Here is a 72,089-nt window from a genome sequence, read left to right as displayed (position 1 = left end):
AGGAGAGGAGGGAACACACAAACTTCCTCCTTTCTCTCTCATACACACACACACTTACACTCATGCACCCTCTCTTCTTCTCACACCCTTCTACTTCCTGCATCCCCCTTCCCTCTCACTCACTCCTTCCCCTTGACTGTCATTCCTCCCCTTTTTCCTCCCTTCTCAGATATTAACTCTCCCACTCAGTCTTTTCCTCCCCTCTTTCATTTCCTCACTTCCATTCATCCTCCTCCCTTTTCTCTCCATTACTCACTCCCTTACCCCTTCTCTTTCTTCTGACACTCACTTCTCAACTGTTCACTTCTCTCTGTCATTCACCTGATTTCTTCCCATTCACTCCATTCTCACCCCTCAGTCAATCCCTTCTGCCACCACTCACTCTCCCACTCAATCCCCTCCCTACAATTCACTCCCTCAGTCACCTCCTTCTATTTCCTCTCAATCACTTACCCCCCTCATTCTCTTCCTGTTACAATTTCATCTACTGGGCAGCCTCATTGTACCTTGATTTGGACTACTATGACCCCGCCCCACCTCGGTGCCTCCAGTGAGCTTTGTTCCAAGCCACCCGAGCCATCTACTCACTAGCCACCTGACTCAGCCTGTGAGGCAGGCTCCTCTCTACCAGGCGCCCTCAGCGAGCTTCATTTACAGCCTTGCCAAGCTCCGCCTTGCTACCTGAACCACACCCAAGCTCCAGCCCCATTTAACCCTGCCTTGCCAGAACCTAGAGGCTGTCTCATGGAGCACCCTTCACTCTCTGACCTTGCTGCTGTCTCTTTACTCTATGCCTTGTGGCCTTTTGCCCTTCTTGCTCCTTGCCTTGCCTTGTGGCCTTTGGCCCTTCTTTCTCCTTGCCTTGTGGCCTACAAGCCTTCTTGCTTCTTGCCTTGTGGCCTATCTAGGTTTTGCCTTACCCTGTGACCTCTGGGCCTTCTTGCTCCTTGCCTTGCCTTGTGGCCTACAAGCCTTCTTGCTTCTTACCTTATAGTCAATCTAGACCTTACCTTACCTTGTGGTCTCTGGGCCTTCAGTCTCCTTAGGTCTTGCTCTGTAACCTACTTAGGCCTTACTTTGCCTAGTGGCCACCGGGCCTCCAATAATGCTGCCTTCAGGCCTCCTCTGCTCAGTATGGTCCAGTCAAGTCCTGTCTGAGTCTAGTCCAGCTTTGTCTCTGTCCAGTCCTGTCTGTACCCAGTTCCAGTTCACTACCCAGTCCTGCCTGCACTTGCACCTAGCTCAGCATCCAGTCCTGTTTGTACCTGCATTCAGTTCCAGCTCCCAGCCTTGTACCAGTCTGCCAAGCCTAGTTCACTATCCAGCCAACCATGTTGTTCAGCTGCCACAGCCAAGTCCTACTGGCCTCCAGAACCCAAGGGCTCAACCTGTGGGGGAGGGGGCTGGCTAGCTAAGCAGAAGCCCAAACGCATTCTAGACCTGTAGTCCTGCACTGCTCCAAAGTCGATCTCTACAGATTCCATCTTTCGTGACACTTCCATTCCCTCATTCTCACTCCATTTCCTCTCAGTCACTCACCTCTTATCTTCCCTCTGTCACTTACCCTCTCTCCCTCCTGCATCCTCTCAATCACCCATCCTCTCCCTCCCATTCACACCCCACCATCACCCTCTTCCCTCTCCTCATGCCATCATGGGATCACCACAGGAGGCCCTCTTCTGGCTGGCAGGGGGTGGGAGCTCCACCAGCATACCATTACATGGCACCGTCATCTCTCATCGCTGGCAAAAGGTAGTAACCCTGCCAGCATGCCATTACATGGCACCGTCACTCGGGGCCTCTCATTGCTGGCAGGGGAACACTGCTAGCACATCATTAAATGGTGTCATCGCACAATGGGAACACATCCTCTCCAGGACATTGCGCTGATGCTTGGACCTGCCTGCATGATATTATTTAAGGCAGATGTCGTGCTTTTCATAGATGCCTGTATGATCATGGTTGATGCCATGATGGAGTTATCGTAAGGATATTTTGTAGGTATTATTGTGATATACTTTCTCGGCTTATAACCTGGATGTATGATGGTGTGGCTGATTGTATTGTTGTTATTCAGCATTTTTGGAAAATAATAAAGTTAGTTAAACACCATGATCATACAGGCAGCTGTATCTTTAAACATATTTGAATTTTTATATAAATAGTTTTGTAAATATGTTGAATTGTATACACTTGCAGGGATTTTAGATTGTGTGTGTTATCAATTCCCCTGAAGAAGCCGGCTTTGTCGCCAACATTAGTGTCCTTAATTGGGAATGTGGGAATTATTTTAAATACTGCAATATTGTGTGCGCTTATGTGGGTGTTTTGTATATTTTACATGTTAAATTGTTGGGCTAATAAAATACATTGGTAAATTTATTCAGACACCTTATTTTTTGTTTCCTAGGTGGTTATGGCCCCAGTAAAGATTGAGGCAAAGAATTAATTCATTTTTGTGCAATTCTGATCATTGCAGAATTTAAAAAGGTACAGAGAAGTGCAACCAAAATGATAAAGGGAATGGACTAATTCCCCTATTTGGAAAGGCTAAATAGGTTAGGGCTCTTCAGCTTGGAGAAGAGAGGCTGAGAGGAGATATGATCGAGGTCTATAAAACAATGAATGGTGTGGAATGGGTGAACGTAAATCGGTTTACTCTTTCCAAAAGTAAGAAGAGTAGGAGACACGCAATGAAGTTACTAGGTAATACATTTAAAACAGGACAAAATACATATCTCAATGCATAAATAAGCACTGGAATTAGTTACCAGAGAATGTGGTAAAAGCTGTTAGCATAGCTGGGTTTAAAAAATGTTTGGACAAGTTCCTGGAAGAAAAGTCCATAAACCATTGTTAAGGTGGACTTGGGGAAATCTGCTGCTAGATAAGCAGCATGGAATCTGCTGGAATCTTGTCAAGTGCAAGGTGATGCATATAGGGAAAAATAACCCTTGCTGTAGTTACACATTGTTAGGTTCCATATTAGGAACTACCACCCAGGAAAAAGATCTTGGCATCATAGTGGATAATACTTTAAAATCGTCGGCTCAGTGTTCTGCAGCGTTTAAAAAAGTAAACAAAATGTTGGGAATTATTAGGAAGAGAATGGTTAATAAAACGGAAAATGTCATAATTCCTCTGTATCGCTCCATGGTGAGACCGCACCTTGAATACTGTGTACAGTTCTGGTTGCCGCATCTCAAAAAAGATATAGTTGCGATGGAGAAGGTACAGAGAAGGGCAACCAAAATGATAAAGGGGATGGAACAGCTCCCCTATGAGGAAAGGCTGAAGAGGTTAGGGCTGTTCAGCTTGGAGAAGAGACGGCTGAGGGGGGATATGATAGAGGTCTTTAAGATCATGAGAGGTCTTGAACGAGTAGATGTGAATCAGTTATTTACACTTTCGGATAACAGAAGGACTAGGGGGCATTCCATGATGTTAGCAAGTAGTACATTTAAGACTAATCGGAGAAAATTCTTTTTCACTCAACGCACAATTAAGCTCTGGAATTTGTTGCCCGAGGATGTGGTTGGCGCAGTTAGTGTAGCTCAGTCGTCTCTTCTCCAAGCTGAAAAGTCCTAACCTCTTTAGTCTTTCCTCATAGGGGAGCTGTTCCATTCCCCTTATCATTTTGGTAGACCTTCTCTGTACCTTCTCCATCGCAATTATATCTTTTTTGAGATGCGGCGACCAGAATTGTACACAGTATTCAAGGTGCAGTCTCACCATGGAGCAATACAGAGGCATTATGACATTTTCCGTTTTATTCACCATTCCCTTTCTAATAATTCCCAACATTCTGTTTGCTTTTTTGACTGCCGCAGCACACTGAACCGACGATTTCAATGTGTTATCCACTATGACACCTAGATCTCTTTCTTGGGTTGTAGCACTTAATATGGAACCCAACATTGTGGGGCATAACTAGATTGGAACAGGTATGGGGGGTGGGGGCAACAGAATACGCTTTCAAGGCCTGCCCTTCGAGTTATATATTCTCTTGGAGATAAACAGATATCCTTTCGTACAGTGGCTGCATTTTGAAACCAAAAGAAGGTCATGCTAGATCTTAGACAGGGTAAGACCTTGTTTGAAGGTATGTGTGACTAGGTAGATACACTGAAGAGACCAATATCCAGAATCTATGGGATGTTAAATGATGATCTTAAGTCACCAGGGCTTAGGAAAAAGATTTAGGGGAAACTTTGGGTGAAGATGTCTGGGATCTCTGTTTTTGGCTACTAAAAAATGCTCTGTTTCAGCTAGAATAATGGAAGTGAGGTACAAAATGTTGTACAGATGGTACTTTTCCTCTGAGAGAATGCATTGGATATACTCAGGGATGGATGTAAGTTGTTGGAGAGGATATGGAGAATGGGGTACGATTTTTCATTTATGGTGGGATTCTCCTGTAGTGGGGAAAATGTAGGATGAGGTTTCTCATTTCTTTACAGCCTTGACAGGTCTCATGGTGGCCAGGGAGCCAAAGTTATTCTTACTTGCGATCAATGATTGGAGTTTGTCTGAGAATGAATATAAACTACTTATGCAATTAGTGTTGGCTATTAAGTGTGAGGTGGCATATAAATGGAAGGACCCCGGGGTTCCGAATATCTTATTTATTTAAAAATGTTTGTATACCGCCTATACAAATAAGAGATCTAAGCAGGTTACAATGTGTAACATACATAATCTTACAATGATAACGTACATAAACAAGCTAAGGAAAATATGTCAATGTATAAGACAGATATTAACAACATATACTCATTAAAAGAAAAAATAAAATAAGAGTCATTCCAATCATTAATTCAAATTTGATCATACCACAATCACCACCACCAAGCGGCCCCACTACCATCACCTCTCCCACCAAATCCTGTGCTCCATTAGGGGGTTGTTACATAAAATATATGTTCTAGGAAGTTAATGGCTATAAAAAAAATAAGTCCTTGATGGGATTCCAAAAGACAAAGGAGCTATATTGCCATTGGCTGGAAACCAGCACGAGCCAAGAGGGTTAATGTTTTGGGCTGTTTCATGGCTTATTTTGATGATGCTAACAGTCTGGGTAGATCCTGGATGTATTGTTATATTACAAAATGAAAAAGGATCTTCTAGTTTATATCAAGTACGGTATCATACTTGTTGAGAAGTAGGGTGGGGTAGAGGGATTGGAGTTTGGGGCAATATAATTTTATGAGGAACTTTACTCCAAGGAGAAGAGTAGAGTATTGAGGAATATGTGAAAGATGAATACTTGGAGGAAAAGTCCATTAACAATTATTAGCCATGTAGACTTGGGAAAGCCACTACTTATCCCTAGTTATTACTATCCCTTCCCATTCCCATTGCAATACTTTTTGTTACAAAAAATGTTTAGGCACTATCTGTTAAAGTTTCTGTTCCAATTTATATATTATATGGTTTGAATCCAGTTCCTTGTAAAGCCTTTTACGCTGCTTTCATGTTCTGTGTAAACTGATGTGATGTTCCTAATGAATGTTGGTCTATAAAAATTGTTAAATAAATAAATAAATAAGAATATTGGATCTATTCTTTGGGCTCCTGCCAGGTACTTGTGACCTGATTGGCCACTGTAGAAGTCAATCTACTGGGTTTGGTGTGACCCAGTATTTCTAATATTCTCTTCAGGTTGAATCAGCTGTGATCATGGGTGCTGGGACTATAAAATGTTTGATACTGCCAGCTCAGTCTTCTCTTCCCTCCCAATTTAGGCCCATCTTCTCTCCTTTCCCAGCTTAATCCCAGCCTCCCTCCCTCTCCTAAACTCAATTCCTGTGCCAATCCTCTGTCATTCCTTCCCCCCCCCCACCCCCAATCTCAGGTCCTCCCTCAATCCTGGAACCAGCAGCATTTTGTTACCTCATGTAGCCATCTCTACCAAATGATTCTAGTCTTCCATGATCAATGTATTGTGTGGTGCCAGCAGATCCTGTCAGAACAGCAGGAGATCTACGGAGGACTGCACAGCTCATCCTGCAAACTGCGACTGGAATTGTATGGACACATAATAGAGGAGGCCAGATGGGATTACGATGTGCAGTAAACACCACTCTCCTCCTGCTGGCTGGGTGTGGGGAAAGGAGAGGGGCAGGATCATAGATCAGAAGTAAGGGAATGGGAGTGAAAAATAGGTTAATGGAGGGGCTTGAGAACGGATTGGTGGGAAGGAAGAAGAGGAGAAAGAAGGGGAAACGAGAACAGAGAATGGTAGAGGGCAAGAGAGGTAAGACCTGGGGATCAGCAAGGGAAGGAGAGTAGAGCCATCTTTAGTTCAAATGGTGCAATCACACCATGCACCGTAGTTGGAGAAGTCCCAGAGCTGGTGGGACCAGGAAAAAGTGAAAGTATGGGACCATGACGAGAGAAAAGCACCACGGCCAAGTGGAGAAGCAGCTGAGAAGAGGAAAGAGAAGAGAAGATACAACAAAGCACCATGTGGATGTTTATCTCCACCTGTCCCCATGCTGACCCTGCCAGTATCATGCTGAAGAAAGGCACGCAGCTGACAGGACTCCAGCCACTTGCAACTCAGTAGAGCTGGGTCTGCAGGTGAGAGGCAAGAGAGGTGAGAGTGGGAAAGAAAGAGAGAGCAAGAGGAGGAGATAGAGGGAGAGATAGTGCTGGAGAGGAAGGTGAGAGGAGGTGAAGGACACAACAGAGGCAGAAATAGAAGAAAGAAAGAAAGTGCTGGGGAGATGGAGCAGGAAATGGAAGGGGGACTGTGACTGGGAAGGTAATGAGAGTGGGTGACAAAAGATAGGTGAGAAGGGAGGAGGGAGTGGCATGAAATATGGATGGAGGAAAGAGAGATATAGAAATAAGCAGAGCCATGGAAGGAAAACAAAAGACCAAGATAAAACAATATTTGCTTTTAATTTAAATGCCTGTTTATAACACTTTGTAAAATTTTAAATAATTTTATATTTGTATATTCTAAAATGGTTTGTAAAATTTCATGTGTTGTGCATAGCATGATGTTGCTCTACATGTTATACCAGTTATCAAATACTATTTTGTATTTCTGACCCTTTTATTAGGTGGAAGGGTGTCATACACATTCTCTCTCAACAGCCTATGTTTGGATTGTGGACTTCACGGAGATACATATACTTATGCATATCTGATATGCTGTATATAGATAGATAGATATGATGTGATAGTGAATTGCAGGGCTTTATATATATTATATATATATATATATATAGCACTCCAGCCTAAGGATGGCCCTGGGGGATCAGAAACAGTTGGAGGGAGGAGGAAGAAGAACATGGACGGTCTTCCTTCTTTCCTTGACTCTTCTTCTGGCTGGCCCATGCAAGGGAATTCTTTTGTACCACTCTTCCTGCTAGCCAGAGGCTCAAACATTAGTAGACTGTGTCCACCTTGTCAAATACTCATGATGCACAGACACCCCAGGCCCATATAACTTGCCACCTATAGCTGTGAACAAAGGTAAGGGCTGCTTTTCACAGTCCTCTAGGTGGATTAGGTGTGCCATAATGGCATCTCCTTCTTCCCACCAGAGTGGGCCCAGAAGAGGAACTGATATTCTGTGACACCACACTGACAGGAAGAAGAAGTAGGGATGTGCAAAGGTAAAAATTGTTTTGTTTTTCAGTTCATTTTCAGGTTTTTTTTCCCCATAAATTTCATTTCATTTAATGTTTAATTCATTTCTTTTGTTTAAAAATAAATCAAACAGGAAAAATAAATAAATACATACATACATAAAAAAGGAAAAACGGGACCCTCCCTTCCCTATCACCCATCCCTCCCACCTGGAAAAATGCTGAGCTAGGATTTTGCCTCCAACCCCAACCCTCACTTATCTGGTCCAATGGAGATCTGCGGGATAGGCCTAGGCCCAGGCTGAAACCTCAGCTTTAAGTAGACTGAGGCCATGGTAGGTCAACATGACCTTGGCCTACATTTTATGCAAGGGCGTACTTGAATGCCTGATGCCTCAGCCTAAGCCCAACGTGGGGGCCTGAGACCAATGCTGGAGCCTTGGCCAAAGCCCAGGCCCAGGCCCAATGCCAGAGCCCAGATCCCGATGCCTAGGCCCAGGCACAATGCTGGGGTCTGGCCCAGAGGCTGGGTCCAATCCTGTGGCACTGAATATCCCCAGCTATATTAAAGTTAGCCGGATAAGTTTATCTGGCTAACTTTGCTACCAGCCAGTGGCTGAATATGGCTCTTACAGCGTCATCCCTTTTTTTTCCTTTCAAAGTATAATCAATTGAAAAAACACATGCCATATCCATGGCACAACATATCCAAAGGACTTTAAAGATATCACGAGACACATGTGATACTGTAATAAAATACCTACATTATCATACGACACACCCCAATGACAATTCAGGCAGAGGTAGGCCTAGGAAAGCCAGACATTTCTCAACCATACAAGTTACTGCACGCAAAGATTACTCATACTCCTTCACATCCCACACACTACACCACAACTAACAGGTCAGCATTCATATGTACATTAAGATACAGATGAAGAAAAAAAGTTGCCATATAACATTTTCATTTATATAATTTATTCTAACATGCATTATTTTTCTATTGGCTCCCTCTTTTATTAATTCTGTATTCACTCAAATATATAGTACACAAACTCTCACAAATAGAATATTTTAAGCTTTTTTACTGAATTTTATATTTTTTTAAGTAAACAATTCTCTGTAGACTATTTCATATCCTTTTGTAAGATCTGATAACCAGTCAGTGTGGTTTGAAAGGTTTTCCTGTAAAATGAGGGATGTATTGCTCTTCAGCATCAGCTCATCTCCACTGTTGAATTTCATGTACTACCTGTTGCACCCAACTCGTGATTCCCAATATCATGCCAAATTGACTTGTTACTGCAGCCCCTACCTCCAATACCACTCGCACACACACACACAAAATCACTAAGAGCTTCAGACTCTTTGCTAGAATTTGGTGATCTGCTGGAAAATTTAGATAATGATGGATTTCTACATTTATGCAGAATGTATTGCACTTTACTTTGAATTTGGTACTCTCCTGGCATTCTACATATATATTTATTAAAAGTCAATTATTTGATGTATAGTTTTGATTTTTCTTATTCATTTAGTATGATAAGCAGCTGAGAGTGAGCCCTTGTTGCTGTGGCATAGTTGATGCAGCCTCATAGGTGAACCTACGAGGCCTACACCAACAGCTGGTGAACTTGCCCTGATATAGGACAGACTGGAACTTCACTTATACCAGCCGCCTCCCCCACAGGTTGAGCCCTTGGCTTCTGGTGGCCAGTAGGACTTAGGTGGGTCCCAAAGGTGGTGGAGTAAACGAGAGGCATGCCAGGGTCAGGACAGGCAGCAGACCAGAGAGACCGAGAACAGGCCAATGGTCGGGGCAGGCCACAGACAAGCATAGAGGGTACAATGCAAGAGGTCAGATCCAGGTGGCAGGCAAGCATAGTCAGGTCAAATACAAATCCAGAAGTTCAGGCAGTCAAGGGAAACAATGGACAGGCCAAGGTTCGAGGCAGGCAGCAGACAGTGAGAACGAAGAACAGGCCAGAAGTCGGGGCAGGCGGCAGAGGCAAGGCAAAGTTGAATCTGAAACAAAGGGTCAGATCCAGGCAGCAGTCAAGAGAGGTCCGAAGCAAAGCCAGGTCAAATCCAGGAAATCAAGATAAAAGGACAGGGAGACACAGCCAGAAAGGCAACGACTGACAAGCATGGATGGACCAAGCAAGGGGCATGAATAAGGCTAGGCAGGGAAGACAAGAGCCCAGACGAGGCAGGAAACAAGGCACTGGGACACAAAGATCCTAGAGGACCTGTTGCTGAGGCATTGAGAGAGTGTCTAGGAGAAGGCTAAATAGGCAGGAGCCAGTGATGTCATCAAAGAGCACCGTAGTGGGTTTCCTGCCACGGCCCCTTTAAGAGCCGGCATTCTGAGCACATGCACGCCTTAGGAGGAGGTTTGAGAACATTGCCACAATGGCGTCCTTGCAGTGGGCGAGGCCTGGTTGTTGGTGGTTTCTCTGCCGTGAAGAGTTTGCCAGCGTCGGGGGGAAGTGAGGTGGCTTGCAGGGCCGACCCACAAGCTGCTGATCATAACACAGGAACATAGGACAACCAGGAACACAGGAGCAACAAGCACTGCTACTAAGCAGGAGACCCGTTGCTGAGGCGAGGTAATGCTGCAGGGCCTTTGCTTAAATAGCTTGGTCGGGCTGATGTCATTGGAATGTGCCACTCAGTATTTCCCGCCTTGGGGCCTATATTAAAAGTGCACAAAGAGGCGAAATCAGGTTTAAAATTACTTGATTTTATTGTTTTCTTTTACGATGATTGACATTTTGATGTATAATTTTATTGATTCTATTGTATTTTATGTTTTATTCTGTTATGACAGTATTATTGATTAAGATTGTATTCTGTTTTTATTTCATTTTAACTGCCTTATTTTAAATTATTTATGTAAACCGTTATGATGGTATTTTCCGAATGATGGTCTATAAAAACTTATAAATAAATAAATAAAACACACATGCACACCTATGGGGAGACGGTGGCCTGGCCATATGGCAGTGTGCAGCATTGGTGGTGTTCTGCCATAACAGGAGGCCTGCAGCATCATTGGGCAGTGGCTGAGTGCATTTAGTATTAGATTATTTAACAGACCAACAGAATGACATGATAAGACTACCTTTTTGGCATGTTTCTCTGTTTATTGATGGAGCATAATTTTGGATAAGCATTTTTTGGCCTACTTTCCAACAGAAGGGCGTGGGTGTGTGTGGGGGGTCCTACCAATAACTTTCCTATTTGATGTCCTATCAATACCAGATTTTCAGGGCATGTCAAGGGGGCCAAGAGGGGCTGGGCAAGTTATTTTTTCACAGATCTACATATTCCACGAAGATGCAAGCACAATTGTTGCTTCACAGATATGAATGACTCATTTCAGTCCTATTGCCACTTTAGCAAACCAGGCTGTTCAGACATGAGGATTCGGTCAGCAGTATATATATTTCTTTGGATCCACATATTTCACAAAATACACACATGCAATTACAGCACCTGAAAACCTTTTGGTTTTCCATCTGATTCACACCACATTTTCAGGACATGTCAGGGGGACTATTAGGATTATGACAGAGGTATATTTGAGAGAGCCACATTTTCCATGAATACACATGCGCAGCTATGCCACTTAACTATGTTGGGGTTTTGCATTCGATCACCACCAAATTCTGATAGAACATATCAGGCGGACTGCGAGGATCATGTGAGGGGTTTTTATTTTTATTTTTTTTAAATAATCCATATATTCTGTGCATATGCACCTAATAACTTTTTGGTTGTGCATCTGATCCAGCACACATTTTCAGGAGATTTCAGGAAAGTAAATAGTCAGACACAGGTATGTTTTTATGGATCTATGTAGGTGTGCACATTCCAGAAAGTACGCTCCATTAGTTCTGTGTGGAACTTCTAGTTTTGTTTTATGTTAACCCTTTATCCCTCATGACAGCCTGTGTGAGAAACCAAATGCTGAATCACAGAATAATTGCGGTAAATTTACATAAATTTTGGTATGCCTATTTTCAATTTTTATTTATGAAATTACAACAGACCCATGAAATAAAAAAATATATATATATACATACACACATTTTTTAAGGGAAAATAAAACATCTAAAAGTAACAGTTGACCACTTGACTGAAAGGTGTTTTTTAGGGTCATATAATGCATATGGGGGCGGATTTTAAGAGCCCTGCTCGCCAGTAAGCCTATTTTACATAGGCCTACCGGCGCGCGCAGAGCCCCGGGACTCGCGTAAGTCCCAGGGTTTTCAGAGGGTGCGTGTCGGGGGGCGGGCCCGAACCGCGCGGTGTTTTCGGGGCGTGGCCGCGCCCTCCAGACCCGCCCCCAGATCGCGTCCCGGCGCGCTAGCGGCCCGCTGGTGCGCGGGGATTTACTTCTCCCTCCGGGAGGCGTAAATCCCCCAACAAAGGTAAGGGGGGGGTTTAGACAGGGCCGGGCGGGTGGGTTAGGTAGGGGAAGGGAGGGGAAGGTGAGGGGAGGGCAAAAGAAAGTTCCCTCCGAGGCAGCTCCGATTTCGGAGCTGCCTCGGAGGGAACGGGGGTAGGCTGCGCGGCTCAGCGCGCGCCGGCTATACGAAATCGATAGCCTTGCGCGCGCCGATCCCGGATTTGCGCGGCTACGCGCGTATCTACTGAAATCCAGCGTACTTCTATTGGCGCCTGGAGCGCCAACAAAAGTACGCCTATTCGCGGTTTTTGAAAATCTACCCCATGGAGTGTTGGTTGCATTTGATGAATTTGTGACATCCCTTTTCTATGCTGTATGTTTCAGGTCATGGGATGTTAGACACAAGGTGACTTATGTCAGGCATACAAGCATCCCTTTCCCCACATCTCCATACCCTTTTCTACTAAATTGTTCTGAAGTAAATTCTGTGAAGTCCAAGCTTCTTATCCTAAGAATGAAATTTTACAGGAGGAAAACAATAGACATGTGTAAGAGATCGTTTCTCTTTGATGTGAATTGATGCTACTGAGACAACAAAGTCAAGGCAAAGTGTGCAAAGGGGATGAAATTTTATGCTCACTTCATACATGAGCATTCCTAACTCTTGCATAGTATTTTTTAATTCTTTCTAATCATGGCAGGAATAGAAAAATCTTTACTTTTCTAGATTTGTTTTTCCTTTTTATTTACTACTTCATAAGAAGGAGTAATAAAGCAACATGGGGACTGAAGTATGGACAAATGTCTTGGGCTTCTTGCCCATTCTTTTAGCTGAAAACCAGATTTCACTGCACAAACAGCTTCCTGTACTTTTGTCTGGTCAAAGTCTGCCAAGTGTTTGTGGTGTACTATATGCTGCCAAATCTTTGTGCGAGGGAGTGTCTTACCTGCCTGGAGGAAGAGGCAGTAAGAATTAGGGATGATTCTGAAGAGCTTCAGCTATAGTGGTTGCAGCACACAGGGTACATATTTTGAGCTGTTACATGTGCGGTGCGTAGATCATCCTTATATAACTGATAAAGACATGAAATGGAGTGCGTGCTTGAGTGTTTACAGCTTTGCCGCTTTCTCGTGTGTTTTTCTTTTCATCTAAAAGATGATCCTTGCAGCTATGTGTGGGGCAGATGAGCTTCCATTTCCCACTGCCCCTACCTTCGTATTCTGAGTCTATTTACGTGTACTGGAAAGTAGTTTGTGAGTGTTTGGATTCATTCTGTGTGTAGTTTAAGATTTAAATTTTACTCTGAATGTATATATTTGTGCTGGGAAAGTAATCAGTGGTGTTTGATTCCCACCCCATGCCCATCAATAATTTTTTTTATAAAACTATTAATACTGCAAATACAAATAATAGGGGCAACATCCCCAGTGTAACAATAGCAACAGAAACCACATTTTCCCACTCTTATCTCCCTGGCATCCTGCTAACAAGGAATTATTCTCATCTGACAGAAGTAACAAAATACCATCTGTGAAAAAACGAGACTTAATAGTCCTGTCACCATCTTAACACCAATAATATCATCATCTAATTCTATCTATCTTTCTAATGAGAGGTTCCAAAGTCATAACATGGGAAAAAAGACATTGTGCTTGGATGCTGCCCTGAATCCCCCCAATGATTACTCAACAACTTGTTGGCTTTAAAATTGGCCACAGTTTAATTACCAATGAACCCGAGTCCTTTTGATTAACATTAACACCCCTCCCTCGACCCTTTCCCTGACCTCCACCATCTTAAACCCCAATGGTGGAGTTACCCTCCCCCCTTTCCACCTGCTCCGCCTCGTACAGAGAGCAAGCTCTAACGTGAACCTTCACCCTACAGTTCTCCGGTCCTCCCGTGTAGCAGCCCCCCCCCCTCCAACTACACAGGGCACTCCCCCTCCTCCACCAACCACTCCCTCACCCCATCATGACATCAATAACAATGGGCTCGGGTTTACCGCCACAAAGAAGCTGAGTAACAGCTTGTTCCCCCACTGCAGCCCTCAAGGCCTGCTACCTATCTCTTTCTCCAGGCCCTCTTGTAACGCATTATTGAAGAGGTCCATCCCTATCTCAGAAAGATGTACTCCATCCCCACTAAATAAGCCTGCTTCTACTTCCCACGCCCCTTGATGCCTTATCCAAAAACCTCCTTCCCAACCCATCCACTTCCCCAGTTGACGGTTTAATTTCTTGACACCAGTGTTCCAAATGGTGTCGTCTTTGTTCTTCAGGCGGACATAATGTCCGACCACCCTATCTTCACTCGGGGCCACCTGATCAATATTTTGCGCCAAGTCCTTCTTGATACACGTCAACAATGTTCTACACATTTTGTGTCCAACATAGTTACCTCCAAAATGAATCAGCAGGATATCTGGAATGCCCCATATTTCAATCCTTTCAGCCAGAAATGGCAGCAGCTCATCCCACTGCATGCCTTGTCGGCTAAATCATGCTAACTGCCACCCCAATTGCTCCAGTTCCAAATTGTCCCTGTATGGACGTTTTAAGGTTCTTCTTTGGGCTCTGTGAATATATGAATGACCCACGATCCTGGCACATCTGTTCCCGCGCTTCCACCCCATATATTCTGAAACAAAAACAGACACATTAGTAAACTCATTCACGCTTATCCCACCCCCCCTCCCTCCCTCCCCTCCCTCCTATCCCCAGCCTTGCCTACACCTCACTGCTTCATTCCCCTTTCCCCATCCGGATGTACTCCCTAAAGGCTCCAGATTTCCACTTTCTAATGCTTTGGATTCCTTCATCCGGCAACCCCGCCTCAGCCGCAGACGTCCCCGCTCCAATCCTGAAGGAATGTGAACTATACCTCTGCGCATCCCTCCCATCACAACTGACAACCCTCCTTAAGACCTGGGCAAACTGATACCTAGTCAGTGCTGAACCATCTGCATGCACTAGGAAAGAACCATCCACAGCCGGCCGGATCCTGTGATATGATAAAGCTGCCATTGTGTTCACAGCAGGCAACAGGGTAATGAACATACCTTTCCCCATTTGATCGGTTTGGGATTTTGGAATGAACAGCATTACTGCCTGCTCAGTAATCTGAACGCAATTCAGCAGCAGTCCTTTTTTGCGGGTGCTCCTGCTGGACTGAGCTATGAGCTCGCTAACCCTCATAGCACCAAAAAATGCCCACGAAAAGGCTACTCGAAAGAGCACTTCAAACCCCGACCAGCACACTTGCGTTAGCAATACTGAAAATCGTATCCAGTGGCATAGCCATGGGTGGGCCTGGGTGGGCAGCTGTCCACCCAATTTGGGCCCAGGCCAACCCAACTGGCACCGGAACTGCAACGCTGTCGCGGGATCCCATCGCCGTGACAGCGAAGAGAAGGACCCAGGCCTGGCGCACCATTTCGTGCATTTGCACGGCACACATGGGGAAGCTGTCCGCGGCCGTGTGGCCAACTGATCTTCCTGTTTGGGGGGGGTGGAGGAGAGCGGAAGCGCTGCGCACAGCTTCCGCTTCCTTCCCCCAGAGCAGGAAGATCAGTTGGCCTCTCCTGCTGCCACCTGCTTCCTGCTATCTTCGGGCCCTACGGCCGACTGATCTTCCTGTTTGGGGGGGGGGGGGGGCGGAGAAGAGCGGAAGCGCCGTGCTTCCTCCCCCCTCAAGCAGGAAGATCAATCGACCGTAGGGCCCGAAGATAGCAGGAAGCAGGTGGCAGCAGGAGAGGCCAGCTGATCTTCCTGCTCTGGGGGAAGGAAGCGGAAGCTGTGCATAGGCTTGAATGTGTATGTGTGGATGAGAATGGGCACCTTGGTGTGTGTGTGTGAGAAAATCGGAGCCTGGGTGTGTATGGGAATGAGAATGGAAGCTTGAATGTGTGTATATATGGGTGAAAATGGGAGCCTGGGTTTGTGTGTAGGTGAGAATGGAAGCTTGAATGTGTGTATATATGGGTGAGAATGGGACCTTAAATGTGTGTGGGTGAGAATGGTAGTCTGGGTCTGTGTGTGGGGGTGAGAATGGAAGCTTGAATATGTGGGTAAGAATGGGTGCATGTATGGGTGAGAATGGGAGCTTGAATATGTATATGTATGGGTGAGAATGGGTGCCTGGATGTGCGTCTGTGTGTGCATAACAATATAAGCCTGGGGAGGGGTGAGAAAGTGAGAGCTTGTATGTGTGTCTGCAGAGAATGTGAGCCTGGGGGTGAGGGGAGAGCATATGAGAATGAGAGCATGAGTGTGTGAGGGAGTCTGTGAGAGAAAGCATGTGTGTGTGTGTGTGTGTGTGTGTGTGGAAGGGAAGAAGACAGTAGTAGAAGAAAGACACTGAAAAGGAATTAGGAAATGAGCGACAAGGGAAAAAATGGGAAAAAGAGACCAGGACCAACTGATTAAAAAAATACAAAGATCAGACAACAAAGATAAAAAAATATATATATATATTTTTATTTTTTTTTTTGAGATGTTAGCAATTTAACACTATGCACCATACACAAATTAATACACAACGAAAACGCAGACTGGCTTAACACAGCCCTCCGCATACACATCCCCAACAGAAATCTAAGATCAGCCAACAAAGCACTTCTAACCATTCCATCAGTCAAAACAGCAAGACTAACCCAGGTAAGAGATAGGGCGTTATCATTAGCGGGACCCATACTATGGAACTCCATGCCCTTGGAATTAAGACTACAAAGAGAAAACAAAACATTTAGAAAAAATCTAAAAACTTGGCTATTTAAACAAGCCTTTCAGAAAGAGAAGAGAGAATAGAATCCAGGGAAATGCAAGGTTCAAAACAGGGAAGTGCAAGATACGAAACACCCACACAAACAGGAATCACTAAGGGTGTATGTTTTAATAGAATTCATCACTAAGGATAAGTTACATTTATAGAATGAGTCCTAGACTCAAAACTGCTATAGAATTGACCTGGACATGATAGTGTTCTCACTCATTTAACAACTAACATTGATTAAAAACTATGTTACCGAACTAATGGCACCTGTGTAACCTGATAGATTTTAATAGCATTACTTTTGTGCCTTACTGTAAACCGTTGTGACAGTACCCACCTTAACGACGGTATAGAAAAAGATTTAAATAAAATAAAATAAATAAATGTCATCTTTAGGAATGTGCATTTCTTATATTTTTGTATTTTGCTCTTTCTTAAGTATTCCACTGTTCAGACATTTTAGTTTCTCAGGCTTTCTATTTTGGCTTTATCTGCATGTTTCTGTTTCTAATTTATAGTCTCTTATTTCTATATTAGGTAAGGGTCGGTCTCAGTTTTGCCTGTGTGTGACAGAAATGCAGTATTTCTAGCATATAGTTTTTCTGTAGTAGTAGTCCAGCTTGTTCTGTTATTCCCATAGGCGATGTATTAATGTTCTAGGACCTGGGGTAGTATTTGCATTGCTGCTTTTTCATAAGGTTGCTGTTATTTGAATCCTGAGAGTCAGTGCTGTGACTGTATGACAAGGTTCTAGATGCCTCTTTCTTTGGAAGATGCCTCTTTCTTTGCAAAATAACAGGGGAGGGTTATTTTTTTCTGAGGTGAAACCAGAATTTGAATTTTTTTTTCCATGTTATGTGAATTGCCCTAGTTCTGTGCTCACCTGTTCTGATGATTAATTATATTGTATTGTATTTATGAAGATTTCTGGTTTTCTGCAAAGATGGTTCATGAAAGAATACATTCATTTTTGTTTTATTACATGATTGAATCTGATTGTTTTCTATACTTGTGCATTTATAAACTGCAATAAATATAAAATAAATTCTGATTAATAAGGAATTTTTAATGCTGGTAAGTACTTAAATTATTGAAGTAAATTATTTTAAAGTTTCATCCATGATGCATAATGGCTGTTGCAAATTACTTAAAAAGCCATTCTAGGGTGCAGTATATGGCATTATTTATCAATAAGAAAACAATTAGTAGGTCTCAGACCTGCATGCCTACAGCCCACCCATGTTAACCTTGTGCCCACCCAAAAAATCAATTCTGGCTACGCCACTGATCATATCAAATCCTGATATCTGATAGGTAACCTTTGATCCCTATGTTTGCCCACTCTTTTTTGCCAACCCCTCAAAATCTTATTTAACCAGAAACTGTGCATGGGGTTGCCCCATCCCTTCAATCCAGCATGGCTTGCTTATATAAACAAAAGCAGTGATAAGGGACCACCTTGACTAGTATCCTGGCAAGAGCAAACCTTTCTAACAAACAAACACCCATTAGCATTAATTTAAGCAATTGGATTAGAATATAACATAATGTACTGAAATATGGGTTCATATAAGCCATTTTTCAGCAAAACTGCTTTCAAAAAGTCCCATGAGATTCTACTGAAGCCTTTCTCCGCAAAGCCAATAAGTAACAGATCTTTAATGTTTTCATATTTATCTCTTTCCAAAACACTTAATACTTTCCTCACATTAACATAAGACCTCCTATTGTAGACAAAAGTCCTAATTAGGCAGGATACATTTTGATCTATTTGCAACAATTTTGGCATAGTTTTTATACCTTGGCATAACAATGATATGGATCTATAGGATCCAAGACCAGTAAGATCTCTACCTGCTTCAGGAATAACAGTGATCACTGCATTTTTCATACTGTCAAGGGATACAACCAATATCCATACATATAGATTCCTCAGAGATTCTAGAATACGGCCTTGCAGAATCTTATAAAAACTGGCATCTAAGCCATCAGGGCCATGGGACTACATCTTTAAAAATGGCGCGGGCCATCCAGTGCTCCTACCATGTGACAGGGGCCGGCCAATGGCACGGATACCCTGTCACACAGTAAGGGCAAAGGGCCATCGGCGCCATTTTTATTAGTGGCAGCCGACGGCCCGAGAGCGGGAGATCGCTCCCGGGACCCCCACTGGACCACCAGGTAATTTTAAAACGTTTTTGGGGGGGGGGAAGCTAAGGGAGCAGTTTTAAAGGGTCGGGTGGGGTTTTTTTTTGTTTTTTTTTTTTCAATCGGCTCGGGCGCAGCCGATAAAAAAAAAACAAAAAACCCGATCGGAACGCACGAAGGAAAATTCACGATGTGAATCGGAACTGGAACAGATTCCGGTTCCAATTCACATCCCTAGGGCCTACCATCTTGCCTGACTGGTGTGCTGCTTGACACGTCATTGGGGCATGGCCTCAGGCTCTTTAAATCTGCTGGCTCAGCGGTGCACATTTGGGGAACTCTTGGAAGGGAGAGGAGCTACTGGGCATTTTCTGACACCTGGTTGAACTTTTAGATGATTTACCTCGCTGCCTGCCCCGGGAGAATTGTTGGGCCTACCATCTTGCCTGACCGGTGTGCTGCTTGACACATTATTGGGGCATGGCCTCCAGCTCCTTAAATCTGCCGGCTCAGCAGTCCAGGGGAGGGGTCTAGATTAGGGCTAGGGGACGGGAGAGTTAAGGGAAAGGGAAGGGAGGTTAGGGGGTTGGGAATTTCCCTCCCAGGTCGCTCCGATTTCGGAGCGGTCTGGGAGGGAACGGGGGAAGGCCATGGGCATCGGCATGCGCAAGTTGGACAATTGTGCACCCCCTTGCGCGCACCGAACCCCAATTTTATAACATGGGAAGGAGGAGAACTGACATAGGATTGAAGAGGGGAAAGGTGAAGGTCAGTCACTAGTCAAAACAGCAGCCAGTGTAAGGGTTGCTTTTGATGCCCCTCTTTCCTTTAGGCTTGCATGTTCACACACTCACAAACTGACTCAACAAGGCAGTGGGGCACCCTCCCGCCATGCCCTGCTAACCAGGGCTGTCATCTTACTGGCCCATCCCTTGCAACAGCCACGGATCTTGGGGATAAGGAAGAGAGGTAGGGAGGATCCAATTGGCAATGGGAAGGAAGGAGAGAGGAAAGAAGTATCAGACTGAAGATAAGGGAGGAGATGGAGAGGAAGGATCAGATTAGAGATAGAGGAATGCAAGGACTGGATCGGACAATGGAGGTAGAACAATCTGAGATGGGGGAGAGAGGAAGAATCAGACATAAGGGGATCCAGGAGAGGGAGGGACAGAAGGGAGGAACCATGAATAAGTTTCTGATTCACTAAGGGTTATTCCCATAGACTCAAATGGGAGAAAAGCCTTAATGAATCTGGCCCTAAGGAAAGGAAAGAGAAAGCAGATTTCCATTCTTACACCTTCTCCCCACCAGGTGCCAATTGCCTCTCTCTCTCATACACTGCCCCAGCATCAATCCCCTCTTGTACCTAGACAGTCCCACCCAACCTATCTCCTTTCTCTCACACACCACCTGATCCCATCCCCTCTCTCATCCTTCCATCCTCTCCCCTTTCCCCCTGCCAATTCTCAGCCTCTTAATCTCCTCCCTCCATCCTGCCCTCACCAGCACAGCCACCCAGAAGCCCCCGCCTGCAGGGCAGCTGCGAGACACACCATACAGATCATGGTTAGAAAATGCACTCTCTCGAGTTACTATGCAATCCTAGACTTGTTCACTTATATTTCTAAAGAAAATGTTATTTCCCGTCAATAGCAGGGCTGAATTAGCCATGCTGTCATGGGATCTGTCAACCAGGTCCGGGAGGCGGAGCTTGTCAAAGCAGAGTACAGAGCTTTGCTCTCTGCGGCTGCGCGTGTGTTCCCGCGCAGGAAAGTAACGGAATCTCCTCAGTCTGTTTTTTCCGCGAGCGGGATCGCACGCGGAGCTGTTTTTCTCCTCAGTTAAAAAAAAAAAAAAGTCAAAATCAGGGTTTAAACCCTGTAGTTGTGGCAAAGTAATATCGGTCACGGAAGGACACGACTGATGTTACAGATGTCAAGGACCAGATCATAATCCTAAAGATTGTGAATTGTGCTCTAAGTTGTCACCAAGAGCATTAAAACAAAGGTCCTATCGGCTTAAGGAACTTTTTGCCTCAAGAGACCCATCAGAGGCTCATTCATCGCCTGGCCCATTAACTTCATCGGCTCCATCAAAAAAGAGAACTTTATCGTCTGATCCTCAATCCTCCACTTTTGGAGGTAAGGAGAATGCAAAACGACGAAGGCCAATGGATTCTCAGAAATCCGCAGTGCCTTTGGAGCCGCAACGTACCATATCGGCGCCATGAACCTCGGCGCCGACATCTTCTGCGCCTACGGCACCGTCTGCACTTACAAAAGTATCGGTGCAGGAAGAGGAATCGGCGCAGAAGAAGCCACTGTGCAGAGATCATATGCGTACGGCGCCAGGATCAGAAAGATATGCGCATAAATCTGCATCCGCGCACAAAATTACAGCTGCGCGTAAATCTACATCTACGCATAAAAATAAATCTACGCATAGAAGACATATCTACTCAACTCAGGTACTAAAGAGTGAATTGAAACGACGACGTTCTCCTTCACAAAGTTCTTCTTCTGGAGCTGAAGCCACAGAACTTACATCAAGTGAAAGTCATACAAACTCGTCGTCTAACTATTACCGTAAGCACTCACGACACTCTTACCATAAAAAACTGGCAAAGAGAAGTGCTACATGGGAAATAAGCCCTTCAACTTCTAAATCATCTCATAGACTTCCTTCCAATACCTGCTCAAAAAGAGAGGTAATACAGGTTGTTTCCTCTACCACGTCTACAGATTCAGAAGACTTGAGGAACATATCATTTAATAAGATAAAAGATGACAAACAGGTACCTACTACTTCACCTCATAATAACTCAATGCACCCTAAAGCAGGTGTCTCACGAGAACAAGATGATCGTATGACAATGCCTCCTCATACAAGAGAGGCATTTTTTCAATTGTCTCAGTCTTTAGCAGGGTTTTATGAAACACTTCAATCATCATTCAAAATGACTAACATTGCTAATGACAATTCGCCGGAACATAAGACACAGCTGAATAGAGAGCTGTCCGTTGAACCGCTGACATCTCCAATACTAAACCAACCAACCTCGCCAACTCATACACAGTAAACATCTTTTGATTCTCCTTCAATACAAACATCCCCATCATCATCTACGGGATTTCTGTCAGATCCGCAGGAACAACCGCAGGAACCGTACTCCCCTCCGGAAGACCTTACATACCCAAAATTCCTAGAAAAATTGGGTACAATACTGCATCTAGAGGTGCAAAAAGAAGCAGACCCTAGAGCAGAAACCCTTGGTCTTCTAAAGATTTTTGATTCTCCAGGGGAACCAACATCTCTTCCGCCACAAGAGATTCTGCATTCAGTCTTACAAAAGTCCTGGGATATGCCTTATGCAATTCCAGCCGTCTCCAGGAAAACAGACATAAAATTTCGCATGAAAAAAGCATCACTATATACTTTACCACAATTACCTCACGCTTCCATTGTGGTAGAGTCTGTGATGCAAAGATTCAAGAAAATAAAGTCGCATTCCTCTTACCCACCAGGGAAAGACAACAAATATTTAGATGAGTTTGGCAGGAAAATATACCATAACTCGATGTTGACTGCACGAATTATGCAACATCAATTCTACATGGTGCAATACCTCTATGAGTGCATGCAAGCTATGAAAGGTATACATTCCTCAATGGCAGATCAGATACCTCAGCCTCTTCATGACATGGAAGAATGTTCTCGACACCTTTTGAGGTCAATCTATGAGGCACATGAAACATCATCCAGGGCATCAGCAACAGCCATTGCAGCCCGCAGACTGGCATGGTTACGTTCAAGTTCGATAAGTGAAGACTTGCACGAAAAACTAACAAACCTCCTATGTACAGGAGATAACCTGTTCGGAGAAAGATTCCAGGACGCAGTAACTAAATTGAAAGAAGCTCTAGCAGTACAATCGCTAACATCACATCCTATTTATTCGACTACACATCATTATATGGGATCTACTCGTAGACAATCATATGCCAGAAGACCCTATAGGTGGTATCAATCTTTTCGTACCCAGCCATACCCCTCCTACCAGCGCCCTGCTCCACAACAAAATATATCAAATCAACGTAGAGGTAAACCTCATAACCAAAGGCAGCAGGCACAACAGCTGACTACTGCAGCAAAAGCGACTTCATCTTTTTAGTTACTCAGCTGCCACCACAACATCAAGCTCCTCCGGGCAGAATTAGTTCTTGCCTGGAAGCCTGGGAAAGAATAACATCAGATCAATGGGTTTTGGAGATAGTATGTCACGGTTACCAACTCCAATTTATCACAAAACCCATATTGCCTCATCTTTCCACACTCAAGATTCACAATTCCCATCCACAACTGGGGGAGGAAATTGCTTTGCTTCTCAAACAACAAGCAATTCGACAACTTCACCCACACTCCAGTTCAGCAGCATTTTATTCCCGGTACTTCCTCATACCCAAGAAGTTGGGGGGCCTTCACCCCATACTAAATCTAAGGGAATTGAACAAATTTCTCACCAAGGAGAAATTCAAAATGGTATCGTTGAAGTCAATCCTTCCCCTCATTCAAACCAACGATTGGATGTGCTCCATCGACCTGAAGGATGCTTACACACACATTCCAATCCATCCATCCTCGTGGCAATTTCATCACCAGAAGGTAGTTCTCCAAACTCACCCATCCTTCCCACCAAAAGTAGTTACCCCATTCCATCTCAATCAGACAATGGAATTACCAACTTTTTTCCCTAAACCACATGCAAACGATAGGGAAAAACTACTGCACACACTAGATTGTAAAAGAGCTTTAACACACTACAAAGAAAGGACAAACTCGGACTCCCGGGTTTCTCAACTCTTTGTTTCCTTCGACCCGAAGGCACCTGGATTACCAGTGGCTAAACGCACCATCTCCAGTTGGATAGCGCAGTGCATCAAATTCTGCTATGACAAACAGAATTTACAATTACATTCGACTCCTAAAGCTCACCAAGTTAGGGCAGTATCAGCCTCCTTGGCACATCTGAAGAATGTACAACCCATAGACATTTGCAAGGCAGCTACATGGTCATCACTGCATACCTTCACATCTCACTACTGCCTTAGAAACATAGAAACATAGAAACATAGAAATGACGGCAGAAGAAGACCAAATGGCCCATCCAGTCTGCCCAGCAAGCTTCACACACTTTTTTCTCTCATACTTATCTGTTTCTCTTAGCTCTTGGTTCTATTTCCTTTCCACCCCCACCATTAACGTAGAAAGCAGTGATGGAGCTGCATCCAAGTGAATATCTAGCTGATAAGTTAGGGGTAGTAGGGGTAGTAACCGCCGCAATAAGCAAGCTACACCCATGCTTATTTATTCTACTCAGACTATGTTATACAGCCCTTATTGGTTGTTTATCTTCTCCCCTGCCGTTGAAGCAGGGAGCTATGCTGGATATGCTTGAGGTATCAGTTTATTCTTCTCCCATGCTGTTGAAGCAGAGAGCCATGCTGGATATGCATCGAAAGTGAAGTATCAGGCACATTTGGTTTGGGGTAGTAACCGCCGTTAACAAGCCAGCTACTCCCCCCTTTGTGAGTGCAGATCCTTTATTCCACATTTCCTCTTGCTGTTGAAGCTAGAACGATGTTGGAGTCACAGTAAGCATGTGTATGTTTATTGAATAAGGGTATTGTCTCCAGGCCTTGACCAGCAAGCAGCCACTGATGCGACGATAGGGCAAGCAGTACTGCAATCTCTATCCTCCAATACATGGTGACTGCCACACTGTCAAAGATCACGTGCAAACACACATATCATAAATCACGTGATCGAGAGCTTGGGACTCCCATGACAGCATGGCTAATTCAGCCCTGCTATCGACGGGAAAAAGTAAGTTTGCTTACTGTAAATGTTTCCGTAGATAGCAGGATGAATTAGCCATGCTGACCCACCCTCCTCCCTGGCAGTCACCTGGTCTTCGACTACACTACAGCTTAATCACAGACTGAGGAGATTCCGTTACTTTCCTGCGCGGGAACACATGCGCAGCCGCAGAGAGCAAAGCTCTGTACTCTGCTTTGACAAGCTCCGCCTCCCGGACCTGACTGACAGATCCCATGACAGCATGGCTAATTCATCCTGCTATCTACGGAAACATCGTTTACTGTAAGCAAACTTGCTTTTATTTTCCTTTACTGATTGGACAAGTGGTCCAGCTGAGCCTTTCACCATCTAACTGCCTTTCATGCTGCCTTTTGTAATTCCTGATAATTCTTCTTGCCCTTCTTCTATACGCATCTGTCCTTTCTGAATGTTATTGGCTCCTCCTTACTTCTTTGGTGAGCCACAGTGGTCTTTTCATACTCTTCCTCTGGCTAAGATGTCTGGCAGTAATGAGTTCTTTCATTTCAATACTCCTTTTTATTGATGTCCATAGTTCTTCTGTACCATTTTGATCCCCTACTCCTTACAAGGCTTCCTTATCATAACCATTTTTTTTTTTTAAATAGGTGCTTCTAAGTCCAGTGCCCTTGTTCCAGACTACAGTAAATTTGTTTCTGATCCACTGTTTATACTGAACCACACGGTAGGGTGATCACTGACCCCCAGGCTGGCTCCTACCATAATCTCAGTGATTCTGTCTCAGCAGGTCCACTATCACCTCATCATGAGTGGGCTTCTCAGATACTTACTTACTTGCAAAAAAAGACTTCTTGTAAGGATTTTAGCATCCCCCTACTTTTAGTTCATCCGGAAGCTGGCATTCTTCAATCTCCATCTGGTAGATTTAGCCCCCCCACCCCAAACAGCATTTCACTTCTGGATGCTCTGCTTCGGATGGCTGCTGTTGTGTCCATAACTACCTCTTCCCCTTGGGAGCTTCCTTTTTTTTTTTAGGGGAATCTTGTTTTACTTTGCAGCTTGGCACCACTTTTATTAAAAGATACAACAGAAGTACAAACAGAACTAGTTAAGTCTGTCCTTTCTAAAATAGTGATTAAGGCAAGGGCCTGAGAACCAGAAAAGCTAAAGTTTCTTTCCCCTGTGTCCTTTGGAAAATCACTTCACCCTCCCTTACCTCAGGTACCCACCTAGATTGTAAGCCCACCTGCTCTAGGTGAACTGAAATGTGTCTTTGGCATGGGTCTGGAAAGGCCGTAGTTCAATCCAAATCCACAGGTTGTTCTAGTACTGTTGTGCACTGTCAAAACACCCTAACCTTGGAGGGGTGTTCATGTCAGTAGCGGCAGAGCAACTGTTAAACTACTGCAAAGATGACAGAATGGATACAGGTGGAATGTGTGTGTTAGCCTTCTCTTTCTGCAGATTATTATGCTCAGTGATTTCTTAGGGCTGAGGAGTGCACCAGGCCTTCTCTGTATATTTTCATTCTCCAGTTTTGCCAATTGCTTCCTATGGAACAGAACATATAGGTGTTCAAGAGGATATTTAAATCAGCTAAGGTGGAGACTGAAGCATGGACAGGCGTTGTATAATAACGAAAAACATATAACAATAATAAACCTTTCAAAAGTTTCGACGGCTACTAAATCATCATCATCCTCATGCTAAAAAAATATCTTAGACTTTTCCAAAGATGAAGCGCGCACACACAAGATAATCTTTACAAGTTTCTGGGGCTCCCATGAACTCCTAACTCCTGATGCCTTTGTATTACCCACTCCTCATTTAATTTTCTTGTCCGCTCTTTTCAAATACAGCACTTTCTAAATGGACAAAGGGCTGCCAGAAACCAAAACATTCAGTTTAAGTTACTGAAGAAAAACATTTTAAATCTTCACACATCAACCCAAGGAGGAAAACAAAACAAACAGCTCCACGCTAGGTGAGAACCCAAGCCTGCTTTTCGAGCCTTGAGCACGGCTCGTTTTTAACCTGCAAAAGTTACAAACAAAATAAAGGCACGAAAAAGCTTTTAGAAACTAGAATCACAGAGCAAACCTTAATATTCAGCAAGCACATGCAAGATAACAGTGACCAGCCAAGGAGAAAACCTAGCTGAGCAAACTATGAGTCGGTAGGGTAAAGGAGGAGCCGCGAGTGGGTGTAATTAGGGCTGCAGGAGCGTGGGAGAGCCGGGGCGACACCCTGCAGCCGCTCATTAGCCGTACGCGCACACGCCCTGCCCTTCGCCCGGTGCCAGCCTCCTCCCCTCCCCCCCTCTCTGGTATTCCAGGCAGCAGCCGCCCCCGCCCCAGCGCCTCCCACGCCAGGATCTGCGTCACTGCGCCGCGTGGGAGGGAGGGGAGAGAGGAGAGACGGAGCCGGGGAGCGGAATATCCCACGAGCTGACGCAGGCTAGGGGGCGGACGAGGAGCCGAGCCGCTGCTGTCCCTCCGTCCGCGCCCAGCACGGCCCCCCCTCCCCCCACCCCGAGCAAAGGAGACCGGCGAGCGGATCCCCGGAGCAGACAGCGGCCGGCCGTCGTAAGTAAGTGGCACTGAACGCGGGGTGGGAACGACCGAAGTTGTCCGCTGGGGTCTCTGCTGCCAGCTCGCCTCTCCTATGGGTTGCACTCCCCCCCCCCCCCCCCCCGCGATTGCTGTCGGATCTCCCGGTGCTCTCCTGCTGTTGGGTGCTGCAGATCGCCGGAAGGAGAGGTTGGGAGCATGCGGGCGTCTGAGAACGATTCCGCGAGACCTCTAGAGCGGAAGGCACCGGGGAAACGTTCTTTCGTTGTGTCTGCTTCTTATTCTAAAACAAAACATTGCCGTAGAGACAAGACGCTTAATCTCTGAACTTGCTAAAGTACTTTTATTTTTCGTTCGATTAGGAATTTATGTAGCAAATGGCATTAGCCCTTAAATTCACTTTTTCTAAGAGTAGAAATATACTCTCGCGGTAAACAACCACGATTTATCACTTTACAATTTATTTTATTTTGGGTAAAGTACTGTGATTGCCTTGCTAGTCTGCTCGAATGCACGCAAAGATCAGCACCCCCCAAAACATAATTTAAACTAATATAATACAGAGGTATTTTGGGAGCTGTAGACTTGTATTTCCGTGTGTTTTATTTTTTGTGTGTCTCGTCACGGCAGCAGTCCGAAGTTTTAATATTTTGCATCATTGCATGGTATGGGTGCAAGTTGTTGCTCCGTTCAGTTCTTTATTGCACTGGCTGTAAGAAGTTCTGATTTGGGATCAAATATGTATTGAGAAGGAAAAGAGATCAGTGGCGTTCATAATCCTAAAATGTCATGTATCTGCCAAAAGTGCTTAGCTGAAGTTTATCTGACGCTGGCTTTCGCTTTAAAAAAAATAGTATATAAGATCAGAAAGTAGGCTAGGCTGAATGCCAGTAACAATATGATCACTTAATTGCCTCTACATTTGCTACAAGTTTGTGCCTCCCCCACATCAGCTTCCACCTTCACCTCGTTTACTGTTCTTCCGCCTCCTATCAGGCACACTGTTCCGAATGCCAGCCCCAAAGACTTGTGTGACCAGAGCTGTTGCCATTATGCTTTCCTCTTAAATGCATTTAAAATCAGTTGCTAATCAGTTTGAAATGGAGTTTTAAGATAAATGGTGAACATTTTGAAACAATGGCAGAGTGACTTGGTCTAGAGAGTTTTAAATTAGGGCTGCACTGTTTGCTCTCTTAAATCATAAGGAGTTTGTAACCCCCTATTCCCCCATCATGCCTGGCTTTTGGAGTTTGTATTGGGAGGAAGGGGTAAGTAAAACCAAAAAGGAACCCCCTCAGCAGGCAGCTGGGTGGGCGAGGAGCATCTTATACATTCACAGGTTCAGCACTTAATAATGTAAGAAATGCCATGCTGGGTCAGACCAAGGTCCCTCAAGCCCAGCATCCTGTTCTAGGTCTGAGGAGCAACTGAGCATATTCTGATAATTTCACAGCTAGAAAAGTCCAGAGTTTTGCATCACATTGGCATAGTTACTATAATTTGGAGTAGTGTGTGCTTCCAGATTAGCACAAAGATACATTTCATAGTCTTGCGTGTAACACATTGGGGCAAGGAGGAATGCCTTTCCTTGGACAGATCTGGTGGAAATTTAACAGAGATTCCATGCTCATTCACAGGAGAGCCCCAGGTACCTGTGTACTGTTGGGCACAGCAACGGCAATAGGCACTTCCCCTCAAAAAAACGTGCCTCGTGATGTATTAGCAATCGGACCATTTTGAAGAGCAGGTTTTCATGGCTTCACTTTGGACTCCTGCATACCTAGGTAATACAAAGATGGCTCTTCATTATTGCACTCCTGTAGCAGAGGAAATTGGCATTGCTGAAAATACAAGAATAGTAAGGTGTGACTTTATAAGGCTGCAAAAGGAGCATTTCCTCACCCCCCCCCCCCCATAGCCTTGTAACAAGTCTTCTTGCAATCAAGAGAGTATGTTTCAGAGATTAAACTGCAGTATCCCACACAGTATTCTAATATAGGTAGTGATACACAGGTTGGCTAGCAAGATTTTGGAAGAATAATCCATTGCTTTTGATTTTTTTTTTTTTTTAAATCTAATTTTGGAGGGTTTGGTGGGGGGTTTTTTTCTTTTTCTGTATCCTAGAAAAGAAAATCCTCCAATTCAGTGTATTTCAGTGGTGCTTTAAGACCCATCCCTTCTTATTTGAAACATTCTTCAATGTCCCTCCAAGTAACTTTTGAACCTTGGACACCCAATAAAAGAATCTTCTCTCTCAGAAAATAAAATAAACTTTTCAAACCTTGATGTCTCTTGCTTCAAAATATTCTGTTCTGTTTGGGGGTTTGGTTTTTTTTTTTCTCAACCTGCCCCTTTTTAGGTCTGTCAGTCCAGCATTTTATAGTTTGCTCATTCCTGGGGGTGCAGGATTAATCTTCAGTGCCATCTAATTTTGCTTTTAGCTCTTTTGTTTTGTTTTTTCTCTCAAATTTCCACACAGACTTTGTATATCCCCCCTCCCACCTCTCTCCTTTGCCTGTGTGTCTTCCCTCATCCCCAGCCTGTTTCTTTCAGCCTTTCTTACTCCCCCCCCCCCCGAAAAGCCTTTCTCTCTTTCAGTCCAATTCTGCCAGGTCTCCATTTCTCTCACTCTGCCTTCCTCCCCCCTCTCTTACTCCTCCAGCCTAGCGCTGCTTTCTCTGTCCTCATAGTTTCTCCCTTAGACTCTCTCTCTTCATCTTACACCCACGCACACTGCCTCTCTTCCTCTCCCTCCCATCTGCTTTCTTAGTTTAGGGGAAGGTCAGTGCCGGGTCTGGTAATTCCATCAAAGGACTCTGGTGACAGAATAATCCTACGCTCATGGCTTTGGAAGTGTCCCTGGCACTCAGTCATAGCTTCTTGAATAGTTTTGTTTCTTCCCTATATAGTGTACTATATGGATAAGGAATAGTTTATTAATGCCTCCTGTACCAGTGACTGCCTTTAAATGTGGTTCACATTGTACAGTGGCTGCAGTGTGTCCTGCTTCCCAACTGAAAGGAGGAAGGGTAGAAAAATTGATGTAGTAGTGAATGGGAACCCTGAGGGAAGACCAAAGCACTGAATTTGCATGCAAGGCTGCATGACTTACCTGGTGATGAGATGTCTGTGATTTGAGCAAGCTTATGGCACGATCTGAAGACTGCACAGAACACCAGCGCTTCCTGTCTGTAATGATGAATATTTTACATATTTCGTTTCACTCTTTCTTCCATTCCTGTTTTGATTACATTTTAGAAGGACCTGATGGATGTGCATAAGAGATTAAAAGAAGATGTGGAGTATTTCCTGACACTGAATCTCCTTGGTGCTGCCACTTGTAATGGTAGGAAGGATGCATTTCCTCTAAGAACTCCTCTACTGTGGGGCACATGCTTTTCCTCTGGGAACTACTCCTGTGGTAGCCCAAAGGTTAGTACCTGAGTTAGGAACACGAGCCTGAATCTACCAACAGGCTACACAACTGGTCCCAGTTAGGACCAGGGCACCAAATTCTGAAGGTGCCCAAAAACTGTAATGCCCCCTGCTGCCCTTTCAGTTTCCAGGTAGTGGGAGACCCCGTGAGCATGGTCTTCTTAAATCTGGCCCTGGGTCCAACCCTTCTAGGTTCTGGTTCATCAGTGTCCTTTCCAGACCCAGATTGGGAGAGTAGCCTTAATAAAAACCAGGCTCTTAGAGTTTAGATTTTGCTGAATTGTTTTGTTCCTTCAAAGGATGTGCATTGATATCAACATTACTCCTGAACTTAATGAGTATGGGAAGAATGTAACCAGATATGACATTTATGACCAGCTTTTCTTCCTTGGTGCAATGGATTTCTGTGTAGCGATTCAAACTTGTGTGTTGGTGGGGTTAAACTGCTGTAACTCGTCTCTTTGGTTTACCAGCATCCACACTGAAAGAACTTGCAGATTGCTGTAGTTCGGCTTTTTACAGGCCATGGTATGAGAGATCACACTTCACCTGATTTATTTGACCTCCACTGACTTCCGGTACAGTGCGATGCTTGGATATAAACTCACTATTAATTCTCTGCCTTGGGTGAATGCTGTGCTACGTGTATACAATCCTATCCAGGCACTTTACTCTTCACTTAGGGCTCTTTTGGACATACCAACGGTTCAGCAGGCAAGATTAGCTGATACAAGAGGATGTGCTCTCTCGGTAGTGGCACCTATATTCTGGAATTCCTTACCTCGGGATGACAGAATGCATCGAGACCTTTAAAAGGTTTTATTAAAAATATTTTTGTTCAGACAAGCCTTTTGATAAAGAACAGTCTGGTTTAGGTTTGAATTACCTAAGACTTGCCATACCGGGTCACACCAAAGGTCCATCAAGTCCAGCATCCTGTTTCCAACAGTAGCCAATCCAGGTCGCAAGTGGTAGATTCCAGCCTGCTTATCCCAAGAATAAGTAGTGGATATGTGCAATTTCATCTTAATAACGGTTTATGGACTCTTCCTCAAGAAACTTGTCCAAATCTTTTTTTTAAATGCAGCTACACTAATAGCTTTCATCACATCCTCTGGCAACTAATTCCAGAGTGTAAATGAGTGGAGTAAAAAAAAAGTTTTCTCTTATTAGTTTTAGATATAACCTAGTAACTTCATTGTTTGTTCCCTAGTCTTTGTACTCTTTGAAAGAGTAAACAACCAATTAACGTATACTTGTTCCACTCCACTCATTTTATAGATCTCTATCATATTTCCCCTCAGCAGTCTTTTTTTTTTCCAAGCTGAAGAGTCCTATACTCTTTATCCTTTCTTCATAGGGGAATTGTTCCATCCCCTTTCATTTTGGTCACCTTTCTCTGTACCTTTTCAAATTCTGCTATATCTTTTTTGAGATGTGGTGACCAGAACTGCACAGTACTCAAGATGAGGTCGAACCATGGAGTGACACAGAGGCGTTATGATATTCTCTATTCCTTTCCTAATAATCCCTAGTATTCTATTTGCTTTCTTGGCTGCTGTGGCACACTGAGCAGAAGATGTCAATGTATTATCAACAATGACACCTAGATTATTTTCCTGAGTGGTGACTCCTAATGTGGAAACTTGCATTGTGTAGCCATAATTTGGGTTACTCTTCTAAATCCATCACTTTACACTTGTCCACATTCAACTTCATTTGCCATTTGCTTGCAAGGTCCTCTTGCAATTTCTCACAATCCTCTCGTGCCTTAACAACTTTGAATAATTTGGTGTCGTCCGCAAATTTGATCACCTCACTGGGCCCCATTTCCAGGTCATTTATAAATATATTAAAAACAGATCCCTGGGGCACACCACTATTAATCTTCCTCTATTGAGAAAATTTATCATTTAGCCCTACTCTGTTTTTCTATCTTTTAACCAGTTCAGAATCCATAATAGGACAGTGCTCCCATTCCATGACTTTTTAATTTCCTAACAAGTCTCTCATAAGGGACTTTGTCAAATGATTTCTGGAAATCCAGATATACCATTGGCGCTCCTTTATCCTCATCTATATACTCCCTCATAACATGTAGCAGATAGGTGAGGCAAAACGTCCCTTGGCTAAATCCATGTTGGCTTTGGCCCATTAAACTATGCCTATCTATATGTTCAACAGTTTTGTTCTTTGATAGTTTCTACTATTTTGTCTGGCGTAGATGTCAGATTCATTGGTCTGTAGTTTCCTGGCTCACCCTTTGAGCCCATTTTTAAAAATTGGCATTACATTGGCAAACCTCCAGTCTTCAGGTACAATAGATAATTTTAATGATAGTTTATAAATTACTAATAGAAGGTCCACAATTTCATTTTTCAGTTTTTAGCACTCTGGGATATATACCATCTGGTCCAGGTGATTTACTACTCTTTAGTTTGTCAGTTTGCCCTACTGCATTTTCCAGGTTCACTGAGATTTGTTTCAGCTGTGCAGAATCATTACCTTTAAATATCATTTTTGGCATGGGTATTGCAGTATCTCTTACCTCTTCCTCTGAAGACCAAAGCAAAGAACTCATTTAGTTTTAATCTCTCTGCTATGGCTTTGTCGTCCCTAAGTGCCCCTTTTACCCCTTGATCATCTATTAGTCTGACTCCCTTTTGAATTTACCTGAAAGTGTTTGCCAGGGAACCAAAAACTCATCAAACTTCTTTTCAATTTCTCTTTGCCTTCTTTATCAATGCTTTGCATCTTAAGTTGCCAGTACTTATGCTGTTTCTTGTTTTCTTCATTCAGCTCCCTTTTCCCTTTCTTTTATCTATTATAGCCTCACTCACCTCACCTTTTAACCATGCTGGTAGTCGTTTAGCTTCTATTTCATGCATTAGAAAAGGTGGAAGAAATCTGGAATTTTTAAACATCCATACTTGTTGAGAAACTCTTACTTTTTCAGCTGCTCCTTTCAGGTTTTTTTTCCCTATTTTCCCCATTTTATCATAGTCACCTTTTTGAAAGTGAAAAGCTGATGCAATAGATCTCTTAAGTGTCCTCCTCGCAGTCATCAAGTCAAATATGATCATGTTGTGATCACTATTGCTAAGTGGCTCCAACACTGTCATCTCTCGCACCAAATCCTGTGTTCCACTAAGGACTAGGTCTAAAATAGTTTCCCCTGTTGGTTCTTGTACCAGCTGCTCCAGGAAGCAGTCATTTTATTTCATCTAGGAACTTTTCCTTTCTAGCATGACCTGTTGTAACATTCACCCAGTCAATACTGGAATAATTGAAATCGATTACTGTGCTGCTGATTTTGTTAGCTTCCCTAATTTCTTTTAACATTTTATTGTCTGCTGGTTTATCCTGTCCAGATGGACAGAAATACACCCACTACTATTTTATTCCCCGTTTTACCTGAAATGTCTATCCATAAAGATTCAACATTGCATTTTTTTTTTCCCTGCAGAGCATGCCCTCTTTAGTGTATGGTGCCACCATCCATTTGATCTGTCCTATTATTTTGATATAATTTGTACCCTGGTATCAGTGTCTCAGTGGTTATTCTCCCTTCACCAGGACCCAGAGATGCCAAGGATATCTACCTCTTCATCCAGTACTATATGCTCAAACTCTCTCAATCTTATTTTTTAGACTTGTAACATTCGTATACAGAGAGAATATATCAACCACCCCGGCTGCCTCAATTGGCACAATGCGACCTTCTTGAAGTTCCTTTGCCATGTTTGGCACACCTGATTAGAGACCCAGCATAGATCATTTTCTCTTCCTGGGCCATTATTTTGGAAAACCTTAGTAGACCAGCTGCATTTGCTAACTTGTTCTCAAATTATTTGGTCCAGAAAGAGTTTAAAAGGTCACTTGAATTTGAATGACTTATGATGTGACTGTCTACAAAATATGCTGGGAAAATTGCATGGACTGTTAAAGACATCTTCAGCTGGTATAATCTATGCATGTTTGGCTGTTTGGGGATTATTTGAGGCAGACTTCGGTTTGAGCTTCAGTTAGTACTTTATGATTAGATTTTTTTTTCTGGTCAAAATATGAACGGGGTTACCTATTGTCGATGGCAGCTGACTGGTTAGGCATGAATTGTGATTGGCCATCAAGGGGTCAGGCATGAGGTTGTGTCTTTTTTTTTTTTTTTTTTTTTTTTTCTGTAGCACTTGTTAACTTGCTTGTTAATTATTTTAGTCTATTCAGTTTTTTTTTCCTCTCTTCCAATTTTTTTTTTCTTCTCTTGGACAATTAAGTTGGGTGCAGCACCCAGCTAAAATAGGCCAGAAGGGAAGCCGCCTTTTCAGACTGACTCCTTCAGCATCCTCGCCCCAGAGCTAGCTGGGGCTGAGTAAGCATCGGGTAATTATGGGCCTTGCGCTGCATCATCCTCTGGGCCTGGTTGGGTAGGATATGAATGTTAGGTCTCCAGGACCCCGCAGCTCTACAGGATCAAAAAGCAGTCTGGTTTTGGATTTAATCTCTTTAAATCCTTGGAGAGATGTCTCGGGGAGGGGAAGTGAACATGAGTAACTGGCACCATTCTTCCTGATAGTAATTCATATTGGAGAACTGTAAGCATAGTGGAGGCACAGCAGCACTTAACACAAACCATCACGTAAGGAGGTAAGGGAGCAGAGTGCTGGCAAACACCATTGGTTTTGAGGTAAACTGCATCCCAGTATTCTAGGATTGTCTTTGGGTAATTCTTGCATCTGACCTGTAAATTTAGGTACCACTGTTTACATCCAGCTAGCATAGCATGGCTGAATGTCTCTTCTTGTCAGGACCCCTATTTTCTGGGGATTAGCCGTTTGTGTTATACTGCTTCCATTCCTAGCAGCAGCTTCCTTGCTAATGTCGTTCTAAAAGGTTTTTTTGGCACTTGGGACAGAGCAAGCCCCTGTTTGGTGATGGGATGACTATCTCTCCCAAATTCCTTGTGGGTGAAATTACTTGCTAATAAGGTTACCCTGTTCTGCTTATCGCTGCCGACATTACATTTACTCCTGGGTGAATCCTGCACTACTGCGAAGCACAGAATTTGGAGAAAGGCCTGAGGGCCGCAAGTGAAGCCCATCCTGCTTCCAGCAGCAGAAGAAGACAGGAGAAGCAAGAGAGCCTGTGTGAGAGAAAAGTATGGCACTGTATGTGTGAGGATGTGTGTGTCAGAGTGTGTATATGTGAATAAGAGATTAGGAGTCTGCATGGTGAGAGAGGGATTAAGTGTGTCTGTATGCGAGAGAGAGGGAGGTAGCCTGTGTGAGGGTTGGCGTGTGTGCATTAAGAGAGGGAAAGGTGTGTTATGAGTGAGAGAAGGAGCATGTGTGTGTGCACATGAGAGCAAGGAAGCCTTGTGTGTGTATGTGCACTGCAGGGGGGGTGCATGTACATGAGAGGGACAGTTGTGTGCAAGAGAGAGAGGGAGCCTGTGAGTGTGTGTGAGAGAGAGGAGCCTGTGTGAGTAGGTGTATCAAAGTGCAATGCTAAACTGATGAGCTTCCATAAACAACTTATTGTAGTTCATCTAGCTGCTGTTGTCTGTAGCTTGATGTCTGGTTAGTCCGAACTGAGTTGCTGCCTCTGCTTTATTATTTTTCTCTGTGCTGCCCAAATTGAATTACTGCAAACACAGGACAGCATTTCCACTGGAAGCAGAACAGGTTATTGCATTCAAGCAAATGACGTGAGATAGTAGGAAGAAGCCATTCTTCTGTTTTGTTTTGTTTTTTAGCTGGGGAAATGTTTTTGATAGTTGGCAAAATGGTCCTTTTATTGACGATTAATTGCCCTTTCTCTTTGAACATAATGATTCAGGAATGGCTATTGATATCAAGCTCCAGCCTCCCCTATGACTGCATAAAAAGACCAATTGGTCCATTTAGTCTGCCCAGCAAGCTTCTTAGAGTAGTAACTGCCGCTCCATGCAGGTTACCCCCAAGCCTTATATCAGAGATGGTAATAGAAATCAAAACACCTGTACATCAAGAACATAATATTGGGCACTCTTTGCAAGTGACATTCTGCAAGTTAGCTGTAATCAAATCTTTTTTCATAAGTTTAATGCATTTAAAATGCTTCCATTAAAATCTAAAAAAAATGGAAGGCTAAACATCTTCACACTAAACAATTTATTTAAAGTCAATAATGGCTTAACACACAGTAATAGATAAACATTTGCATTTAATACATTTAAATTTAATCTCTTCCTTTTCTGAAGCTTCCCTGAAGTAGTAAAGAGAGCATTGGTTTTGGAAAAGATATTTCTTTGCAACCAAGATATGTGGTGGTGGTGGTGTGCGTATCCTCCCCCTTCCTACTGATGTCATCTTGACCCCATAAGTCATGGCCTACCATTTGGGGGAGGGGAGGGGGGTGAACCCTTTGGGCGTGAGTGCAAATTAAGCATTGGGCACTTTGACCTAAAAGCTATGTTTTTCTTAAGGTGTGGGGTAGGTAACTTTCGTCTCTGCCCTTTGGGTTGGAGAGGGGTAGGGAGATCCTTGTGTTTGCATTTATTAGATTTTGTATGTTATATTTTTTATTATACATCATTGTGAAGCGTTTTGGGCCCGTTTTGGGGAAGGTGGTATTGAAATAGAATGAAAGGACTTTGTTACCGGTTTCTAGCAATAGATGAAGCCGAAATGGGGAAACTAGTAATTCAGTCTGAGTCGTCTGAAAAGTGAAATCTGCAGGAGAAACGTCAGCTTTGACAATCAAAACTACTATTAGAACAGCAAATTCATACGAAGTGCTTTTTGTATGTCACAGTATAAATCTCTGTGGGTCAGTGTACAGCCGTCCGTGTTGCACCTGTCTGAGAACAGGTTTAGGTTTCATGTTCTCAGTTAGGCTTTGCAGTCAAGATTGATTGTTTTTTTTTGTTTTGTTTTGTTTTAACCAATGCAAGCAAAATCCTAAAAGTGAACTGGTTATTGTATGTGTTGTGGTTTTTTTTTTTAAACCTTTATGACCATTTTTGGTAATGGCTAAATGCTTTCATTTTGCAACAATACGGGGGACTTCAGACTTTACAATAAATCATTAACCTCAGTCTTCCAGGGGTTGCTTATCAACTCTTACTAATCTAATAGCGTTTCTAGCATGACTCTGCTGGAAGTGGCGAACAATCATTTTTATCCCTGCAAGCGGTGCCTAGCAGGCTCTGTATTCTGGGCCACCTACAGACAGCAGAGGTGGAGTGTGGTATGCTTTTTTCTCTCTTTGCAGCCAAGGAGGCGGGCTGGCAGCTGTTGTAGGGCTTGTTGAGCGTGTGATGTGTGTCTTAATCATTCCTTCTTCTCTGCTCTTTGCAGGTTGCATTCCTCGGTCCACGATGGCCTCGTCTTTGCCTAGAACCCTTGGGGAGCTGCAGCTTTATCGGATACTCCAGAAAGCCAACCTTTTGTCCTACTTTGACGCCTTCATCCAGCAGGGAGGGGATGATGTCCAGCAGCTATGCGAAGCTGGGGAAGAGGAGTTCCTGGAGATCATGGCCTTGGTGGGCATGGCTAGCAAACCTCTCCATGTAAGGAGGTTGCAGAAGGCTTTGAGGGACTGGGTTACCAATCCTACCCTTTTTAACCAGCCACTCACGTCCGTACCAGTCAGCAGCATCCCAATATATAAGTTGCCAGACGCATCCCCTTCCTTGTTGGGCGTGTCGTGCAGTAGTTACGAAAGGAACAGCAGTGCCAGGGAGCCTCATCTAAAGATTCCAAAGTGCGCCGCCACCACATGCGTGCAGAGCGTGGGCCTGGGAAGATCGGACACGACCGGACACTCTCCGCTGCAAAGCGGCAGCGAGCCCAGGCTCTGGCAAGGGCACTACACCACCGAGAGCGAGCACAGCCTTTCCCCGGCCGATCTGGGGTCTCCCGCCTCGCCCAGGGAAAGCACGGAGGCCCTGGACGCGGCCGCCGCGCTCTCTGTGGCCGAGTGCGTGGAGCGCCTGGTCCCCACCCTGCCCAAGAGCGACCTGAGCGAAGTCCGTGAGATGCTGAAAACCAACAAGAAGCTGGCGAAGATGATTGGGCACATTTTTGACATGACTGACCAGGACCCCCGTAAGGAGGAGGAGATCCGGAAGTACAGTGCTATATATGGGAGATTTGACTCTAAACGAAAGGATGGCAAACACCTCACTCTTCATGAGGTAAAGGGAATACAAGCCTAAATGAGCTGTTTGTTTTCTTTTAATGTTTTTGACCAGCATTGTTTTGTGTGTTTTAATTCTTTTCAACTGACAGGGATTCTGCATTTGCTGTATTAGCAATTTTGGTGGCAGAGAAGGTTTCTGTTCCTTGTATGCAAAAGGAAAAGGGGTGTATGGGGGGAGTGTGTAGAAGGAGGTGTGCATACTTTATAGCAATTTGACTTATAATGAAATGGGTGAGTGCATGGTGCCTCATAAAAAAAAAAACCCCAACCTCCTTTTTTGCAGCATTAAGGTGCTATGTGACTGGAGGATGTTGGATGTTAACCTTTTCTAGGGTGGATCTTTAAAACAATGTGTGTGGGTTTTGTGTGAACATCACCCACGTTTATGTATGTGTTTTGTATGCTAAGGTATATATTTTGTGTGCATGAATATAAGTATTCAGTAAAGAGGAGAAAAACCTACCTATTCAGGTATTTGATTCTGTAATTTATAGTCTGAATAAACATTTTTTTTTTAAAGTTTTACTTGAATATATAAATCCTAAAATACTGTGGGGGGGTTTTTTTTCCTATGTTCTGGTTTGTGTGTATAAAAAGGTTTCCCCTCATGGCTGAAGAATGACCATTTTTTTATGAGCTTAAGGTTATCAGGTTGCCAGGCGATGATGATGCTGTATCTCCTAGTTTTCATTCTTTTCAGAGCTGCAGAATAATGCAACCCAAGTTGATGGATCAGTTTCATCTTTTTTTTTTTTTTTTTTGTTAATTAGTCTTAATCTCTTGCCCCATTCAGTTAAGTGGTTAGATGAGCAAAAATCCTGCATGCTGAGGCAAACATTTTCTATCTGAAAGGGAAGGAGATGGTCGCAAGTTTGTAGTATTGTACACCCCCTCCATCCCAACCTACTGGTGCCAACATGAATGACAGGAGCTGGGATCTGTTCCCAGAAATGCAGGAATTCGAAGGAGTGGAGCTCAAATAGTGGCAGAGCACACTGAGAAGCGGCAGATAAGAATAGGAAATGATCAGAAAAGCAGGAAGTACATACTCTGGTTCTCATGTGCAGGTATTCATAGCAAAGCAGCAGAATAGAACTAAAATTTGGAGACATGCAGGCTTTGAGTCCTGATTTATAGAAGGTGATCAAATAACAGATGATTTTTATCTTATTAAATGCAGAAGATAGGACAGTAAATACCAGCAGGCTTAATTTTAGTAAGGTTATGATATGGGCTCAGCACAAATTAGAGAACTTGTAGCTTTAGATCAATAAATATCAATATTACAGTCTTGCCAACACTTTTTTTTTGTTTTTTCCTTTTTTGTAACTAGGAGAAATAAACATCGGCTCGTGTGCATTTTTTTTCCTTCAGATTATTCTTTTATTCAGCGATGTTCTCTCTGCTTCTGAACATAAAAACAAAAGGTGCCCATTGTTATGAACCTGTGCTAGCATGGCTCGGACATAGCTTAAACATGATTAAAATGGAAGAAGTTGACTAGTTCCCTGTCCACAGGGAAAAAGATTTTTTATTTTTTAAACTAAACCCCAAAAAGCCAGCAGCCTTAGCTAGGATGAAAGGGTGCACGCATGTAATTCCCAAACACGCACAATCGGAACATAAAAATATATTTGGAAAAAAAAATGGATGGAGAGTGGGGAGAGACTAAGAGAAGGTAGAATATATCTAAAAATCCCAGGGGGGGGGGGGGGTTGAAATTTGAGTTAAGTAGATAGGATATCTGCTCTAAGCCGGCCTCCGTTATAAGGGGAATCTTAAGAGATCAGCAAACGTAGGGCACTAAGTACTGCACTGCAGACAGCTTTGCAGTCTCGGATTACTGTGGCAGGTAAATATTATTATTTAATATGTGTGTAGGTTTTATTCGAAGCACTTCGAAAAGAAGTTAAAAATTCTCTTTTGTGGTTTTGTTTTTTTTTTTATTTTGTTAAACACAGCTGACAGTGAACGAAGCAGCCGCCCAGCTGTGCGTGAAGGATAACGCACTACTGACTAGGCGAGATGAGCTCTTCGCGCTGGCACGCCAGATCTCTCGAGAAGTCACGTACAAATATACGTACAGGACTACCAAGTAAGCTTCCGAGTTGCCAATGGGCAAACTTGCCAACTACACGTTAAGTAGTTTTCCTGACATCACAAGACGTCCTTTTGTTTGTGACTCTGGTACAGCAAGTTCGTTGGAGAGCAATACCAGATATGCTCCTGGTAACTCTGGGGTCGCATATAGATAGGAAACGGCACGTAAAAATGATAGTCTCTGTCACAACAGTGGATTATAAAAACAGAACAGGATATATTTATATTTTATTTCTTTCATCAATTGACTTGATCTGCTTTATAGTTCTGAAAACAAGACCTCCACCTTGCATTAACAGGAGAGCAGCGTTAATGGCAGTTCTTAAGTAATTTCTTACCGTACTTACATATGGAGGAGGGCTTGGCTTGTCCTCTTCTGTGGCAGGTTTAATTCTAAGCCTCTACATGTGTGATCGGTATTTAGTTAAATCAAAATGAATTCTGTAAATGCAGAACAGTGGGTAAGCAAATTGCCAGGCTGGGTTTTCTGTAGGGCTCTGCCGCTGTCGACCCGGGACCTTGAGAGGAAGAGCTTCAGTGGTGCGGGGATGTCGGAAGTGCTGCAGGAATGGACTCGATAGCCTTGACTAGCAGTTTCCTATTGTCTAACACAGTGGAGCCAGCTCAGTTCCTGCCCACTCATCATCCTGTTGCTGCTGCTTCCTTTTCCTCCCATGCCCCCTTCTCCTTGCATTTCTTCCACTGCCGGTCCTTGTTGATTTTCCCTGCTCACCCCCCCCCCCCCCCCACACACACACACACACGCTCCACATGGCCTCATGGAAGCTTCTTTTCGAATGTCTTCTCTCTCTCAAATTAAAATTAACTCTATAGGTAGGTGATTTTTTTTTTCTGTAGTGGTGCAGGCTTTAAAATTCCCTTTCATTAAAACTGTTGAAAAAAGGGATTCTGGTTTTAGCTGTTGCTTTTTTTTTTGTTTGTTTGTTTTTGAAAAAAAAAATTTATATTTACATTTTTTTTCTCATTGGCAATAAAAAAAAAAAAAAGATACATACAAACATAACAGAGCGAAGCATCTCTATCGGATATAACACCAACTCATACAAACATCAACATAATGTCAGCCATAGAGACTTTTCCCCACACCCAGCTCAGTCTAGTAACACTAAGGGGTAGATTTTAAAAAAGTAAGCTGGATTTTAGTAGATACGCGTGTAGCCGCTAAAATCCAGGATCGGCGCCCGCAAGGCTGCCGATTTTGTGCAGCCGGCGCGTGCCAAGCCGCGCAGCCTGCCTCCGTTCCCTCCAAGGCCGCTCCGAAATCGGAGCGGCCTCGGAGGGAACTCGCTTTCGCCCCCCCCCTACCTTTGTCGGGGGATTTACGCCTCCCGGAGGGAGAAGTAAATCCCCGCGCGCCAGCAGGCCGCTAGCGCGCCGAGACGCGACCTGGGGGCGGTTCTGGAGGGCGCGGCCACGCCCCCGGACCGCCCCGGGCCGAAACCACGGGCCCGCCCCCAAAACGCCGCGCCGATCGGCCCCGCCCCCTCGAAAAACCCCGGGACTTACACGAGTCCCGGGGCTGTGCGCGCGCCGGCAGGCCTATGGAAAATAGGCGCTCCGGCGCGCAAGGCCCTGCTCGCGTAAATCTGGGCGGATTTACGCGAGCAGGGCTCTTAAAATCCACCCCTAAGGCTATAGGATAACAGTCCCATAACTCCATACTCCCTCAGGTCAGCTAATACTTCACCACCTTGTAATTTGCTGCATTGCATATTAAAAGCAAACAGAGCTAAATGTTTAGAATTATTGTAAGGAAATCCTAAAATCACTTCTCCTTCTTTAAGGCTTGGGGACACTATAATTTTTGATACCATCTTAAAAAAAAGGTTCCCAGATTTGAGCGTGGAAAGCTACAGCATCTCTCTGGATCGCAGTTAAATAGAGCCAATAATGTACTGCCCAGATTCGTTTCAGAAATGCAGTTTCTGAACAGAAAGCAGAAGGATCTCCTTTCCTCCAGTGAGCTGCAGCTTCCTGCCTAGCCACACATACAGGCCGATTCAACAAGAGGTGCAGGAGAGCCAGCGCTCAGAGTCGAGCACCCGCTCTCCCAACACATGTACAGGCACCTTTACTGCGCGTATGATTTTGTATTTAAATGAGGCCGTGTGCTGATAAGGAGGCGCTAGGGACAATAGTGCATCCTTAGCACCTCCTTATTAGCGGAAGACGCGGCTGTCGGCGGGTCCGGCAAAATTGAGCGTTAGTTTTTTAACTTGCCAGCGGGCAGATTTTTTTTTTTTTTTTTTTTTTTTTAAATCTTTGGTTCCTCCAACTTAATATCACTAGGGTATTAAGTCAGAGGGTGTACAGAAAAGCAAAATCTTCTGCTTTTTGTTACATTTTTCAGGGTCCCTTAGAAATTAACACCTGCCAAGGACGGGCATTAAGTTCTGAGAGTAAAATTTGCGGCTTGGCCGCACATTTTACTTTCTGTATTTCGGGTGACTAATAGGCTCATCACCATTCATTTGCATGCGATGAGCGCTATTAATTTCTGGTGGGTTGGCAGCACGTTTTTCCACGCCCTATTACCCGTTACAGTATAAGGGGTAATAATAGCACGTCTAAAACGGGGGCTAAATGGTGCGCTCAGCTGAGCGCACTGTTCTGTAACAGCCTGATTTGTATATAAAATGCGAAAAGCTATCTTTGATCCTAGGAAAGGAGTTGAAACCGTTGCCTGGTAATTTTATTAATTTCATGCTGCAAAAGTCATTTTAGTTTTAAGCTGTCCCAAAAACATGAATTTCCAACCTCTCCGTTCTTGTAGTACTATAATTGTTGTCGTCTTGCTGAAAACCGGATTCCTTGTAGGTTGTCGTATGTTTTGTTGTGTGGTTTTTTTTTTTTGAGATTCCGTAAAAAAATTTTCAGATATTGGGGTGATTTATTTTATTTATTGTTACTGTTCTGTTACCTTCAGAAATACTTTGTATTATCTTCACTGGAGAAGGTGCCTGTCTTAGCAGTTGTGCCCCTGCCTTCCACACCACCATCACCACCTCCTCCTCCTCAGCACTTTGGCGTGTTTAGGCCAGCAGAGCAAAGATTCATTTTTCTTTCTTCCAGATATCTCAGGCATGACTTTTTTGTTTCCCCAAAGCCACAGAAAGTTTTCAAAATCAAGACAGAAATGGTGGTAGGACTCTTCATTTTAACAGGGGAAAAAAACTTGGATGTGCAGTGTTAAGAAGCAGAACACGTTACCTAGGAATTTTCTGTCTGTAGGCAAATGAATTGCAGTACAGAGTCCTAGTATCCCTATTGTATCTGGAGAAAATCGGGTTCATTGTAGACTGTGATGGTATTTTATTGGATTAACATAAGAATAAACCAAAGATGATGTAGATAAGGACCTGTGTTGTCTGCAAAGCATGTCTTCAGAGAAAGGGAGCAAAGTGGTATAGGAAGCTCGTGCAGGCCATCCTGTTTTTTTTTTTTTTTTTTTTTTTTTGTTGGTCCAGTTAAAGTTTCACAGTTTACAAAAAATCCAGTGAATAAACTAACCAATTAATCTGTTGCTACATTTTTCATTCTCTTAAATTTTTTTTTTTAGGTCAAAATGTGGAGAAAGAGATGAGTTATCGCCCAAGAGAATTAAAATTGAGGTATTTCCACTTTTTTTTTTTTAATGCAACTTTATGGCACCTTCATTTACAAAAAGACAATTGACCTGTCAGTTCCTCCTTTTTCCAGCTCAGGCAGAACCTGGGCTGTGATCCTGGCACCATGAGCCTTTATTCACAACTTCCCAGTTTTTTTTAAATAATTCCCCCTCCCCAACACTGTTCCTAGTCTGATTCTTACAGCGATAGTCCAGAGACCCAGAACCTTGCTGCAACCCTGCCACCAGGTGTCACCGTTAATCAATAGCTATGAATATCTTTCTCTCTGCCCTCCCTTCATGGGCTTTGACCACTACCTCCGCAGCATCTCCAGCTGACTAGGGAGATCTCCCATTCAGAAATCAAACCAGGTCCCTTCACATGGCAGTACTAGTGAGCCACTGGACTGGCTTTGGCTCTGGTACCTTAATTTAAGGATTTCTCTCTTTGAAATATTTTTTTAATTGATAAACTCTAGTGCTCTTTATCCCATAAATGATTTTGAATATCTGTTTCAATGCTGTATGGCTAACTTTTATAACACATTTTTAGAGGTATCTAACCATTAGGATCATTCATCAAAATGCATTATGGCGTTAATGCATTATCGCATGCGTTAACACTATAACACATGCGAAAAGTATAGTATCGCGTGGCGCAAATGCAAATTTTTGGGTGTGCGGGACTGGGGGAGGAGTTTGGATGGGTTTTAGTTAAATTAGGGTCTATATTGCACTGTGCAATAGCATAATGCATACTATCGCATGGTTTTAATGCCAGAAATAACTACAGTTTAAAGCTGTGCAATATGTCCAAAATGGCCGTAATGCAATTCATGATAAATTCTTGGAATTGCATTTTGGCCATTTCTGGGCTTGGGGAGAGGAGGAAGAAGGAGTAGAGTGGAATATAGAGAGGGCCTCACTGTGTGCACCTATTTATATCTCTATAGGAGGTCCATCTGATAGTTCGAGGTGAGGTGTAAATGGTGGTTTAGGGGCCAGTTTTGCATATAGAGTCCATCAAGCTAGGGTGAGAGCTCATAGTAGAAATTTCATCTTTGTAAGACTTTCCTCACTCCAAATGATATCAAATCTTCACCAAGGTTTACTGTGCTGTTCTTATGTCTCTACATGCAAAACTGGTCCCTAAACCAGCATGAAACCCTCACCTCGACCTATCAGGTGGACCTCCTATAGAGAGATAAATACTTTACTATGAACGCCTTGTAGATAGGCTCAGGTCCCCCCCACCCAAGCACAGGATGTGAAAAATAGGGATTCTTGCATGCCATGGTAACTTACAAATTTCCATAAACATGCCCCTTTTTCATAACGCATTCTGTTTTTTATTTTTGGTTCTTGAAACTTAAGAATTTTAAAGGGTTCAATTTACACAGTCACAGTGGTTTGAATCATGATTGCCACTTAAAATGTACGAGTTCTCCGTGTAGACTTTTTACCTTTTTGGTTTGCTGAATAAAATGTTCTCGTGTTTTAGGTTAAGATTCCTGAACATGAGATAGCGAGCTGAAGATCTGTATAGGTAAAACCTGGGTTTTAATTGCCAAAAGCATAGTTTGTGTGTGTGTGGGGGGGGGGGGGGGCGATAGAATCCACCATTCTTGTATGGTCCCATAAAAGATATTTGCAGCAGTAATGGAGAGACCATGTAAACAGAATGCTCAGTTTACTGCTGTTCGATAGCAGTAAACTGCTATGATAAGGGGAATCCCTCATCCCTAATCATCTATTATTATTATTTTTTTTTTTAACCATCCCTTCCATTCGGTGTGCAAGTGCTGAGGATTACCTTCAGTATTTCCAAGACTAGTTCAGAACCAGCCATGGGAGTGGATGAAAATGTAGAGTGCGCAGTTGTACTGATCCACACTTTTTAATTCAGCTTGCACTGAGCATGTGCATGCGTTCACGTGGATGTCTCTCGGGCATGTTAACTTTTTTGTTTTAACCTTTTTACCAAGATGTAAGAAAACACATGCATGAAGGTGCCTGCTGCTACTGAATAGGCCATGCAGACCTAGGGGAACCTGTAAAGACACTGATAATCCCAGGGGACGGGAGACCTAGGCAGCAGTTAGCAGAGCCTCCCATGCAATCGGAATTGCCATGGTTTGTCTTCCTCCACTGTACTCCATGAACTGCAGTGAGAGGAAGGATGAGAAATAACCCACTCAGCCTCCTAACGGGAGGCCTGCGGGGCCCTAAACCCATTCTCTTCTCCCCAGAGTACATTCCCATCAGCATGCCAGCCCGAGGGGTTCAGGGCAGGTTCTGGTTAGGGCAGAAGCCTTTAGTTGAATACCTGATCCTCACCTCTTCAGAGATGACACTTTCAGTACCTATTAGCTTACCAAAAGACCTTACAGATTTCACATTCAGGGTTACGATACCCTTTATTAAAAAATAAGTATTAATTAGAAAGAATGTCTGGGCTATACTACAGTACAGTGTTACTCAGCTGCTTGAGACTACCCTATGCAAAGCAAGTGTTATCCATTGCGTGTCCTGCCCTACCTTGTGATATGCATCTCTTAGCACCTTGAATGGAAAGTAACGGCCGCAGTCTTTGACATGATTTATATATTTTGATGTATATTCTGCTTTTCAGGCATTTCAGAGCAGCTTACATTCAGGTGCTGAAGGTATTTACCTATCCCCAAAGAGCTTACAATCTAAAGTTTGTATCTGAGGCAATGGAGGTGAAGAGACTTGTCCAGGGTCGCAAGGAGCAGTGCTGGGATTTGAACCCTGGCTTCCCGGGTTCTCAGCCTGCTGCTCTAATCACTAAATTACTCCTCTTCTCTTTTTTTTTTTTTTTCTCAAATAGATAAGCAGTTACAATGGAATGTACATTGAAATACTTGAAACACACAAGCATATTTGTTTTGATTAATCTGTTAATTGAGAATCCTTTTCAGTTTTTTTGGAAAACCAGTCTTACAGGCATTGTTACTTTGTCAAACAATCAGAATAAGAAAGTGAGTGCGCTCATTTTCCAATAAGAACCGCAAAGTTTTACTGATAACAGTATCTGACACCATTGGTTATATCTGTGCTGAGCAGTGCACAACCAGTAGTTTTGAAAATGAGATCTGACAACACTAAGTTTCAAAAAAAAAAACCAAAAAACCCATTAGGGAATCCATCATAAAGGTGTCATTTTAAGAAAAATAATTTCCTAATTTATAACACTTCTGCAAGTGATGCTTTAGGTTTTTCCCTTGACACAGCAGGACAGTTTACTTGGTCAATATGACATGCGTTGGGCATGTTCTGAGACTTGGAAGAAGCTAAAAGTCTCAGCTTGTAATTGTTTGTATAATCTGCAGTGTGTTAATATGTTAACGCAACTGCCAGTGTTTCTTGAATGGATTTAATGTTGCTGGTTCGTGTGTTTTTATGGATCTTATGGTGCTTGCTGGGCATGGGGAAAGTGGGTTGAGCACCAGCCATTTATATTCTGCCTGTCTGTTCAGCCTCTGTGGGTTACACTTAGCTCCACAAAAATTTAGAGAGAGAATTATGACCCCCTCTGGAAAATGTAATCCCTTCTGCTGTGAAAGAAAACTGTCACAAGCTGCATCTTCTTTTGAAGTTAACATGGAAATAGTTAATTTTTTTTTTTCAATAGAAATTCATCTACCAAAATCGATGGTGTGAGCATGATGTTATTGGGTGGGTGGCCTGGGATTCACTTGGCCTAACGTGCTGGTAGAACATCCCCTGACAGTGACTCAGCTACTTACATAAGCTGCAGAGAACAAAGCACTATTTTTTTTTATTTTTTTTTTCACAGCAGAAATCTTTTTTTTTTTTTTTTTTTTTTTATTTTTTTATTTTAGACTTTGATAAGATTATCAAGAAAATGTCCTTGGAATGTTGGTTGGGGGGAACAAGACGAGTGGCGCTATAGCATATTGTGAATAACTTGCCAAGGCTTTTTGGAACAGATGTATGGTCGCTGTTGGGTTCATTGGCATTATTAGAGATCTGAGAGCATCTGACTTTTTCCTGTCTAAAAGGACCCAGTGTCTTTGATCCTAGTTCACTGTTTTTGCAGTGGGGGAAAAAAGGGTATTTATTCTTAATTTTGGTCAACAGGACAGTTACTCTGATCACCAAGAGACCCTGCAGGCACTGCAGCAGAAACAAGAAACTTTGAAAGAACAACTTGCCTTAGCCAAAGCTAAAGGAGAGGATCTTACAATGCATAACTTTCAGGTAAGGAACAAGATGAGATGGGTTTGAAAGACCTCAGGCTTTCATGCTCTAGAATTTATTTGATAATTTAAGAACATGTGCGGGATGTGGATTTTTTTTGTTCTTTTTTTTTAAAGCTGATTTACTTAGTTTTGCTGGCCTGGGTCCTTGCAAATGCCTTCAGTGTAAATATTAAAGTGTTTGAAATGTGGGATTTTTAGCTTTCTTGCACATTTGAGACCTGTTGGAACAGCCAGCGTACTCTGCAGTTGCAGAGCCTGCTGCTTTCTGGCTACAAACCAGGGCCATTTTACTGCAGAGTTTAAGGAGCCACGTCTGTGGCTGAGCTGGTAGGATAACCTTCTCCTTGTCAGCCAGCTTGCTCATCTTCAATTGCTGCGCCCTGTTACATAGCACAGGCTTGAAATTGAACTGTAGCATTTCGCACCCTGGTTTTGAAGCTCCCAGATGTCTGTGTTAAACTGACTACTCACAGGTTTTTCACACTTCTTCTTCAAAGCTAGCCATTTGGTGTGGTGCTTTGTGGCTGAAGTACATGATTAGTCACGGGGCTGCTAGTTCCGTTTATCTTATCTGTGATGGTTAGTTCACAATGTGTATGGTATTGCAGTCTAAAAGTAGGACCAGGCCACACTTAGTGTGAAAGAGGGGTAGGTTTTCTGGGGCTGAGGAGGTTGTCTGTCATTTTTGGCAGTGTTCATGCTGTGATCTGGGATTTCAGCAGTCAAATCTCTCCCTTTCCCCCTCGTGCCCAATTCATGTCAAACCACTTGCACAAGCATTGTTGGTGAGATTAGTAGAGCGTTGACCTTCAGTATGAAACCCATGCTTTAAGTCCTGATTTACTTCTGTTTTGATAATTTGTGGCACATTGATTAGGATTAAAATAAAAGGGAGATAGACATTGTAAAATATTATGGTAAAATGAAAAGCAAGTCAAGATTGGGAGGGAAAAATATACAGAAGCTTGCTCACTGGGAGAGAAAACTAGTAGAATTGATCTGGGTTGGAAACGTTAATGAAACATGGTGAGGCCAGAAATCCTAAGGTAAGCTTGTGTTGGTGTGCAGGAGCTGCTAAGCATTCTGTGGAGTGGCACTACATGTGATATTGTGGGGTGTGTGTGGGATTATCAGAGCGTTGTATGTGAACAATCACCACATGTTCTCGTTCCCTCGGTGGCATCTCCTGGGATATCATTAGGCAGAACATCTGTTTTGAGAGAGCGATTTCTTGCTGAGGCAGGCATTGGAAGCAATATCTTGGCAAGAGAAGCTTAAAGCTTGAGAAGATACGAGTGCTCTGAATCCCACAGTTGTTGTTTGTTTATTTATAAGCTTTTCTATACCGACATTAGTGGCGACATCATATCTGTTTACAGCAGAATGGCAGGTGGAAATTACAATAAACAGGTATGGGGGGGGGGGGGGGGAATTACATAGGAACAGAGAATTAGCAAAGAAATGTAACCAGTAAACATTATATAGGAAAGGCCCTCCCCAAGTGGGTTGTAGTATGGAGGGTCTGAAAGAACCTCCCCTCCCCCCCCCAAAAAAAAAAAAACTGCAAAGAGAGAAAAACTAAAATTATATTTAATAAGGTGAGGTGTGGGGCTTGTTTGGTTTTGTTTTTTTTTGGGGGGGGGGGGTTAAATTTGAGATTTTTGTACTGTTATGAACCTAGCAGTAAAGCAAGTTGCCTCTGTCACCAGTAACAGCCAGCCACTTTTTTGGCTACTCAGCTTGCAGGGCTTTGAGCCTGGCATGTAAGTCTGCACCTCTGCAAGTTATTGTTTGAGATTCTCAGTTGCGGATGGTCCATGTGCTAAGAGACAGCAATCTAACATAGTAAGATGAAAGCCAAAATGGCCCACCCAGTCTGCTTAGTAGGGATTGTCCACACATCTACCCAAAGTAGACCAGATTCCTACATGGAACTCAACACCCATTCCCTGTATGTCTCTTAGCGCTGGATCTGCTGCTCCGTACAGGTTACCCCAGTGCTTTACCAATTTCTTACCAGTAAAGAACCTCTGTCTTTATTCCTTGCTTTATTGAAGTCTGTTACCATTTTTGTCTTCACTCTTTCTCCACTGGGAAGACGGTCCAGTTATCGACTCTTGGGAGAGCACCAGTGTAAAAGATTCTGCATTTCAGAATGAGACTACAATATCAATTTTAAAATGTAAAAACAAGAATATATTGGTAAACCTTTCATATTCTCGCCTACGTACCCATAAGTTTAACTTGCAAAAAGCTTGGATGAAGGCTGGCTCGATGTTTCAGGAGAAGCACTGCTTGCTGCCATGCCGGAAATAGGGATTTAATTCCCAAGCCTGGCTTTTGTTTCTTGGGCTTGCCAGAGCTGAGGAATGGCGAGGAAGCAATGTTCTCACACACCCCCACTCCCACTCCTAGGAAAAAGGAAACTGGGAGTCCCAGCCATCACTCAATAGCACCACCTTTTGGCCAGACTCCAGTTGCACGAGTACTGCGTTCTAGAGGAAGCTGTGATCTGTAGCCCCTAGCCAAGGAGTGTCACTGAAATGGGTAGGCAAGATGGGGGTTAAAAGTAGGGGAAATGAAGGTTCATGGTACCCTAGCCTTAGTAAAAACTACTTCTGATTTGGATTTTAGATGTTTTCCTCTCCTTTCCAAACCCAAGCTTCAAAGTCAGGAGCAGCTGCTAGGTCTCTGCTCCGGAGGGCTTACAATCTAAATTTTATACCCAAGGCAGAAGTGGATGAAGCGATTTTACCCAAAGTTACAAGGAGCTGGATTTGATCCCTGGTGCCCCAGGTTCTCTGCACGCTGCTCTAACCATTAATCTGCTCCTCCACTCCAAGGCTTGGATACAGAAACCCAAAAGAGCAGGAGCAAAGCGCCAGGCTGAAAACACAGTTTGGTCTTCCTCTTCTGGCTGCTTCTGTGTGACTCGTAAACTAGGCTCTCAGCAGCTAATATTTAGATTTTTATTTGTAATTTTCTTTACGATGTACTGTCATAAATGTAAGGATAAAAGCTGTCACTTTTTTTTTTTTTTTTTTTTAAGATAAAATGCTCTTGACGCCTCACCCCCCATCCCACCCCCTTGCATCTACCTCCCACATTTGCCATCTCTTTCGCATCATATTCTGACGTACACGGCGTATCACGTCTCGGGCCTTCTGTTCCAGCCACACAGACGTTTCACACTTTGAACCCCCACAACCAGGCTGCCGGGCTGTGTTTTCAGGAGAGCAGCTCGCGGGACGCATGGATGTCTGCCTCTGGGCCCTAAAATGGAGTAGAACATGGGATGCAAATAAAGAACACTTTTTTTTTTTTCCCCTTAGCCCTCCAAATACAGAATGCTAAAGGAAAACTCAACATAGTAGCTGGGTAGAGATTACACTTTTTGTTAGGGTACCAGTTGGTTTAAAGAGGCAAGCTTTTGGGATTCCTAAGGTCCCTCTTCAGGTACAAAAGTGTTTGTGAAATCTAGCCTCTTTAATTAATCACTAGCCTGCTAAAGGGTTACCTACCCAGCTGCCTTCTGCTTTAAGAAAGTTTAGCATTCTAAACCTAGGGGAAATGATTTTTTTTTTTAACAAAAGTAAAATTTAGTTTCTGAGTATTATATACAGAGCTGATCTTGATGATGAGATTAAGTAGCTGGGCAAGCACTAGTTAAATCTTAATGTTGAAGTTTGATTTTGTTCCAACCTGTGCTCCTGTTTTAAAGGACGCCAGGATATATCAAGAGTCCATAGGAACTGGGCCACTGCCTTTTTTTTTTTTTTTTTTTTCTAGTACAGTTAATGATCTGTCAGGGGGAGGGAGCAGGGTGAAGCCCAGAGTAGTATTGTATAAGGGCCTGCATGGCAACAACAATAACTGATTCACGTTGTGTGGGGTTTTTTTCATTTTTGTGTTTATTTGCAGAGGGAAAGGTGATTTCAGTTTTAGCATGCACCAAATGGCGTGTACTAGTGGATCCCATTTTCTACCACTAATGAGCAGCATTTTGTATTATGACTTGTTCCACAGCTAATGACAGATTGCTTCTTTTGGTGTTGCTCATAGCATCTGGGTCAACTTAAATTCCAAAGAGATTCCTCCGAAATTCTTGCATTGCTCCAATAAAAGGATCCATAGCCTGCTTGGCAACAAGAATTTTACACTTCCTAAATTGATACTCCTGGAATCTGTTTGTCTATTGGAAAAGTGGCATCTGATGCTGTTTTGCACCTCTGTTGTCAGCCATCCAACGTGCATTGTCCTTTATGCAGTACATCTTCTACAATGATGACCTCCAGCATCCATCATGTCTACGCTGATGAAAATGTTTTGTAGGAAGTGCACTATTGCCAAAAGTCTCTAGCCTTGCCACCTGGCCATCTTTTTTTGTCTTGCTCCGCATGATTCTTGTCAGCGTTGCTTCTTTTTCCAATAGCACTGGGAGCATACTCGGATGATATTGCGTGCTCCGCTGTAGTGCTTGCCTTCCAGGATGGTTGACATGAGAATTTTGCGCACTCTGCTTTTAACTGAATAATGATGTGTTCTAGGACTGCATTTAAATTGAGGAATAGATGGCAAGTGAAAATTGATCCTGCTCATTCCTTAATTGGGGGGAAGGGGGTAAAAATCCCAAAGACCTTTTTTTTTTTTTTTTTTTTTTTTTTTTTTTTATATATAACCCCAGAGCAAATGCACAAAAATTACAGCATTTATATAACCAGATTTGCCATACGAGTGACCAAAGATCCATTGAGCTCAGTATCCTGTTTTCCAACATCAGCCTATCCAGGTCACAGGTTACCTGGCAGTATCCCAAAAGATTGATAGATTCCAGGGATAAGCAGTGGATTTCGCCATCCACCTTAATGGGTGATGGATGTTTCTTCCAGGAACTTGTCCAAATTTGCAGTTGCTTTTTTGAAAAATGTAGCTTAAGATCTTTTCCACAACTACAGTCTTCCACCAAGGTTTTTTAAACTACTGCTAATCCAATTTACATAGTATCTGTCAGTGGAGCAAGATATTAATGTGTTATCGCAAAATATGCCGTCATCTTTTGGATTTCATCTCATTTTTGGCATGAGTATTGCAGAATCGCTTCCACACCGGAGAAAGGAAGCTTAACTAATAGTGGTGATGCTACTGTTACATAATTATTTTTTTTTCTTGTTTGATCCCAGGTACAGCTGGAGAAGGTAATGGCTAAACAAATGGAGTTCTTTCGTAACCCATCGGGGTTTGAGAGGCTACAGTACCCAGAAAGGCGTTTTTCCACTGGTCTGTACAAACAAAACTCGGAGGAAAACAGCCCCATCAGCCAGATGTCTGACAGCTCGGATGGAGCAGGTATGTTAGCTGGTGATCACCCATTGCCCTGCGATCGAACATATGGTGCAGGTGTGAACCTGCAGAGAAGTAATTTCTGGCTCCTGGAAATTCCAATTTGATGCAAAATTTTGCAGTATTTCTCCTGTAACAAGTGCATACCCAAAATAGTTTTTTGCCTTATCCCTAAAACCTGCCTTCCAACAAAAAAGGTTAAATTTTAATTTAATGTATTTAAAAGCCAATGCTTTTCTGAAGATAAAAATATAAATTAAGAGGTAATTGTCAATTTATTGTGGCCCTTTTTCTTAAATTATTTTTTACTTCTTGCATACATCATTGCACTTTTAGGTACATTTTTATTAAAAAATACATGCACCTTGTACACAAGCAGTTGTATAAACTTAATATTGGAAGTGAATAATATTCAGTGAGAGGCAGTGCCCTGTATGTCCAAGTGGAAGGTTTCTGACTTTGAGATGCAAACCTCCTGCTTTCTATGGCTGCTGGGAGTGGACAGCAAGAGGGTCATATCGTCATTGGACTCTAGTGACACCTGCTGGCCAAACTCCCTACAACCATAACACAACTAAAGAAGTCCTCTAAGCACCCAACGTAATAAGGTACGCTCAAAGCGCACAGCTTTAACCGCCTTTATGCGCACACTTTTTTTTTTATTTGAGCACATAACTGTACTCCCTTATGCAGCAAGGAGTGTTTTTGCACACCCAAGTGTATGCCAAATGGCATATTGCTTAGTGCACTTGCATGGAAGGAATAGCTATTAACCCTCCATGCAGAGCAGTGCACTGATTTAACTCGGGTTTTCTTAGTGCAGGAAATTTTACTCCTGGTCAAAGGTGGAGTAAAATACCTAGCACTGGTGTTTTAGTCTATGGACAGAAATAGGAATTTTGGTGCTGGGCCTTGTAGTCTATTTTTGCACATTTTCTGCACTGAAATAATGTTTGTGCACCTACATCATTTTACAATGCACACTTGTTTTTAACTCCCCATGCCTTAACATACCATTTTGCTTACTCCTTGGGGAATTAATTTTTTTTTTTTTTAAGCACCTGTGTCAAACTGTGCCAAATCTGTGTGCAGTGTGAATGCAGAGCATTTTACATAGGGCCCCCTCCGTTTCATCTAAAACAAGTGGTTTTCAGTCCAGTCTTCGGAACACACCCAGCCTGTCTGGTTTTCAGGATATCTACAGTGAACATGTACCACCTCTGTTGTATGCAAATCTATTTCGTGCATATTCATTGTGGACATCCTGAAAACCAGTCATGCTGGATGTGTCCCAAGGGCTGGTGCGAAGATCACTGGTCTAAGAGGATCTAAAGGTTGTGCTATTGTGAGGGAAGAACTATTTTAAACAAATATAAAATTCACACAGAGGATGAAATCAGGCCTTCCAGATCTAAGTTCATAAGAATTTGATTTGATCTTGATCTGATGGAAATCTCACATCTATGGCTGGTCCTCACTTGTGCAAGAGAGACTGCTCAGAAGATGAAATAATTACGAATCAAATCCAAACTATCCAAAAAAACATACCCTAGATAGATATTTTTGTTTCCATTTTTCACAAGGAAAAGAGAATAATTGTCGTCTTTTAGGACATTCCATTTCACCTTCAGTGGGCCAAACTTTCAAAACTATTTTACATTTCTTTCTAGGAACACAATTAGGTTTCTAAATTTTGTGCTCGTTGAAGTTACAGCTTGAAACTGGAACGAACACGAGCGCATGGGTTCAGTTTCTTCAGATGTAGTCTTAGAAGCTAATTCTTAGGTGGTTCTGTAAACTTCACAACTAGCAGAGAATCCAAATAATAAAGGATTAAAGGGTAACTGTATCCACGTTTTAGCTGGAGTACAAAAATCTCAGACATTGCCTGCATTTTCCCTATTAAATACTGTACAATGTGGAACCAGGCCCTGATATGTTCGTCCCAGTAAATTACTTGCAAAGCTCTCTTTCCAGCATGCAAAGGAACAAAAAAAAAAAAAAGATCGAATACTGCAATTTTCCACTTTGTACTTAGTCAGTGTCAAGTGTATGTGTATTTCACAGGATGTGTGCAGATAGTGCTGGGCTGCTTGTTGCATTTCAACAGTTTATGTGAGAGAACAGATCTAGTGCAGATCCATAGAATTTGTTGCTCCCTTCTAGCTGGCAGAACCTGACAGTGGTCTTATTCTCTTTGGATATCTGACTTGGATAGAAAAATTGTATGAAGTCTCAGGTCAAACTGCACTAATTAAATAATTTGGCAGATATTAGCAGATTTACATACTCTTCCTTCCTCTTCACCTTTTGTCTGCTTCTTTCACCCACTCCCTTATCTTCATACTGTACAAGCAGGCCGGGGGGAAGGGGAGAGAGCCATCAGGATGTGCTACTGTTTCCATGGCCTGTTGATTGTCACAGATGTTTAGGGAAGTGGCAGGAGCGGCAGTGGCTAAGAGTCTTCCTCCTTCACCTGTGGCCATCTTATGCTGTAATGGGCACTTTGCTCACCAAATTTTAAATTTACGGTTGCCATTAGCAGGCTGGCAACCAGCAGTTTCACAGCATGCATAAAACATCCACAGTTTCAGTACGGAAATATATGCAAGTTTTGATTTTGTAAATTTGTGTACTGCATTTCTGCTACTCAGCTCAGTACTATAAATGGAGTAGCTTATACACGAATGTACCCTGGTTCTAGAAGCAGTGATCACTTTTTGATCAGATTTTTAAAGCAAGTGCCGACTTCCAGTCTTTGTACAGGCCGTGTGCCCTCTGGTTCACTCATCCAGTTATTCCTCCTGCTAGCTTCTTTCTGCTGTTTCAGAAGTTTCTCCTTTCTAAATGATATCTTCCTCAGGATGGCTTGAAGCCATTTGGCGACGCAGCAATAGCAGGCACATTGCAGAACTAATTAAGCCACCCAATAATGCAGTATTGAGTTTTCATGGTGGTGAAAATAATCCATGTTTTGTTTCTAAAAGAAAACTATATGGGAAGAGGTAGTAGAAGGAGTAAATACTGTCAGAATAGTGAAGGGAGCTGCCATTATTGTAATAAATGTTTCCCATTCTCATTGCACTTTATTTTATTTAGAGGTTTTTATAAACTGCTGATAGAGGATGACATACACTGGGGTAGATTTTCAAACTATGCGAATAGGCCTACTTTTGCTGGCGCATCAGGCGCAAGCAAAAGTACGCTGGATTTTAGTAGATACGCACAGAGCTGCGCGTATCCACTAAAATCCTGGATCGGCGCGCGCAAGGCTATCAATTCTGTATAGCCGGCGCACGCCGAGCCGCGCAGCCTACCCCCGTTCCCTCCAAGGCCGCTCCGAAATCGGAGCGGCCTCGGAGGGAACTTCCTTTTGCCCTCCCCTCACCTTCCCCTACCTAACCCCCCCCCCCCCCCCCTTACCTTTGTTGGGGGATTTACGCCTCCCAGAGGGAGGCGTAAATCCCCGCGCATCAGCGGGCCTCCTGCGCGCTGGGACGCGACCTGGGGGCGGGTCCGGAGGGCGCGGCCACGCCCCCGGGCCGCCCCGGGCTGTAACCACGCCTCCGGGTCCGCCCCCGAAACGCTCCCGGCACGCCCCCTAAACGCCGCGCGGTTCGGGCCCGCATCCCGACACGCCCCCCTCGGAGAACCCCGGGACTTACGCGAGTCCCGGGGTCTGCGCGCGCCGGTAGGCCTATGTAAAATAGGCTCACCGGCGCGCAGGGCCCAGCTCGCCTAAATCCGCCCGGATTTGGGCGGATTTAGGCGAGCAGGGCTCTTAAAATCCGCCCCACAGTGTATAAGAAAACATACACCATACAATATAAAAAACATAAAAATTATATACCAAAGCAAAACGGTTAAATATAAATTCATCCCACAGAGCTTCAAGTGAAGGCTAGCTGAAAGTAATAAGCTAGGAACTTTTTAGAAAGAAGCTCAAAGTCAAGCCATTTTCTTTGGACAAAAAATATAGTGTTATCCAGACTTGGTTAAGTCAACGTAAATAAGATGAAAATTATTTCTCAATATGAGAGGGGAAGTATTACAAATGGGAGCATGGTTTAACTTACAATTTCCCTATAAATGCAGTATTTTCTTCCAGGAATATAATTCTTCTTTTTTTTTTTATCCACCAGAGCTTAGGGCTTTCTTGGATTCTCATTCTCACTCCTAGATTTACCCACTGCTTTGATAGGTTAGTAGAATAAAATGTGCTGGAACTTCTCACGTTGGCCTTATTTACAAAGATTGTAATAATTTCCTAGTTTTAAGTATGCTCCTAAATTCAGGGCTCTCCCATATTTCCTTTATTTTTAAGTACAGTTAATGTTGATTAAGAATTGTAATTGTTTCATTATTAATTTTCTTTTTTTGTACTTTATAATTTCATTAACAACTGGATACTTGTCAGTATAATTTAAAATGCATAAATAAATAAAAGTTTCTAATCCAGTAATTTCTCAGAGCTCAAGTGGCAGAGCGTTCCACAAGACTGGGCAAATGACAGAGAAGGCCTTAAACTTGAAGCCTGCAGTTGAAGTGCCTTAAAGGTAGGGATTTTCAAGAGGCATTTGTCAGTGGAACGCTCAGCCTTACTGAGGGTAAAAGGAGTGTCCTATGGACAGGGATAGTACATGCGTGCTTTTTCGTTGACAAGAAGGGCTGAATTAGCCATGACAAGTGGAAAGCATCATCCAACAGAACCAAATGGGACCCTTCTCTCCTAACTCATAGAGCTTTTGTTCTACTGAGCATGTGTGGGAGTTCATGCGTGGGTGCTGCCTCTTAAGCCTCTCAGTCTTTCTTTTTTTTCTCTTAATTTTTGTCCTAGCTCTTGCATGAACATATAACAGACTTTGACTTGCCTCACTGCCTCAGCAAGCCCTCAACAGGACTTTTTTTTGCTAGCATTGAAGAAAAAAAAGTTGTGATATCTGGCCTAAAAGACTATACCCACAGCATGCAACATTTATCTGTGCCTCGGGCCATACCCTGATGCAGCTGTTAAGATTGTGGCCAGATGTCACAGAGGAACAGAGCTGGAAGAGGGAGGAACGTCTCAGGTTGATGAAAAGCTGAAGTCATTCCTCTTCTGAGTAGGGCCTCCATCTCCATCCATGCAGAGTTGAACAGGAGCTCTTTCAGGAAAGCTCCCTGTCCTGTGACACAGATCCTTGGATCTGCTGCCCTAAGGGGTCAAACAAAGCACCATTAACACAGATCTGTAAAATGTTTGTAGGCCACATAGGACCTGTTGATGCATGGCACCACTTCTTATGCATCCGAGATGGCACAGTTGGCATTGCCAAAGCAGAGGTCAAGCTCAGCCCCATTGACACTCTGTGTATCAGGGCTTGGTGCCATCAGTCTGTGCCATTGATATGCTAGTCAGTGCACAAGTCAACTGTGCCTTGGACACAATCTTTGCATCTGGCCTCAATTTCAGATAATTCAGCTGTTTGCCATGTTGACGCATTCAGTATTTGATCTTTCCATGCTTTTGAGCCCCAGCGTAACTGAAGCATTAATCCCCCAGCTCAGTCGATGCGTCCTCCACATTTGCAATGGGATCAGGCAGTAAGAGGCTTCAAAGGAGATTCACTTCACTTAACTCCCATCCTCTCGAGAGCTTATACCTCTCTAATTTCCTTGAGTGAAGACTTTGTCTACAGACACCAGATCTGATATGTTCCATGGTGGTAGTGCTTGTTTCAATGTATTCTCCAGTTCAATTGATTCAGGAGGTGTTCCCACTGGAGTCTAGTGTGAACTTCTCAAGAAGATGAACCTATACTGGTTTCAGAGGAGGATGGCCAAAGGACAATGCAGCCCATAGATCAGGTAGAAGAACTGGTGACTTTCTTTGCCTTGATGGCAGCAAGGAATAAAGAGGGCACTCTTCAGCCTATCCTGTCCAAAGTGTCAGATTTGTGTTCTCGAGGGGGAATCCCTCTCATCTCTACATTGTGGGAGCTTCCATCAGAGGGCCTGAGGCAGAATTTAGTCCTTGATCATCCCTCACTGCAGAATCCAGCCAGACTAAGAGGGAGCTCAAGACCTCAGTCTGGAGCATGCCCCAGGAATTGTCCCCCTCCGATAATAAGGACCCCACGCCAATCACCTCCATCATTGGAGTTCTAGGTTTGTGTTCCCTCACATCGCAGGTCTGAAAAAGGGTTTACAGATATTCCCTCTGACCCTTTATTTGATTTGCTGGATTGTTCTTTGCCATCAGAAGACCTCCTTTATATTCCAAAATCTTGGAGAAGTTGGGAGTCTACAAGGACTTCTACATTGAAATCTTTGGATTTTCTTTGGATCCTGGAAAACTCCATCCAAGCCCTCAGGAATCCTAGTGCACTCAGCCCTGTAGGATTTACAGACCAGTATCCTGCCTCCCCTAGGATGCTGGACCTTAAATATAGAGTTCAGCAAACCCCAGGGTTTCTGGTAGTTTAGCAACAGCACCAGTCAGTAGCAGTGGAATCTGCATCAAAAGAGCAAAGATGACAAGGATTTTCTGAAACACCCTGCAGGCAAAAACCCTAAACTGTTGAACACCTTTTGGGGGAAAAAAGATTTTTCATAGCTTGATGTATTGCGACCCACCAATTCTCCATAGTGCAATACTTACAAGATTGTGTCAAGAAGCTGAAACCCTTGTTAGTCCCTGGATGGAAAATAGGCAGATTATTAGCAGGCTCTTTGGGATGTAGAGGGGTGTATGCGGCATCTTCTCCACTCCATATATGAATCATTTGATATCTTAGCCAAATCCTTGGCAGCGGCCATTGGAACATGCCGAATGGCTTGGCTGAGAGCTAATAGTCTGCAAGAGGATGTTCTTGATAAGTTAGCCGATGAGCCCTCTTCTGGGGAGAATCTCCTCCATTCACCCAAGTTAAGAAGCAACATGGTTGTTGTCTAGCTCTATCAATGGGATCTGAAACTGTCGTCTTTGAAGCATCATTACTTCACATTTAAGCATTCCTACTTCCAAAGGTGCCTCTTCTGCCAATTTCACTGGTATCATGCACTACATGTACTTCCACAACAACAGCTTCTGGCTTACAGACATCTTTTGTGAGAGATGTCACAATACGCCCTGCCCAAGCCTGTGCCCCAAGACTCAATTCTCAAACTTCAACCTCTTTGCTATGGGGGGGTGTTCATCTTTACCTGAAGGAGAGGTGAAAGATCAAAGACCATTGAGTCCTCAAAATTGTGAAATCTGGCTATCACTTGCACTTCTCCTGCCCTCCAGTGTTGCATCTTTGTTCGGCCTTCATGCCACATCAGCCAGAGGGTGATAGAACCTGTCCCTCCCAATCACCTTGGTAAGGGGTCTACTGTTGCTGTTTTCCTTATCCCCAAGAAGTCAGGAGGATTGAAACACATCCTGGATTTTCAAAGCCTGAACAAGAGCCAGTTATGGGAGAAGTTCAAAATGAACTCTCTCCACATAATCCTACCTTTCATTCAAGCAAGGGACTGGATGTGTGCCCCAGATTTGAATGCTATCATAACATACATCACTCCCACTGGCAATACTTTCATTTCATGGTCTATTCCTTTCACTGTCAGTACATGGTTCTACATTTTTGGGCTGTCAGTGGCCCAGAAGGTCTCCACCAAATGCCTAGCAGCAGTAGCTGTGTACTTTTTTTGTCATGGGGGGGGATTTCTGTTTTCCCCTACCTGGAGGATTGACTAATGGATGAGACCTTCCAAAACAACAATGTTGATTCCCTTCAGAAGACAATCCAGTTTCTTTGATCACCGGGGTTCATTGCAAATTTTGCTAAATTGAACCTTTTTCCCTACCCAAAGAATAAAGTTCATAGGGGCTTGGATAGAATCTCTTGAAGAGAGAGGATTTCCTTCCATCGCTGTAAGCATGCTGCCTTCGATCCTTGATCTGGAGCCTTGTGCAGAGTGATTATGTCCTGGTCAAGGAGATGTTGATTGTCCTGGGTCACATGATGGCAGTGGTACATGTTGTCTCCACGACCTACCTCCAATTTGAAGATTCTCCAGTGGGGTTTCTGCATTCAGTGAGATCAGTTGCTTTCCTTGTCAACTCTGCTGAGAGCCATAGCAGACATGAAGGTGGCTCTCCAATGGTGGCTAAATCCAAATTCCTGGAGATAGGAGCTCTCCTTTTGGCTCCTACCTCATCAGATGATAGTAACAGATGTGTCCAGTAGGGACTGGGGCACGCACAGATGTATTTCAAAACCCAAGGAACTTGGATGTCAACAGAGCATCTGTTTCAGATTAATCTTCTGGACCAACAAGCAATTGGACATGCAATGAGAGCTTTCACATCTCCTTCAAGGAAGGAGAATTCTGATCCAAACCAATACCCAAGTAGCAATGTTCTGTCAACAAGCAAGTGTGCACAGAGTTGCAGACCCTCTGCTAAGAAGGCTTGAGAATTTGGGAGTGGGCTTGAGCCATGAAGCCTTCCTACAAACAACTTGCCTTCCTGGGATTGCCAGCACACCAGCAGATTGCATCAGCAGAGTGATTTCTCCTTATGAGTGGGTCTCTCTATAAAATAGCAGGAGACAGGTTCTTTGATCTCTGGGATCAGCCATCCAATTGATTTTTGCTGACACCTGAGGACAAAAGGAGGGTATAAACAATCTGCTCTATCCTTCAAAGCAAGTTTAGGCCTTCTCTGGATGCTTTTTTGTTCAAGTAAGATACAGATCTACTTTTCCACCACTTCTGTTGGCAACTAGACCAGTATAGAAAGTGCTCAAGGATCAGGCATGCCTGATCTCATTGTTTCAACGTGGCTAGACAAGTGTGGTTCTCATACCTTGTACGGTGTCTATCATCCTTCCTATTCCCCCAGGACCTTAACCTTCCTCCTGCTTTATCTCCAAACCTTCCCTCTCTCAACTTAATGGCATGTATATTGAGCATGAATATTTACATTGCTGTCACTATTCAAGGAAGTTGCAGATATTGTAGTCTGCACAAGAAAACCTTCAACAAGAAGAGCTTACACTAGAAGGCAGTGGATTTTTGTTGTTTTTTTAGTCACCATCACATCAGCTAGAAGAGTAAGTGAGCTTCAAGAATTGGTTTGTTACTCACTGTACTTGGTTTTTCCACAATAGAGTGGTGATCCACACTCACCCCAAGTTTCTGCCAAAAGTAGTTTTGGTCTTTCATCTGAATCCAAGCCTATGTTCTTTCCAAGATGATATGGACATGAAGGAGAGAAAGCTCTCACTTTGTTAGCCTGCAAAAGGACCTTAGCTTATTATCTAAAGAGAACTCAACTACATTATCTGGCTTTTCAACTCTTTACCTCTTACAATCCTAAAAGACTGGGAATAATGGTGGCCAAGTACAGTCCTGTACAAGGACTGTATCACGCATTACTCTGTTCTAACTGGCCTCCAGTTCAGGCTCATCAAAAGAGGTATGGCTACCTCTGTGGCTCATCTGTGAGCTGTGCTTATTGGAAATATTTGTGAAGCTGCAGCTTGGCAGTCAGTTCACACCTTCACATTCCATTGCTGTCTGGAGAGTCTGTCAAGTGATTTTGAGCAAGCAGTTGCACAGCAGTAGTCCACTCTCCACAGTGGTGTCTGGGTTGCTTTTCAGTAGGTGCTCTGCTGCACAACTGTCAGCTTGGGATACCCCACGTTACAGCTAATTCAATCCTGCTTGTTGGCCGAAGGAAGCAAACTTTCTTATCACAAACAGGTTCTCCATAGGCAGCAAGATGAATTACCCACGCTTAATACCCTCCCGCCTCCCTGGAGACTCAACTACTGAGCTAAAGCTAAGCTCACTCATTTAGGGGCTCACTAGGCAGTGCCTACACAAGAGCTGCAGGCATATTTGGAGCAAAAGCTATGAGATAGAGAGGTCCATTCAGCACCATCAGATGATGTCATCCACGTGACATGGCTAACTCATCCAACTGTCTACGGAGAACGCTGTTTATGGCAAGCAAACCTGCTTTCCCTGTAGCAGGTAAAAATAGAACTCCAGTGTTTTCCCATCAACTAGTTTGAATTTAGCTTTGGGGCCAGTTTCAAAGTGATTTCTGTGAGTAAAGAGCATTTTACCCTTGTAAATAGTCCATCTGAAAATTGCCCATCCCCTAATATGTGTCTCAATGTACGTCCTTTGAGCCACATTGAGAGGAGGTATTCCTGGAGACCGTGTTTAGGTCAGAGGAGGAAATGTATGCATGCAGATAATCTTTTCAAGTCTACTTATGTGCTTTTTACATCAAAATTCTATCTGCACAATGAGTGACCATACCTACATTGTAGCCACGGCAGCCTGCAAAGTGTGCATGTATTTTCACTTTAAGAATTGGTTCACAGGTGTTTATCCCAAATCGAGCTATTTGAAAATTGCTCCCCTGTATAAATGGTTTGACAGTGTTGATTTCTTTATCTTTATTTGGATTTATTAATCACCTAAAATAGTACTCTAGGCGATGTACAAATAAACATTAAATACAAAAAACAATCACAAGAATAGATAAATTCAAAACATGAAATTCACAGGAATACCATAGCAGTCTATAATCAGGAGTATGAATAAAGATAGCAACTATTTCTTGTGTGTGTAAGCACTTCCTAGTGCTTGCACCCTTGCATTGAACATTTCATTGTGGGTTCAGTGACTTGATTCTCTTAGATGAAGCAGAGTGATTTATCTTAATTTTGACAAGGGCATAATCTGTGTGGATTGTCATGTAGGTGAGATGCCTCTAAACCTCAGGATGATAAACCATGACAGTAGACAGCTGCAACATGTTCCGTCAGATGGGGAACAGCACTTAGGGAAACAGCTGCGCAGTGAGTCGCCTAGGCTCTACTCCAGCAGTGATGTAACATCTCGGTCCTCAGGTGCGTGCTATCAACTGCAAAGTACTAGACATTGTCCGTGCCACGCCTGCAGAATGCTCCTACCTAAAACCGAAGGGCCTAATTTTAAAAACTATTTATTTACATGCATAAAACTTGGTCTTACTAAAGTAAGTGGGCTTTGAAAATTTGCTAGAATACATGCCATTGAATTGTCCACAGGATTTACTCGTGTTTTGCCTTTTTTGCTCGAGTAAATGGCTTTTGAAAATTGCTACCATAGTAGGTTACACTTACATGCTTAACTCCTTTGAAAATTACCCTGCTAAGCCAGAGAAATTTCAAAGTTCAGTTAAACCTTTTCTGACATAATGTTTGAAGGATTTATTTAAATTAATGTCTTTGCTTTACTGGCAGCTCTTTCTTCCCCTATTTGAGCACTGGCATTGGTTGCTTATTGGGAAGTGCAAAGGTATTCTATGTGTTAAAGGGCTTTTTACTCAAGATGGGCCAGGAGTTGGTGATAAAGGGAGACTCAGACTCATCCTGACTTGGTCAGTGAGTCAGTCTGGTTAATTGTTTCATCACTTCACCTTAGGTAGGCATTGTACAGCTCAGTGGCAGGCTAAAAAAAATGATATAGCAATAGATGATTTTTCCCTTCGAGAGTTATGATCTCAGGGAAAATTGGGGTTGGGACTGTGAATTCAAACTGAAAAGTTTGTTGGCAGTGGTAGATTTGAACATGAGGTGGATTGCAGCTTTACCCCTGCCAGCAGAAAGGTACTTTGTCCTTTTTTATGCAAAAACAGTTCTGATTTAACAAGAGGTTTAACAAGCTAGACCATTCTTTATAGTGCTTGATAATGTAAAATGCAGGGGAGCAAATTAAAATATTTTACAAGTGCAACTTGGCCATTTGTCAGGATTTTATTCTTTCTGTAATGTTGAAATTAGCCCATTTTTACTTGTGATCAGGGAATAGTTTGACTCCTACTACAGAGCAGTTTAAGCTATTCCATCTTTTACTATGGTCTTTACTAGCCCTGCATGAGTAGATAGCCCCTGAGTCACATATTGCATTTGTGACTAACTGAGTTCAGAGTAAAAGGTGGCATGGCCAAATTGCTCTTCAGTGGAACTGTTTTTAGAACAGGGGTTCTCAAGCCAGTTTTTTTCCCAGACACATCCTGCCAGTCTGGTGTTCAGGATATCCACAATGAAAGTATAAGGAATAGATTTGTATGGAAGTCTATCTCATGCATATTCGTTGTGACTATCCTGAGAACTAGACTGGCTGGGTGTCTTGGAGGATTGGGTTGAACAAATCTTAGAATATTCCCAGGGGTTTATACTAAGAGCGAGCTGACTAGTCAAAAACAAGGATCAGGACATTGCCAGTGACTAGAATAGCCCAGCATTATTCACCCAAGGACCAAATGTAGGCACTCTCCATCCCCCTATTTATTGAAATGTGGGGGGTTTTCTATCATTCCTTACCCAGCTGCTGTCTATTTTTAGGCTTTTTTTTTTTGTAAGGCCGCAGGCTTACATTCTTGCATGTTCTTTCTTGTCACTTCACATGGCAGAGTTTGCAACTTTTGCTGTTAGGAAAGACAGTCAGCTTCATTACAATCAAAACTTTCCTGTGCAGTCAGGCTCATTTATTTTTTAATCTTTTTAGCTTATAATGTAAAACATTGACACTAACGAATCCGAATTAATCGGAGCTTATGTGGTTCAGAGTCAACTTAAATAAAGGTCTGAAGCATTTCTGAGCAGCCCATCCTTGGGTTGTATAGAAGCCATATGGCATAAGTAATGGAAGAGGTTTTCTGGTGCCAGCTAAGCTGATGAGTGGTCCATCCCCCCCCCCCCCTCTCTTTCATTTTGTTTATAATTGGGCAGTAGAAATACACAAAAACAAAAAAACTTACAAGGTACCACTGAATTGTTCTCTGATTTTTAAAGGGAAAAACTAGGCTTTTTAAAGTCAGGATAATTCTTGTGCTACCTCTTCAGTTTTGTTGTCAGTGGAATCTTTCCCTTGTAATAAATAGAGAAAGAGTGTGTTTTGTTTTTGTTTTTTTTAAATATGTGGGTGTATCTTAAAATATACCTATATTTGTATTCTTTAGTGAGAAGCTTTTTGCTTGGTAAGACACAGTAAATATACAGTGTATAAACAAGTCTGTAGCTTTTTTTTTTGTTTTCAAGGCGGATTGGGGGGGGGGGGAAATCCCACCTACAGCTTAATTTTTTGTGATATATTTTTTTTCTTTTTTTCTTTTAGCAGAAAGCCTTGGGATGTTAAAAGATTACTCTCAATCAGCCTTAAACAGCATGGAGAAGAAAATCATTAAAACTGAGCCTGAAGATGCAAGATAGCCATACAACGCTCTGCCTGCCATCCATTCTAACAGAGCGCCAACACCATATCGAGCAAGCCTTAATAACCAGTGTTGCCTCAGATGCAAGCACATTTGTAGCCAAAGCCTATAAACTGCGATAGTTTGAAGAAGACAAGCCAGAGAGCTAGTGTAATCTAAATGAACAGGAATACTAACTGGGTACACTGCGCCTCCAACGTCTGTTTTTTTTTTGTTTTTTTTTTTTGTTTTTTTTTTTATGATCTGGAAAGGTTCACAAATTAATATTGTGAGCCACCATTATTTAAGAATGTACTATGTGTTTGTATAATTTATAAAAACCGTAGGTGTTTTTGGGATGTGTATTCAGTTCAGAAGAGTGGATACAGTTCATTTTACTTGAAATTTCACTGTCTGTTTTTAAATGTGCCTAACATACCTATTAATGTTATACACCCTAGCTAAAGATATGTGATTCATGTAATACTGATAACAGGGAGCTAGTTTGCAATAGTTATTGTAATTGAAAAAAAGGATGCAAATAGCACACATTATTAAAACAAAAAAATACCACAACCCACTAGCAGAGTCTCATTGTAAAAAGATGCACCTATGTTGCAGGAGACACTTATGTATCACATTTTACCATTTTTTTGGATGGTATATGTATATAATACTGGGGAAATTATAATTACTGTATGTCACAGCTGCAAATCTTCCATCTTCATGTTTTAAAGGGAAAAAGTTGTCTTTTCCCAGTCGTACTTAATTGCTAGATTCAGAATGCTTTGGAACACGAATTTAAAAGCCAGGCCTCTAGGCCAGGCTGGATACTCACTAGCAGTGCTTTACACCTTGGTTCAACTTCCAAGCCTGGCTTGGGCTGGCTGCTGGCGATTTTCTGCAGAGGCAATGTTCATAGGCCCTGAGGGGAAAAAGTTTGTTATTGTGGCACAGTGATGCCTGTTGACTAGCCAAAAGCACACCTGTGCTGCCTGCCAGTGGGAATCCTGTTTTTCAGCCAAAAGACTGTTGTGATGGCTGGATTAGATCGGAAGGGGTTCAGAATGGGAACAAGGAGGGGGGAGAGCCCAGCTAGATGTACAAAGAAGGCTCATAGCCCCATAATCCTAGCAGAGGTTGGTTTGAGTTGAACTGAGACCAAGAGGAGCAGAAAAGTTGCCAGGCAGAATAAAAATATCCTCCTGAGGGACCAGTTTAATTCAGAATTTCTAGTGCAGAGTATTTTAATGTAACATGTCAAACTATTTAAAATGGAAAACAAAATAAACTGGATATGCTATCAAGGAAGCAAATACTGAGAGAGAGAGATACACAATATTGCATTATAATGTTAATTCAAGTTGACTGAAAAATCTCCAGACTTTATTGAAGAAATCTGCAAATGTCACAAAAAAAAAAGCAAGGGGAGATGATTTAAGATTTGTTACCTAAATATCTGCTTCACATTTGGAAAAACCAGAAGAAAAACCGTTTTGCATAGTTTTCTCTGGATTTCTAAGCAAAAGTAAACGGATGAATGCTTTGTTAAATTATAGCAGGTTACTTGGTGTGCAGGTCCTTGACTTATGATTTTAGCTTGAATTTCCTCTGGCTCTAGGTACCACAGAAGGATGCAGTCATGAAATTCTGTTTTTGTATCTACAAGTCTGCTCTGTGTTGGTTATATGTAACTGTTCAGTTTTTATGAATACTATGTTGGACAAATGTGAGATATGTCTACACTGTAGTCTCTGATCACTGTAAACATGCACAATTGTTTAATTGCTTGATTTTTGTGAACGAGAGCTTTATAGTCTAGGTTCCATTACACATTTTATACTATTAAAAGGTTTTTTTTCCTGTTAACAATCTATTGTACTGTATCACTCACTAAAGAAGCTTACCTTAGCTAATAGAGTTTACAACTTTTTTTGCTTGTGATAAAAGGTTGACGTCGAATTTCCCTTGCTCCTTTGTTGTGGAATAGTATTCTGAATAGGACTCCAGTTAACAGTTCACATTTCATATTGGCCAGCCCAGCATACTGCTTAGTATCTGCATAGCCTCATCCAATGGGCTTGTATGTTTTTACATTTTGGGTCTTTTAATAATAGCACAGTCTCAAACTGTAAAATCTCACAGTAGAAGCTTATTTTATAAGCTGCAATCTAATGATGGCGGCATCTGCTTTATGCAAACTTGTCCACATTTTGCATGTGCTTTAGGTAGCAAATCAGTTTTCCTTCCTAAATCCCTGCATGTGGCTGTCCCAGGTTTCTGTCACTGTAAGGAACAAACTTTGGAAGCAGGCCTCCATTTTCTGGTGGGCCACTAACAAAATGGATTCCAACCTGTTTGTTCCCAAATACAATGGCTGCGTGTGGCTCTCACTATCCGAGCTCCAGTGTGCTCCATAAGTTGAAAAACCAATAATAGAAATGCCTTCCAATAATACTTAAATGTTAGTTGAGAGATTTCGGGGACCAGGGATATTGTCTTTGTCCTATGAGTTTTCTGGTCTTTTAGTAGTGAGTAAATAACTTTTTTTTTTTTCTCCTTAACATCACATATCCAGTAGATGGTAATTTTTTTATTTTGTAAACACTAATGTATTAAACTTGCTATATATTAAAGTATATAATATATATATATTTTTTTATTTGAATTCTGTGTTCTGTGGTTGATGTTCAGCTAGTAAATCTGACTCAAGTGGGTTTATTTTGGGTGGGTGTTTGACAATAATTAGCCTGGTTCTATTTGTATTCCTTTCCTGTTGCAATATCACAGACTCTACTTCATTTCTGACTTTACCTTCACTCAGCTTCATCTGTTCCACTGTTTCTTGAATTGCATTACTGGTCTTACTCCACCATCTCTACTAAGAGATTGTTCAGTGCAGTGCCCCCATTACCAACTGTGTGAACACAAAGGTTTCCTTATGTTACTGCTAAATTAAAGGGCCTTTGTTCCCTAAAATGATCTGGGGCAGCTGTCCTAAGAAGCTGAGAATATAATTTGCACAAAAGCCCTGTTTTACCGTATCGTCAAAAGCTTATAATTGTCTGAACAATTCAGTATCCTGTGCACTTACAGGAGAATTAACATCCGCTCCAATCTGACTAGAGGTTGTGGAAGACAGTAGATCTTGCTACTTGCCTAGCTGTTTTCTCTCTCCGGAATTTTATACAGACCACCCAAACTGAAAGGAGCCATTTACAATTAGTTCAATATTCTGCTGTATGACTCCTGCCTGGTACCAACAACCATGAACATATCGCACCAATACTGGAATCTTTACACTAGTTACCCATTCAGCATTGAATTCAATATAAATTCGCCACATTACACACAATCTTTTGCACCACATCTTTTCCCCATGGATTGACAGTACCCTTAAGTTGTATACCCTAATTAGAACACTCTGATTTACCTCTGTCGACTCTTGGAAATTCCTTCTCTTCGTTCTGCCAGATTGTCAATTACACATGAAAGGGCTTTCTCCTTAGCCAGATGTACCCTCTGAAATTCTCTGCTGCCTCACATATGCAATCTGAACAATACAAAAGAATTTAAGACCCTTAAAACACACCTGTTTGTGGCTGCTTTTGCATAAGCCAACTAATTATCTTGTGATATAAGATCTTGTATTGTGTCCATGCCATCATTCATTGGCACATAATGCAGTATCCTGATGTATCTTTATGTATTTTTAATCTTATGTATATAATCATGTTCCCCGCCCTGCACCTTGGAGAGTGTGGGTTACAAATCATTTAAGTATATTTTCCTTTTTAAAACTTTATATTTGACCCTCCCCTTTATGGACTAATGTGGGCTATAATATATATGATATGTTGACTTTTTGCCTTATTTCCCTTTCTTTTATATAACTGGCCATTTATTTTCCTTAAGCAAGATCTTGTTTTATTTTTGTGAAATTAATAAAGAATGTTAAGAGGCAAAAAGAGTGACATGGTGAGTGGGTTGAGGGTGGGGCAGGAGGAGGAGAATAGCATGAGTGAATGAAGAGTTAGGTAGAGGAGGAGAGGGAAAGAGTGAGTGGGGAGGGGGATAGTGTGATGGGATGAATGGAGGGGTGAGTGGATTGGGAGGGGGTAACTGGGTGGGGCAGAGGACTGCTCCTGGCTGGTGCATGGAAGAAGCAAAAGAGAAACTGGGTATTATGGGGAATGCATTTCTAAGGAAGCACAATCAGGCAGATACAGTACGGTGCGCTTGGCTGAGCGCAACATTTAATACCCATTTGGATGCACGTTTTCGACATGCTCCTATTACCCCTTATAATGTAAGAGGTAATAGCGTGTGGAAAACACACGGCTAGCCCCCCTTAAACTAATAACGCTCATCACATGCAGATGCATGTTGATGAGCTTATTAGTTATTCGCCTGCACATTTAACTCTCAGAAATTAATGCCTGCCCAAGGGCAGGCGTAACTTAGAAAGCACCAGGAAAAGTATACAGAAAAGCAGAAAAAATTGCTGTTCTGTACACTCTCTGACTTAATATCATAGCGATATTAAGTTGGAGGCACCAAAAATTTAAAAAAA

At 42.9% G+C, this 72,089-nt stretch overlaps 1 protein-coding gene across 9 annotated transcripts; it reads left to right on the top strand.

Annotated features, from left to right (window-relative positions):
- Positions 1–27,052: 27,052 nt before the first annotated feature.
- On the top strand, positions 27,053–70,184 carry NAB1 (NGFI-A binding protein 1). Of its 9 annotated transcripts, XM_029606096.1 has the most exons (9): positions 28,627–29,147; positions 30,622–30,709; positions 38,136–38,974; positions 40,941–41,074; positions 44,660–44,711; positions 48,833–48,952; positions 54,135–54,300; positions 65,040–65,189; positions 67,441–70,184. In XM_029606096.1, exons 2-9 carry the CDS (start codon positions 30,631–30,633, stop codon positions 67,533–67,535), a joined length of 1,635 nt encoding a protein of 544 aa, XP_029461956.1. In that variant the 5' UTR covers positions 28,627–29,147; positions 30,622–30,630; the 3' UTR covers positions 67,536–70,184. The 9 variants fall into 9 exon arrangements, with proteins under 9 accessions (XP_029461961.1, XP_029461959.1, XP_029461956.1 ...); XM_029606101.1 differs by lacking the exons at positions 28,627–29,147; positions 30,622–30,709 and adding an exon at positions 27,053–27,378; XM_029606099.1 differs by lacking the exons at positions 28,627–29,147; positions 30,622–30,709 and adding an exon at positions 27,054–27,382.
- The last annotated feature ends 1,905 nt before the right edge of the window (positions 70,185–72,089 follow it).

Source organism: Rhinatrema bivittatum, chromosome 6, assembly GCF_901001135.1.
Source record: "Rhinatrema bivittatum chromosome 6, aRhiBiv1.1, whole genome shotgun sequence".
Lineage (NCBI taxonomy): Eukaryota > Metazoa > Chordata > Amphibia > Gymnophiona > Rhinatrematidae > Rhinatrema > Rhinatrema bivittatum.
Note: the sequence above shows the minus strand (reverse complement) of the source record. Positions and strands in the feature narration are given on the sequence as shown.

Bases quoted from the DNA above. Each gene is read 5' to 3' on its own strand.
- NAB1 (XM_029606096.1), top strand. From the start codon at position 30,631: ATGGATGTGCATAAGAGATTAAAAGAAGATGTGGAGTATTTCCTGACA. The intron at 30,710-38,135 runs GTAGGAAGGATG...TGCTCTTTGCAG, and splicing joins TGGTGCTGCCACTTGTAATG to GTTGCATTCCTCGGTCCACG. The intron at 38,975-40,940 runs GTAAAGGGAATA...TGTTAAACACAG, and splicing joins AACACCTCACTCTTCATGAG to CTGACAGTGAACGAAGCAGC.